Source organism: Cannabis sativa, chromosome 6, assembly GCF_029168945.1.
Source record: "Cannabis sativa cultivar Pink pepper isolate KNU-18-1 chromosome 6, ASM2916894v1, whole genome shotgun sequence".
Lineage (NCBI taxonomy): Eukaryota > Viridiplantae > Streptophyta > Magnoliopsida > Rosales > Cannabaceae > Cannabis > Cannabis sativa.
The window spans coordinates 61,772,753-61,844,841 of NC_083606.1; the positions used below are offsets into that span (position 1 = coordinate 61,772,753).

Genomic DNA, 72,089 nt, shown 5'->3' on the forward strand with positions numbered 1-72,089 from the left:
AATAACAGTTGTTCATTTTAAGGTTAAATTCCTCTCTTTTGGGCCTTGTGTGAGAGTTGAGGGCCAATAGAAGTGGGTACGACATACTGAACCCAGCTCCCTCTCACATGAACTACCCCAACTGTGAAGGCCCATTTGCCTGATTTGGATAACTGTACTAGGTTAATTAAATTAGTTTAACCTAATAAAATTGATTAGCAACATAATTAACTTTTAAGATATATGAAATTTATTTTTCATTTTAATATTTTAAAGTTAATTTTAAGAAAAACACTCTTAGTTTAATGAAATTATTTCTAAATAAACTATCTATATTTTTCTTGTATTTAATTAAATATAGAATTATAACTAACTAGATTCTTTCTGAAGCTTATTTTAATTATTTCATTAAATATTCCTATTTAAGTTGTAAATTAGTTATTTCTAACTAATTTTTTTGTCAACTTAAATTTAAATATCTTTTGAATTTCAAAATTAAGTTGAGAAATTCTAGGAATTAGTTATTAAGATTCTTAAGATATTTTTTAAGTTGATTTTTTTTTTTAAAAATATACATCAACATAAAATGGAATATTTTTTTTTTTTCAAATTAGGTGGTTACAACTTAGTTTTGATATTTAATTAAATTTTATTTAAAAAATAATTAAGTTGGATATTTTAGATTTTTTCTATAACAAGTTAAATTAGATATATTTTTTTTTTCAAATTTTAGAAAAACACTTAGTTAATTGAAATATATTCTAGATAGTTATTTCTAGTACAAGTTATTTTTTCTAATATTAAATTAGGAAAATATTTTAGATTGAAAAAGTAATTGTTTAATAATTAATTTTGGTACAATCTAAGTTAAGTATATTTTCCTAGTATTAAACTAGCATTAATAATTAAGTCTCCTCTATACTTAATTATTTATTTCTTGAGTTTAATACATTTAATTACATTGAAAATTAAATATCTAAGTTGATTTTCATCATGATACTTAAATATTTGAAATTTTTCTTAAATATTTTATTAAATAGGAAAATTATAATTTTTGTTGTGAATTAATTTTGGACCAACTTAATTATAGAATATTTTTCCTAGTATTAAATTAGAATTAATAATTAAGTTTCTTTTATACTTGATTATTTAGTTCTTGTATTTAATACAATTTTTTAATTAAATTAAAAATTAAATATTTAAGTTGATTTCATTCTTGATACTTAAATATTATTATTTTCTAGTGTATTTAATTAAATAAAAAATTATTTTAAGTTTGATTTTTTTTTTCAGAATAACTTAAATTTGAATAATTTTCAAAATATATTTTATTTTATTTTATTAATACTTTTTTCCCACAATTTCGAAATTGCATTATTTAAATGTAGAAATTTCAAATTTTATTTGAAAAATAGATTAAAGTTGAAAATTATTTATTTTAATTTTGGACCAACTTAAATCAATGATTTTTTCATTTAATGGTATTTAATGAACTAAAATATATTATAATTAGAAAATAAATTAATTAGTCAATGAAAGTCTAGATAGATATTATCTGTTTTGCTTGAAGTATTTTTCTAGTGATATTTAATTAAGTAGAAAATTAATATTTAAGTTGATTCTTAATCATGATACTTAAATGTTTGAAATTTTTCTTAAATATTTAATTAAATAGAAAAATTATATTTTTGTTGAAAATTAATTTTTATTAATTAATTTTGGGCCAACATAAAAATAGGATAACTTTTCCCAGGATTTATTTTTATTTTATTTTAAAGCATTTTTCGAAAATTGTAATCTTCAATACTTTAATTTTTCGAAATGCAATATATATTTATAGAAAATTAAATTTTGAGTTGTAAATTAATTTAAATTAATTTTGAAACAACTTAAATTGTATAATTTTCTAAATAATTATTAGAAATTATTACTAAGATGGAAATAATTTGTAACGCCCTTACTTACGTAAAATAAGATGCCATAAATAAACTGGCGTTAAGATACTAATGTTGCCTTTATTAAAAAAAAAAACACTTTTCAAAACATGGGTACCCAGTTGAAAATAAAGTATTACCACTTAGGGAAAAGTAATAGAAAATTTAAACGACAACATCCTCGATAAGTTTAATAAATTAAAAAAAAACTTTCAGCAGAAGATGGCCAAGAGCACACGCAGTTACATGATCACACGAGATACACCCCATGCTGCCCAGACTCAACTTGTCACCGAAAGCTTACAGGCTTACTTATCTGCACATAGGGGGTAAATAAGGGGTGAGCTGCAAAGCCCAGTAAGGAAAAACAAAATACTATGTACCAGCATTCACACATCATAGCACAAACATATACATCAAACATACAACAACCTAATCATAAGTATAAATAGAGGCAGCCACACAAATACTGAAATACCACACACTCACACTCACAATCACACTCCAACTTCCATACAAATCTGGAGTGTCTTACGTTCTTAACCAAAACGCAGTACCAATAACCAGTGCACCCTTACGTACACTGCCTCACTTACCACATCACCATACATGTGGGGTTTCCAACTACTTCCAAGTACCTGGAACATGATTAAACAACCATATACAATTCATCGATAAAACACTATTTCACCGAAACTATCACATTCCACAGTTTCAATACAATTTATTCAAGCAGTCATACTAGATACTCAAACCATATAAAAAGCAAGTATAAAGTATAATTATTTTTCCTTACCTCAACTCCACTGTTATTAACTCCTACGATACCTTCTAGGCCCTATAACAATTAGTGAAACCCTTAGTCCACCGATAAACTCAATATGTTTATTACTCTTACTGTACAGCAAGTTTAGCCTAGAATTTGACTCATAAAACGTTTGAATTAGAAGTCCTACTGTTCACAAAGTTTTTAGTTAATTGAAAGACCTTTCTAACGGTATAAAGATCATCAAAATCGGAGCTATAACCTAGGAGTTATGCATGTTTTCTCAAAACAGTTTCTTTAAAATTCTGGATCACGCCGATTTCTGAATACAGCCCAAAAATAAATGTTTATAAAATAGTTACACCCCGATCTAGACAATACTTTTTTCATAAAAAATGTAGCTATTTTTCTAAGCTTTAAAACCAGATAAAGATCTTTTAAAATGGATCAAAAGTGAGAGAGATTTTGAATTTTTACTGAAGATACTTTTTCTGAAACAAAACTTAAAACGAAATATCATAACCGAGTAAAGATACTAACTTTTGACTGGTAAGAACTCCGAATTAGGGAAAGGTTTATTCAAAGAAAATATGGATTATTGAATTATCTTTCTAACAGTACAAGAATCGCTTGAAAATAATTGATATCAAGAGAGATATCACACTTTTACTAAGGCAATATCGAAAAGAAATTTAAAAAAACTGTAATTCGAAAGTCAGTGTAAAACATGAATTTTTTGACATCGAAATAATCAGAATTAGGAAATAGTTTCTTCATGAAAAATGTAGAACATTAAATTATCTTTAAAACAGTACCTATATCACTAAAAACAGACATACGAGGAGAGAGATATGGCAGTTTTATGAAAACTTATTTCTCTGGAAACGAAAATAAAACATACTTACGAAAAACCTACTTCCAACCCTAACATTAAGAGACAGTAAAAGTTTTTACCTTAGAAATCGAATACTGTGATAGAGGCTTCAATTTATGCTATGCTGTAATTTAGTGTGATAGAGGCTATGAGAGATTTAAGAATTATCTAAGTGGAGAGAAAGAAGTAGAGACTGAAATTTGTGTTCATCGCTTCATTGAATGGTAAAACCATATCGTATATATTCAACTGATTAGATAAAATCTAGGAATTTAAAATTTAAACTCAGCTATACCTTTTATTTTTTTAAGGAATAAAATATTAATTAATTACTAATATAAAATTCCTCATAATTTAAATTTAAATTCAACTAAGTCAAATATCCTAAACTAACTTCCCCATTCTTCTCTCACTCTCACGTGTCCCTCTCTCTATTCATCTATTACTATAGCCTTTATAAATATATATATATATATTTTATTATCAAGCTTATACAAAATATATATATATATTCCTATTATAAATACCACTAGTCTTATTTATTTAATAAACCTATACGTATAAAATAGTATACTAATTTTTATCTATATTCCTATTACATGTATAACAAATCTTATCACTTAATCATACAGCTATTTACTAATAACTTATTCTCTAATATAATTAATATAAATTAATACTTAATCTAATTAACTATATAATTGTACTTAGCAAATACTAATAATATTCATATTTTATTTAATGCAACAATAACATATCAAAACACACAGTAATATACCAAAAATAATATACTTGTACTGGATATTACATAATTCATTTTATTTTCATATCCATCTAAGTATAATTTTATAAATATTAAATTAAAATTTATATTTAGAATTTTTCATTCTAAATTAATAATTAAATAAATATCTATTTAAAATAAATTGATTAAAATAAATATTAGAAGAAAATACAACTCTTTAAAATAATGAGCTTTTAGTTATAAGGATATTCGATCTCCATTGTTGGTCTTACAATAGTTAAATATTTTCAATATAACCTCGAGACGCTAGACTTCGTCCCCCTTATGGATGGTTATTCGTTGAACGCATTTAATACTGTAAGATCTCATTTGATAAGTGTTATGTAAGTTTTCGTCTCTATTAGACTCTCCCTTACGGTGACTACTTAGAGATAAACTTATAAAATATGAAACAATGATGGAAGCTCATAAAATGAGATAACCTTGACTCTCCCCTACCGGGACAACGTTGGATTCTTATTTTGATCGAACAAAAGGTTGCTAGAATGGTTTGCATTTTAGATGAGCTGACAACTCTATTCAATGAATGATACTTTGACTCTCGCCTACCGGGACACTGTATCAGTTTGTTGGAAACCTTAGAAATTATTTAAGATGTGCATGTTTTGTATTTTCACATGTCTTTGTTATTTGCTAAATGCTTGATAATTTTTCAATTGTGTATGAATTTATATTGAACCATGTTATTTTCTGTTATTATTTGTAGTTTAATTTCGAATCTTCATTGTTGGTCTAACTAGCCTTGTTGTTTTAATGGGACAAATCCCTGATAGATTGTTAACCATTAAACAAACATAATAGTGTTAGATCTCGATAGAGAAATATTGTAAATGCAACATCTAGCTGTTCATCAATAGATGACACCTTAGACTAGTATTTACAATATGAAACAAGAAGATTATATAAATAAGAATAACTTTGACTCTCGCTAATCGGAGCATCGTTAGATTCTTATTTAAATACGAAATTATCCTTGTTCCTCTTAGCTTATTCTTTTTCGAATTAGCTTAGATGTATATCTTTGGATGAATGGTTTATAAATCTTATAATGTCATTCTATATTTTCTCTTAAGAAATCGAATGACGCATTTGATTATATTCCCGAAATTCTATCCCGAATTGATATAAATCCTCAATCTTAGAAATCTCCTACTTGTTTAGGCAATCAGACTTAGAGTTATATTAGTAGTGGTGGTCCAAGAAAGAATTACTCATTATATTTGGTATAAATTTAAGTCTTTGACTTTAAATTTTAGATTCCAAATAAATATTTTATATTTCTATTTCCAGAATACAAAACAGTTACACTTTCACAAGTGATTAATATCCATTATCTATCAATGGATTCAAACTGTATGTTAGTATGAAATATGAGTTTAATATTCTGTGACCAGGATCCACTTGCACTATTCTAAGAACTCTTTGATGTAACTAAACCTAAGTAATCAAAAGACTACAACCACAATCTTATAAATCTATGGCATTTGTATCTTGTTCATAGTGGTTTTGACTAGATCAATCTCTGCAAAGAGTCAATATGCCTATATCCACTGAAAGTATAATCATCCCATTCGCAGATGGATGTACATTCAGGGGTGGATATAAGTTTTTCGTTATATTCTTAAAAACGATCACTCTAGATTTTACCTTATGCAAAAGAAATTTGAAATATTTGAAAAATTTCATGAATTTCTAGCAATGGTGAAAAAACCATTAAGATAAGTGGTTTAAGATCTTGCGAACTGATAGGGGTGGAGAAATAGTTAGTAGATTTGCAGTTCAAAGATCATTAAGTTGATTTTTGAATTATATCCAAACTTACCTCCCTAGAAATTCAATTTTCATATTGATGATTAGTTACTAGTTGTTGCCTAAGTCCTTCTATGGTAATTCATTTTCAGAATGATGCAATGGTTGGGTACTTAGTGTAAACCATTACTAGATTCATGGATGACCTAATTGAAATCTTAAGAAAAGCTAGAACTGTTAACCATGGTTTGCATGTTTGTTAGCTATTCTAAGTGATTAGGGGTGGACCATCCCATAGTCATTAGATAAGAAAGTGTTTGTTTAAACAAATACTATTTTTTTTTAAGAAAATGACTAAGTCTGAAAAACAAAGTAGCAAATAAAGGAGATAATTTTTTCTTGATTCCAAAAGTGTTCTATCATCTTATTCTACATATGATGATCCCACTGCCTCTGTTGTCTTGACACAACCGAAGAGGTCAATACCATTCAGTTTTCTTAGACATAATTCACGGTACCTTGTCGTAGTGGGAGAGTTTCTAGGAACTCACCTTCTTATGACTTGGAAGACACTAGTGATTAAAATCCATTGTGAGTTTAAACAAGTAATGGATTGTCAAAATAAGAAACTAAGAAGAAAAGCCCATAGAACTATGGTTTAATCCATTCACATGGAGTAACCTAAAGTTTTCTATTACAAGGGCAAGAAAGAAAATTTTCGTTTGTAGGTCTATGTTGGGTTTTGTGCCCTAAATAAAATCCTTTACAATCTGATTAGTTATCAATATAAGAAATTTAAAGTGATTTATGTTTGCATGAATTTTACATGCTAATGGTTTAATATGTTTATTATATTTACGAACAAAATCAGTTAAGTCCAGATCATAAGTTTATTCACAATTACAGTATCGTCAATGATAACTCTAGGAATTAGAGTTATTTTCACATTTTTTTTAAACTAAAATTAGTTTAGTTCTTAAGTTTTTAATTAATTTAGTAAGTTTTTAATTATTTTTGAATTTATTAGCTTTATTGTAATTTTATATGTTTTTGTGTGTTTTTATAATTATTTTATTATAATATGTTATGTGGTATTTCATATTAATTTTATTTTAGTTTTCTCATTAATTTTATGTATTTTTAGGTGTATTTGGAAAAAAAAAAGATTGGGATTAAATTGAAGAAATATTGGAGAAATGGAGCCAAAAGTGTAATTCTCAAAAGAAAATCAGATGAGGCCCTTTGCAAATCCCACTCTCGGTCAGCCCTTTGACCCCAGCCGCACCGTTTGTTGACTGATCGAAGGGCTCCCATGCGTGCGTGAGCCACACTTCAGACAGGCGCAAGTGGTGCGCCAGACCCGCCTGCCAGCCTTCCTCCTGTGTGGTCCCCAGTCCGTCAGCGCCCAGCCTACCAGCTCGTGCCAAGTGTCCCTGCAGAAGGAAAAGAAGAAAAAAAATGGCTGATTAAATATGTTCAGACGAAAATTACAAATAAAATAAAAAAAAAATCCATAATTTTCTCCTACACTTTACACCTAAATATCTATTTTATCTTCCCAATTTATTTCACCTAAATAAACATTCCTATTTTATTTTACCCTATCTTTTTCACTATTTTTCCATCCAAACAAACATTTATTTTTTTCAATACTCTTACACATACTCTATTTATCCCTTCTCTTCCCAACACTAATTAAATTAATCATTTTATTTATTTTATTTTGATTATTTTAATCCTCAAATTTTGCCTATAAATATGGTGTAGGAAGACCATTTCAAAACACATCTCTTCACCCCCCTAAACACCTCTTCAACCCAAAACACTTTTCACTCTTCATTTTTACCATTTTCTTTCTACCATTTTTACATTTTGAAGAGCATGTCAAGTATGTTTATCTTTTGTAATTTTTATCTAGTTATGAGCTTCTAATCTTTTTTCAAGATTATTAAGATGATGATGAAGCAAAATGTAACTAGATAGTGTTTATGTTTGTATGTTGATTTCCCATTTGTGCTATAAAGTTCATGGATTTTTCTATCAAAAATATGTCTTTTTCATCTTCAATATCATGTATTTTTGATTGTTAAAGCATATTTCCACTTAGTTCTTCATTATTCAAAAATATAATACTCTTTGATTAAATGTCTTTCATTAAATTTTTTACATCTAATTCTTAGAATATAAGTGTTATATTTTGCCTAAACATAGTTTCTTTGATTTTGTGTAGTTTCATTAAATTGTAACACATTTAATGCTTAGAAATTATACCTTTTATAAGTGAAGAAAAATCCTACATTTTTGAAAATAACTTTTACTTAAAAGAAAAATATATTTTAGAAAATATAGTGTGATTTATTTCAACTATATATATATGAACTTGGAAATCAATATACTTATAAATACTATTGAACTTGCATTTTGTGGATTCTAATATCTTAATAATCTTATTTTACACATCTTATTGGAAAATTATTTTCATACTCACTCATCTTTAATCTTAAGTATTTTAGTTACTTGTCTTTTATTTTATTTTGCAAAACCAAAATCCTATCAAATATTTGGAGGTAGGTTAGAATATTCTTGTTTTGTTTGAAATAGTTTCTTTTGATGTTAGTCAACTCCCATGGGTTCGACCTTGCACTTACATGAACATTATATTCCGAAATGATTCGTGCACTTGCGAGTATAAAAATTAAAACACTCACTTTTGAGGACAACAAATTTTTGGCGCCGAGAAAGAAACGATCTTTCTACAAGGTAAGTAATATTCTTCTACTAGTTATTTTTTTTTTCTTTTCTCATTTTCATCAAAAAAAAAAAAGTTGAAAAAAAGAGAAAGTTATACATATATATTGTTATATATTACATATTATATAGTATACTATATATATATACATATTTATTGGTAGTTGATGGCATTTTGTGCCTCCTACATATATACTTGTTAGTTGAGTGCATTTTTGTCTCCTAACCTTTTTTTAGTAGTTGAGTGCATTTTGTGCCTCCTACATACTTGATAGTTGAGAGCATTTTTGCCTCCTATTATATCTCCTCTAGTGATGGCATTAGTGCCTCCTAGCTTTTATTTTTGTTTATTTTAGTTGATGGCATCTTGTGCTTCCTAAAATCTTATTATTGCTACTAATATTATTACTACTACTACTGCTACTACTATTATTATAGTTAGTTGATGGCATTTTGTGCCTCCTAACTTTTATAACTATCTATTATTATTATTGTCATTTTTTTTATTGCATTTAGTTAGTGTAATTTACTTACTTTGCTAAAAAAAAATACTTGAAAAAAAAAACTAAAAACAAAGCTTGTTCTTTCAACATAAGCAATTTTTGCTTAAAGGAAATTTGGCAAAGTTCCCATCCACACTTAATAATTAACCCCGGGGAGTTTTTATTAAGTTGTGAGTAAGTAGAATCAAATAGGCCTGGGAACAAGTCAAACCAAAAAAAAATTGAAAAATTAAAAAAATCATAATCTCTTCGAGTTATAAGTATGGTCTGTGGTTGCGGTTTATAACTGATCTTCCACATCATAAATTTGTCTTCTTGAGATTATTTTGTGTTACTTGGTGTTTCTTTGTGAAATTTGTGACATTGCATGCATCATTGGCAACGTGATTCTAAAAATCGTTTGGTAAAAAGAGTAGTAACTTTAGGTGAAATTGAAAGTGTTTTGAAAATCTAAGCATAATGGAACAAGAACCTAATATTGCGCAAGAAAAAACGCTCCTTGAATATTTTTCACCTATTTCATCTAATGCTCCATCATGCATTGTTTTGCCTACTACTAATGCCACTCATTTTGAACTTAAACCTTCAATCATTCAATTGTTGCCTTCTTTTTATGGTTTAGAAAGAGAAGACCCTTACATGCATGTAAAAGATTTCTTGGATATTTGCTCAACTTTTCGTTTTCAAAATTTTTCGGATGAATCGGTTAAGCTTAGGTTGTTTCCTTTTTCTTTAAAAGATAAAGCCAAAGCTTGGTTAAACTCACTTCCAACCGAAACCATAACAACTTGGGATCAACTTTTTAATAAATTTCTTGCCAAATTTTTCCCCATGTCCAAAACTGATAATTTAAGAAGAGAAATCTCCGAATTTTATCAAAAAGATAATGAAGAATTTTATGAATGTTGGGAAAGATTTAAAGATTTATTATTAAAATGTCCCTACCATGGTTTTGAAAATGGAGACTTGTAAAATATTTTCATGATGGTTTAACCCCTTCAAAGCGACAAATGATTCAATCTATGCATACTGGAAAATTTTTGAAATTACAAGGGCAAGAGGCTTGGGAAGCTCTTGAAGAATTATCTGTTAATTCACAACAATGGAATTATTCTGAGCCTACGTCTAGAGCAAATAATTCACCCAAAAGAGGAGGAAAATATGAAATTAAAGAAGAAACTGATTTGAGAACATCTTTTGAAAAATTAGCAAGAAAAGTAGAAGTCTTAGTCATAAGTCAAACTATGAATTCTCATGTTCAACCTAAAAAAGAGGTTTGTGCTAGTACTTGTCATAATGATCAATCGTTTCCTTCTTTTCTTGAAACATTTTCCGAAGAGGCTAATGCATTACATTCATATGGTAAACCAAATGATAGCCCATTTCCTAACACATACAATCCTAATTGGAGAAACCATCCCAATTTTTCATGGAGACAAAACCAACCACAAATGAACCAAGGAAACCAATTCAACATGCCAAATCAGAATCATGCCCAACCAAGTCAACCTTACCCTCTACAAAGAAAGCCTTCCTTAGAAGACACTTTACAACAATTCATGCAATCCACCCAACAAATCATGCAAAATCAATCTCAATCCATTGCCAAACTTGAGACACAATTGGGTCAACTTGCCAATGCCGTAACTGAGAGAGAAAAAGGGAGATTTCCTAGCCAACCCATCCCAAATCCTAAAGGCCAATATGAAGTAGGAGTTCCTAGTCATAAAGAAGAAGCCAAGTCTATTTCAACACTTAGGTCCAGAAAACAAATTGCCAAACCCGATTACATACCTCAAGTTGAAAAAGACCAAAGTCAACCTCAAAATTCCAACACAAATGACTTGTCAAAAGATAATGATCAAATTCTTCCTTCCATTCCAAAAGCTCCTTTTCCACAAAGATTACTTCCACTCAAAAAAGGCAACCAATATAGTGACATCTTAGAAGTGTTTAAACATGTAATTATCAACATCCCATTCTTAGATGCCATTAAACAAATTCCTGCCTACTCTAAATTCTTAAAAGACCTTTGCACTGTTAAAAGAAACACTGATGTTCCAAAAAAGGCATTTTTCACTGAACAAGTTAGCTCCATAATTCAATATAAAAGACTTGTGAAATATAAAGATCCTGGTTGTCCAACAATTTCATGCATCATTGGTGATCATTTTATTAACAAAGCTTTACTTGATTTAGGAGCTAGTGTGAATTTATTGCCTTACTCTGTTTATAAGCAACTTGGTCTAGGAGAATTAAAACCAACTTCTATAACACTTCAATTAGCTGATCGTTCTGTGAAAATTCCTAGAGGTATTATAGAAGATGTTTTAATTAAAGTGGATAAGTTCTATTTTCCTGTTGATTTCATTGTTCTTGATACTCAACCTGTTGAAAATGCTCATGCTCAAATACCCATCATTTTAGGTAGACCATTTTTAGCTACATCTAATGCAATTATCAACTGTCGTAATGGTGTATTGAAATTATCTTTTGGAAACATGACTGTTGAATTGAATGTTTTTAATGTTGCTAAATCTGTTGAGTGTGAGGAAATACATGAAGGGAACATGATTAACACGGAAAATATGTTTGAAATGGACATGAATGAATCTTTTGAAACTTATGCAAAAATGTTTGGAATGTGCTTAAATGTTGATGATTTTATTCATGATGTTAATTCTTTGCTTGAGTCTACCCCACTAATGGATACTGAAAAGTGGAAAGCCAAAATTGAACCATGTATTTCATTAGAGCATGTTGAGTCAACTCTTGAACCACCAAAGTTAGATCTCAAACCTTTGCCTAACACTTTGAAATATGCATTTCTAGGAGAGTCTAACACCTATCCTGTTATCATTGCATCTGATTTAGATGAAAAACAAGAAGCAAAGTTGTTAGATATCCTTAGAAAACAAAAAAAGGCCATAGGTTGGACCATGGGAGACATTAAGGGAATTAGCCCAGCTGTGTGCATGCATAGAATTCATTTAGAAGAAAATACTAAGCCCTCCCGAGAAAGTCAAAGAAGATTAAATCCAAACATGAAAGAGGTAGTAAGAGATGATGTAATTAAAATGTTAGATGTAGGGATCATTTACCCTATTTCTGACAGTCCATGGGTTAGTCCTGTTCAAGTTGTTCCAAAAAAGTCTGGGATCACTGTTGTTAAAAATGAACAAAATGAGTTAATCCCTACTAGAGTCCAAACTGGGTGAAGAGTGTGTATAGACTATAGAAAGTTGAATAGTGTCACTAGGAAAGACCACTTCCCATTACCCTTCATTGACCAAATGCTTGAAAGGTTAGCTGGCCATGCTTACTATTGCTTTCTTGATGGGTATTCGGGATATAACCAAATCCCTATTGCCCCCGAAGATCAAGAAAAGATTACCTTTACTTACCCTTTTGGAACCTTTGCATATCGTCGCATGCCTTTTGGTCTTTGTAATGCTCCTGCAACATTTCAAAGATGTATGATTGCAATATTTTCTGATATGGTTGAAAGAAATCTTGAAGTGTTAATGGATGATTTTTCTGTGTTTGGAAATTCTTTTGATGATTGTTTGCACCATCTTTCTCTTGTTTTAATTCGTTGCAAAGAAATGAATTTAGTTCTTAATTGGGAAAAATGTCATTTTATGGTTAAAAAGGGAATTGTCTTAGGTCATGTGATTTCATCTCAAGGAATAGAAGTTGATAAAGCAAAAGTAGATCTTATTTCAAAACTTCCTCCACCTAAGACAGTAAAAGAAATTAGATCATTCTTAGGCCATGCCGGTTTTAATAGAAGATTCATAAAAGACTTTAGCAAAATTTCACGCCCTTTATGTCATTTACTTGGAAAAGAAAATGCTTTTGTCTTTGATAATGAATGCCATGTTGCCTTTGAAAAATTGAAATCCCTTTTGACTAGTGCACCCATTATTCACCCTCCTGATTGGAATGTTCCTTTTGAAATAATGTGTGATGCTTCTGATTATGCAATTGGTGCTGTTTTAGGACAAAGAATTAAGAAGCTACCTCATGTAATATACTATGCTAGCAAAACTTTAAATGAAGCTCAATTGAAGTACACTATAACTGAAAAAGAATTGCTTGCTGTTGTGTTTGCATTAGAGAAGTTTAGGTCTTATTTGTTAGGATCTAAAATAATTGTCTATTCTGATCATGCTGCATTGAAATATCTCTTGTCGAAAAAAGATGCTAAATCTCGCTTAATCCGTTGGATCTTGCTTTTACAAGAATTTGATTTAGAGATACGTGATAAAAAAGGTTCTGAAAATGTTGTAGCTGATCATTTGTCTAGAATTGTTGTTGAAACTAATCATGATTCCACCACTATCATTGAAACTTTTCCTGATGAACAACTCATGCATGTATCTTCTTTTCCTTGGTATGCTGATATCGTCAATTATTTGGTCACTGGTAAAATTCCTTCTCATTGGTCTAAACAAGATAAATCTAAATTTTATGCTGAAGTGAAAAATTTCATGTGGGATGATCCTTATTTGTTTAAATATTGCCCTGATCAATAATAAGAAGATGCATTCCAAACTGTGATCAACCTAAAATCATATCTTTTTGTCATGATCATGCATGTGGTGGACATTTTAGTGGTAAGAAAACTGCTTTGAAAATTTTACAATGTGGATTTTATTGGCCTACTATTTTTCATGACACTTATATGTATTGCAAATCTTGTGAACGTTGTCAAAAATTAGGAAGTGTAACTAGAAGAAACATGATGCCTTTAAATCCTATTCTTATTGTTGAAATATTTGATGTTTGGGGCATTGATTTTATGGGTCCATTTCCTAATTCTTTTGGTAATTTATACATTCTTGTTGGTGTTGATTATGTGTCTAAATGGGTAGAAGCTATTGCATGTCACACTAATGACCACAAAGTTGTGCTTAAGTTTTTAAAAGAAAATATTTTCTCACGATTTGGTTCACCACGTGCCATCATTAGTGATAATGGTACACACTTTTGTAATAGGCCTTTTGAACATTTAATGAAACAATATGGCATTACACATAAAGTCACTACACCTTATCACCCACAAACTAGTGGTCAAGTTGAAATATCAAATAGGGAGATTAAGCACATATTAGAGAAAACTATCAACCTCACTAGGAAAGATTGGTCCCTAAGACTCATTGATGCATTATGGGCATATCGTACTGCATACAAAACGCCTATTGGAATGTCTCCCTATAGACTTGTTTATGGGAAGGCATGCCACTTACCCGTTGAGTTAGAACATAGAGCCTATTGGGCTATTAAGCAACTAAACTTTTCCTTAGACAAAGCGGGTGAGAAAAGAAAGCTTCAATTGAATGAGTTAGAAGAGCTTAGGCATGATGCATATGACTATTCGAAAAAGTATAAGGACCGAATGAAATTTTACCATGACAAAAATATTTTGAGAAAAGATTTTTCTCCCGGTCAAAAAGTCCTTTTATACAATTCTCGTTTGCATCTCTTTCCGAGAAAGTTAAGCTCTAGGTGGGTAGGTCCATACATTATTCGCACTGTTTTTCCACATGGAGCCATTGAAATTGAAAATCCTAATAATGGTAATGTATTCAAAGTTAATGGACAAAAATTGAAACCATTTTTAGAATTGAAAAATGTGGAAGTGGATGAAATCCTCCTTGAGGATCCAATTTACCATGATCCTTGATTGCTTTTATCAATTCTTGGTAATGTGTGTTTTTCTTTATGTTTTAGATTAACCTTTTGTTTTGATTTTTGTTATCTTTTTGTTGCTCTTGACATGCTCCAAGATGAGGTATGACCATTCTAAACTCTCAACTCTTTCACTTTTAATTTATATTTGTATTTTGAAACATTGAGGACAATGCATAAATTAAGTTTGGGGTGGTGAGTTCCTATGGTTATTTCTTTCATATGCTTAAAAATGGTAGAGTATTATTTTTCACTTTTAAAATTATTATTTGGATGCCAAAGTAGTTATATTATATAATTTTTTAAAAAAAATAAAAAAATGTTTATTATTATTTTTCTAGTAAAAAAAAAAACCAAAAAAATATTTATTTTATATATATATATTTATGCCTTAAAAAAAAAAAAAAAAACTCTTTGGTGATATCCCCTTTTCCTATGATAATACCCTTGATTGAGGTTGATTTTAATTTATACAAATATGAATATCTTTTAAGCTTTATTTTTAATTCTTGGGTCAATTTAGCTAAAAAATCAAATTTTGAAAAAAAAAAATTTATTCATCTTGTTATGTGAAATAAATATTTTGTCACAATAATTTTTCCAAAATTCACATAATAATTTGATGAATAGATTTCAAATTTAGAATTTAAAATATATTTTCAAAGCAAGATTGACTATTGAATTAATTACACAACCTTAATTTTTATTCATATTTTATATAAGCTATTTTCAATATGCAATTTTTGAGGACATTTTTGATATCACCAAATTTTTTTATTTTTTAAAAAAATGTGTGTTTTAATTTTTCTTTTGCTTGAGGACTAGCAAAATTTTAAGTTTGGGGTTGTGATAACTCTAGGAATTAGAGTTATTTTTACTTTTTTTCTTAAACTAAAATTGGTTTAGTTCTTAAGTTTTTAATTAATTTAGTAATTTTTTTAATTATTTTTGAATTTATTAGCTTTATTGTAATTTTATATGTTTTTGTGCGTTTTTATAATTATTTTATTATAATATGTTATGTGGTATTTAATATTAATTTTATTTTAGTTTTCTCATTAATTTTATGTATTTTTAGGTGTATTTGGAAGAAAAAGATTCGGATTAAATTGAAGAAATATTGGAGAAATGGAGCCAAAAGTGTAATTCTCAAAAGAAAATCAGATGAGGCCCTTTGCAAATCCCACTCTCGGTCAGCCATTTGACCCCATTCGCACCGTTCGTTGACTGATCGAAGGGCTCCCACGCGTGCGTGAGCCACACTCTAGACAGGCGCAAGTGGTGCGCCAGACCCACCTGCCAGCCTTCCTCCTGCGTGGTCCCCAGTGCGTCAGCACCCAGCCTACCAGCTCGCGCCAAGTGTCCCTGCAGAAGGAAAAGAAGAAAAAAATGGCTGATTAAATATGTTCAGCCGAAAATTACAAATAAAATCCAAAAAAAAAATCCATAATTTTCTCCTACACTTTACACCTAAATATCCATTTTATCTTCCCAATTTATTTCACCTAAATAAACATTCCTATTTTATTTTACCCTATCTTTTTCACTATTTTTCCATCCAAACAAACATTTATTTTTTTCAATACTCTTACACATACTCTATTTATCCCTTCTCTTCCCAACACTAATTAAATTAATCATTTTATTTATTTTATTATGATTAATTTAATCCTCAAATTTTGCCTATAAATATGGTGTAGGAAGACCATTTCAAAACACATCTCTTCACCCCCCTAAACACCTCTTCAACCCAAAACACTTTTCACTCTTCATTTTTACCATTTTCTTTCTACCATTTTTACATTTTGAAGAGCATGTCAAGTATGTTTATCTTTTGTAATTTTTATCTAGTTATGAGCTTCTAATCTTTTTTCAAGATTATTAAGATGATGATGAAGCAAAATGTAACTAGATAGTGTTTATGTTTGTATGTTGATTTCCCATTTGTGCTATAAAGTTCATGGATTTTTCTATCAAAAATATGTCTTTTTCATCTTCAATATCATGTATTTTTGATTGTTAAAGCATATTTCCACTTAGTTCTTCATTATTCAAAAATATAATACTCTTTGATTAAATGTCTTTAATTAAATTGTTTACATCTAATTCTTAGAATATAAGTGTTATATTTTTCCTAAACATAGTTTCTTTGATTTTGTGTAGTTTCATTAAATTGTAACACATTTAATGCTTAGAAATTATACCTTTTATAAGTGAAGAAAAATCCTACATTTTTGAAAATAACTTGTACTTAAAAGAAAAATATATTTTGGAAAATATAGTGTGATTTATTTCAACTATATATATATATATGAACTTGGAAATTAATATACTTATAAATACTATTGAACTTACATTTTGTGGATTCTAACATCTTAATAATCTTATTTTACACATCTTATTGGAAAATTATTTTCATACTCACTCATCTTTAATCTTAAGTATTTTAGTTGCTTGTCTTTTATTTTATTTTGCAAAACCAAAATCCTATCAAATATTTGGAGCTAGGTTAGAATATTCTTGTTTTGTTTGAAATAGTTTCTTTTGATGTTAGTCAACTCCCATGGGTTCGACCTTGCACTTACATGAACACTATATTTCGAAACGATTCGTGCACTTGCGAGTATAAATTTTAAAACACTCACTTTTGAGGACAACAGTCAACACAGTGGAATGTGATTGTGATCATATGAATCAAAAGACTAAGTCCCTGTTTCATCAGTGTTTTGGATTTACACTAATGTGATAATCAGCGATGATGTGTACTTACACTTGGAGTAAGTGTTATGTTCTTTCCAGGACATTAGTAAAGTATACTAGTTTCGAATGTATGGAGTATACATTGGACTGGACCGATATTGCAACTTAGTTAAGATATTGTAAACTTACCATCATATCTTTCCAAGTCAATATCAGTAGTTGATCTTAAGATTAAAAGAATCTAAATTCTGATATGCTTAGCCTCAACTCAGGAGTACTATTCATATTCTTTGATTTATTAGTTAAGCCTACTTTTGGGTCAGGGTGATACGTATATTTTGGGAACATGATAGTATGATTGAGTGGGAGTGATGAACATAAAGATAGAATCTATAGCTTCTACTTGTGTATAGAAGTCAAGTGATGATTCCCTTCGAGCTTAGCTAAATAGAAGTAAATGGATGAGCTCTTGTTTAAGTGACTAATTCTAAGATCACTAAACATCATTTACAGGTAGCTAAGTGTTTTAAGGGGCAAAATACGTTGAGGGGTGAGAACGGTAAAATTATCCCATCTCGATGTAAATCATCTATATAGAGGATCTTTGATCACAATAAGATTATAACAATGGTTAAATGAGATAGCATATCTATATCGTGGAACATATAATATGCTCTATATAAGTCTGAGAGTGCAATTCTAAGTTCTAAGAGTGGATTCACTTATTGGAAGCTCAGCATATAGATCCATGGTCCCCATTCTAGTTGAGACTATACTGCTTGTAAGACTCAATAATTGATTTGTGATTAATGAATTATAATTCTAAAGTTAGACTATGTTTAATTTGTGAATTTTCACTAAGCAGGGGCGAAATTGTAAAGAAAAGAGATTTTAGGTTTATTTATTTATTAATAGACTTTATATGTCTTATTAATAATTAAATTAAATGACAATATTATTTAATAATCTATTTTAGTTATTAAATAATTAGTTTTGTCATTTAAAAGGTTAGAATTGGAAAATTGGCATTTTTGAGAAAATAGAAATAAAAATTGTGAAAACTGCAAAAACCAAGTGGGGCCCATTAACACCTATGGCCGGCCACTTGGATAGCTTTTTCCAATTAATATTTTCATTATTTTAATGCCAAATAATTAATAACCTAAACCTAGTAGTTGCCTATAAATAGAAAGTGATGGCTCAGTCAAATCATAAGTTTTCATAACCTTTTCTGTTAGAAAATTCTTTCTTCAGAAAACTGAGCCTTCCCTCTCTCTTCTATAGCCGAACCTACCCTCTCTCTTTTCCTCTTCATAATTTCGAAACCCTCAGTGATAGAGTAGTGCCCACACACTGCAAGTGGTACCTCAATCATAGATTGGAAGAGTGTGAAGGATCACACACAAAGAGAAGGACATTCGGGCTCAGATCTTGATTATACTCTGCGACAGAAAGGATACAAGGGTTAGAGATCTGAGTGGAAGGAGACATTATTCTGATGCATCAATGTAAGGTTTTCTTAACTTTATATGTGTTTATTTATCGTTTTAGAAAGTTCATATTTAGGGTGTTAAACAACATACTTGTGAGTAGATCTTAGATCCTGGTAAAATAAGTTCCAACAGTCTATTCAATGGACTTAACAAAACTTCTTGTTCCTAGTATTATAGGTTTGAGTTTATCTAAACCTATGGCTTGTGGTATACCTGGTAATTACTTACTCTAATGCAAGCAACTTACTTTAGTAAGATGCTGAAGCATTTTCTCTCTAATGGCAATCTATAGAAGCTTCTCGACTTCAAGACATAAATTTTATTTATCTAAGGAAAAGTCTCAACTATTCCAGAAAAGATAAAGCCATGAAAGAATTCCTTAAATCAACAGTGAGAGGTCTCAGATATACTTTAGTATGCCTTAGACCAGACACCTGCTGTTGAGTGGGAGTAATGAGTAGGTATTAGATTAATCCAGGAAAGGAACATTGGAAGACAATCAAGTAAATCTTAAGATCAAGAAGAGGAACTATATGTTAGTCGATAAGGGTGTATTTAATACTCTTAGACTACAGCACATCAGATTTCTAGACTTGCCTTTGTGCTAGAAAGTCTGCTGATAAGATGGTGATTACTCTGGGGGTGGAGTAGTGATTTTGGAGAAGTGTAAAAACCTATCTTAAGTCTCTTAGTCTACCAGAGAGAGACTGAATGTTAAAGATGCAAGAAAGGTACTTATTCAGTCTAAGGAAAGTTCTAATTTAAGTTGATCTGAAATTGAAAAATTTCCAGCTTAAATATTATTTTTTATTTAATTAAATTCATTAAAATAGAAATAATTAAGTATCTAGAATAAAATCAACTTAATTATTAATTATAATGCAATATCTAAGAAAAAATTTTCTAATTTAAGTTGGTTTAAAATTAATTAATAAATTAATTTTCAACTTAAATATACTTTCTAATTTAATTAAATTTCACGAAATAGAAACAAATAATTAAGTATTTTGAATAAAATCAACGTAGTTATTAATTCTAATTTAAGTTCTAAGAAAATATCTTAATTTAAGTTGGTTTAAAATTAATTAATAAATTAATTTTCAACTTAAATATATTTTTCTACTTAATTAAATATTAGAAAATATAAATTAGTTACTAGAAATTTCTATCTAGAATATTTCATTAAACTAAGTGTATTTATTCTAAATTAATTTTAAAATAATCCAATAAAAAAATAATTTAATTTATTACAAAATTAATTATGTTGTTAATTCAATTTTAATTAGGTTAAACTAGTAAAATTAGCTTAGTACAATTATTTAAATAAGGCTAATGGGCATTCACAATTAGGGTTATTCATGTGAGAGAGGGTTGGGTTCAGTATGTCGTACCCACTACTAATGGCCCATAACTCTTACACAAGGCACAAATGAGAGAAATTTAACTATTTTTTAAATAACTGTTATTCATTAAATAAGTCTAAGTGATATTTTATTCTAGCAACCTAGTCCATTTAAATATTTAAAAATAAATGGGCTTCTTATAGGCATCTAAGTCCAAAAGCAAACATATAGGTTGACACAGGTAAAATTAATTTGGATGGGCCCTATCATGTTTCTACGTTTACACAGATGTAAGAAATATAAAATTTACCTATTACAAATTATTTATAAGATCAATTGATAATTGGACAATGATTAAAATCAGATCATTGGATCTGTCAACAAGTTAATCATAGCAATTTAGATCAAATAAATAATATGTTTGTTAAAAAAAAATTGAATAAACAATATAAATATAACAAACAATGTCCATGTAACAAATGTGAAATAAGATATTAATATAATTAAATTATTATTTTAACTAACCAACTATTTTTGAAAATTTAGGGTTGTTAATAACAACCTTAAATATCTTTTCAAAATTTAAAATTAAAAATGTTGCCCCTGATTTTGCCCAAAATACGTAGACCAACCGGACGATGACACGTGGATGGAAATGGTAGCATTTGAATAAAACAGCTAAGTCTTCTTAAAGTAAAAGATTATATTAGACATGCCTCCTGGAGAAGGCATGTAAGTCTCGTGTGCTCCTGGAGAGCCAGATGGCAACATATCATCTCCGGGAGGTGTCAGGTTTCATCTGAACAGTCATCTCGCATTTAATGCCACATGGGAGGAGGCGTATTGAAACTGCCATACGCAGTAAAGTCTGACGGCACAACCACCAATCGGTACCCACTAGGCTATGACCAATAAAGTCTAGTGACGACTATTCTGTGAAGAATCACATCAGTCAAAAGAGATTAAGGACTACCCTCATAAAATCCCTACAGAGCCTAGGGATTAGACCATGCATTACCTATGATAAATTCATTGGGAATGTGTGGCTTTACTGATAGTTACAGAAATGCATGTACCTTATTTCTAGGGATCACCCCACAAAAACACTATAAATACGCCCCAAAGCTCATTAAAGAGGGGTCGAGAATTCTGGGTTTCAAAAGAACTAGAAGAGTAAAAACTCACCAAGAACATTCTCTGTATTAAATACTATCATAAATACACAGACTTGTGGACTAAGGCTCATTAACGCCTCAACCACATAAAAAACCTCCCTCTTTATTTCTTACAGCTCTCTAAATCATTATTATTTTATTGGTTGCCGAAAACCTCGGTCAACATTTGGTGCTTTCATTGAGAGCTGAAGAAAGCGTCTGTAAGTAGACACAGCATTACAACAAAACAACAATGGTGGAGACTCGAAGCACTCGCCAACCTCGCCCTCTTCAAGATGCTCAAGATTTAAATGACGAAGAGGTGGCCTCAAGAGCAACCGTGGGTTCCGAGGAAGAAGAATGAATTCCTGATGATGACTACGAAGGAAACCTCGATGAGTACGCCTACGACGAAGGCAGCTACTCAGAATTGGTGCTCTTAAGGCAAAAGGCTGTCGATCACGAAGCTGAAATAGCAGCCCAAAAAGAGCAAAACCAAAGGATGCAAGAGGTGATGCTGGCCATGCAAAAAGCCATGGAGGCAGCAGGAATCCACATGCATCCTAAAGCCATCCCTGATGGGCTTGGAAAGGGGCTAGAGGAATCCTCACCAAGTACCCAAAAGCAGGAATCTAGGGAACCAAGCCCTATAAGGTATCCCGCTGAAGGGAATTCAAAAGAAAAACCCTACTTCCACTCCTGGGAAAAAGAAAAAGGTGCAGGATCCGCGAAAGGTCTGCTCGGATTTCCCGAAAGGGAAAGGTCCACAGAGGGGCAAACTTCAAAAAGGGAGTCTTGGCCCTCTGTGGACCAAGAGCCCGGAGGGAGAGGAAGGATGGGACAGAAATGTCCTCCCATTGATCTGAGGAACCAGATTAACGGGAACCAATGTGACCTTCAGAATCACCCCATCGGACCCATGGTCCGACCATCGGACCTGGAGCATTTTTTTTTTCTGCGATTTCAGAGAGAGAGGAAGAGAGAGTAGGTTTTCGGGGAGCGACTTTTGGGCGCTCCGAGAGAGTGGGGCTGGGTCGGGGTGTTGGTGCGGGTGGTTAGAGGTGGCGGTGAGGGTCGGAGGTGGCGGTGAGGGTGGGCAGTTGGGATGTGAGATAGAGAGAGAGAGAGAGAGAGAGAGAGAGAGAGAGAGAGAGAGAGAGAGAGAGAGAGAGAGAGAGAGAGAGAGAGAGAGAGAGAGAGAGAGAGAGAGAGAGAGAGAGAGAGAGAGAGAGAGAGAGAGAGAGAGAGAGAGAGAGAGAGAGAGAGAGAGAGAGAGAGAGAGAGAGAGAGAGAGAGAGAGAGAGAGAGAGAGAGAGAGAGAGAGAGAGAGAGAGAGAGAGAGAGAGAGAGAGAGAGAGAGAGAGAGAGAGAGAGAGAGAGAGAGAGAGAGAGAGAGAGAGAGAGAGAGAGAGAGAGAGAGAGAGAGAGAGAGAGATGATGCAGAGAGAGAGAGAATTGTGAGGGGGGTATTTTTGGGGTTTTGAAAAAAAAAAGGTATAGGTTTTTTATGGTTTAAGTTTTTGGTTTAATAATAAATTTTTTTAATTTTTTAAGTATATAAAATCAAAATTCCCTTATCAATATCTGAACCTGGATCTCTTTCTCTGATTCTTTAGTGCTGAAACTCCTTCTTACTGAAAGTCTTTCTTCACGATCTTCCTCACTATGGTTGAGGTATCACTTGCTGTGTGTGGGCACTACTCATACACTAAGAATTTAGAAATTGAAGAGAGAAGGAAGAGAGCAAAGTGGCGGCTAAAGATAGGGAGAGAGAGAGGCTCAGTTTTTTCTGAATCAGAAGTGTAATTTTCCTGAAGCCTTCACTATCTATTTATAGCATTCCACTAGGGTTAGGTTTGAATTATTTTGCATTAAAATAATAAAAATATCAGTTTAAATTGCCTACAAAAGTGGTCGGCCATGCATAGTGGATTTGGGCCTCACTTTTTGCAATTTTGCAGTTTTATCTTTTCTGCATCTGATTTTCTAAAAAACGCCAATTTTCTAATTCAACCATTTAAATCCGAATTCTAACTATTTAATAACTATAAATAATTATTAAATAATATTGTCATTTATCATATTTATTAATTGAACCATACAAAGTATCATAATTAAAAAATATGCCCCTAAAACTCTTTCTTTACAATTTCGCCCTTACTTAGTGAAAAATTCACAAATAGACATAGTCTAATTTGAGAATTATAATTGATTAATCAAAACCAATTACATGAGTCTTACAAGCAATATTATCTCAACTAGTGCGGGGACCATGGGTCTATATAACCGAGCTTCCAATAAGTAGATCAAGAATTTATTACTAAAATTCACTAACTTATTAATTCTTCGTTGAATCCACGCATAGAACTTAGAATTGCACTCTCAGTATATAGAATGCTCTATATGTTCCACCATATAGACACATCATTAGTTATCCATTGTTATAATCCTAATTTGATCAATGATCCTCTATATGAATGATCTACACTGTAAAGGGATTAGATTACCGTTACACCCTACAATGTATTTATTCCTTAAAACACTTAACCCCGTATAAATGATATTTCAGCTTATGTGAAATGAGTACTCCACCATTTATGTTCGTTTGGTCAAGCTCGAAGGAGATCATCCTTTGCTTACTATTCGCCAGATAGAAGCTATAGATTCCATGTTTATGGTAGCGCTCCCACTCAATTGCACTACCGTGTTCCCAAAATGTACGTATCACCCTGACCTAAAAGTAGGCTTAACTAACAAATCAAAGAACACGAATAGCCTCTCGAGATTGAGCCTAATCATAACAGGATTAAGATCATTTGATCTAGGATCAACTAGGAGATATTGACTTGAATAGATATTACGGTAAGTTTAATAATCCTAAGTCAAAGTTCAATATCGGTCCCTTCCGATGCATACTCCATGCATCCAACCTGAGCTTTACTTTAACCAATGCTCTGGAAAGAACATAGCACTTCTCCAAATGCAAGTAAACTCTGTTGTAGATTATCATATCAGTAAAACCCTATGTCTGATAAATCTAGGAAACTTTATTCACATAGTCATGTTTACTTTCCAATGTGTTGACAGCACAATAAACAGGATCAAGTATGTGAAAAGGGTTTCAGATGAATTCATACATTATATACATAGAATCATGAAATAAATCATGTGAACCATGCAACATTAAGTGTTATTTCTAATCTATATTATTAAGTAAATATGGTTATATTGAAATGAATTTTATTTAGGGCATAAAACCCAACAAACTCCCACTTGCACTAATATAAAACAAAAAGTGCGTTTCAAATAATCTCAACACCTCGATATACAAATCAAGTGTAGTAGTAGTAAACTCCTCGTAATAGGATCTGAAAGGTTGAATTAACCACAACCTTTTCTCCACCATTACTCTTCCCTAATCACAAAATTATTGATAATGTGAAATTCCTCTCTATATGTCTACTCTCTTGGGATACTGGATTCTATACATACCTTTGGCAACTACTTTTGGTTAATCAGGAAATTAACACTAGTAGTTTAGGCAATTTGGAATGGTGCCAAAAATGTATAGAACTTTTCTTAGACTGAATAAGTACCTTTCCTGCAACTTTAACATTCAGTCTCTCTCTGGTGGACCTAGAGACTTCAGATAGGTTTTTACACTTCTCCAAAATCACTATTCCACCCCCAGAGTAATCACCATCTTATCAGAAAGATTTTCTAGCACAAAGGCAAATTTCGAAATCTGATATGGTGTAGTCTAAGAGTTTTAAACACACCCTTATAGACTAACATATAGTTCCTCTTCTTAATCTTAAAATTTACTTGATTGTCTTCCAATGTTCTTCTCCTGGATTAATCTGATACCTACTCATTACTCCGACTCAACAACAGGTGTCTGGTCTAAGTCATACAAAAGCATATCTGAGACCTCTCACTGTTGATATAAGAAATTCTTTCATGGCTTTATCTTTTCTGGAATAGTTGAGACTTTTCCTTAGATAAATAAAATCTATGCCTAGAAGTCGAGAAGCTTCTGTAGATTGCCATTAGAAAGAAAATGCTTCAGCATCTTACTAAAGTAAGTTGCTTGCATTAGAGTAAGTAATTACCAGGTATACCATAAGCCATAGGTTTAGATAAACTCAAACCTATAATACTAGGAACAGGAAGTTTGTTAAGTCCATAGAATAGACTTATTAACTAAAATTTCCTTTTATGTCCTTGTAATAGAAAACTTTAGGTTACTCCATGTGAATGGATCAAACTATAGTTTTCTTTGGCTTTCTTCTTAGTTTCTTATCTTGACAATCCATTACTTGTTTGAACTCACAATGGATTTTAATCACTAGTGTCTCCCAAGTCATGAGAAGGTGAGTTCCTAGAAACTCTCCCACTACGACAAGGTACCGTGAATTATGTCTAAGAAAACTAAATGGTATTGATCTCTTCAGTTGTGATAAGACAACAGAGGCAGTGGGATCATCATATGTCAAATAAGATGATAGAACACTTTTGGAATCAAGAATCAAATATCTCCTTTATTTTCAGACTTAGTCATTATCTTAGAAAAGTAGTATTTGTTTAAATAAACACTTTCTTATCTATTGACTATGGGATGGTCCACCCCTAATCACTTAGAATAGCTAACAAACCATGGTTAACAGTTCTAGCTTTTCTTAAGATTTTGATTAGGTCATCCACGAATCTAGTAATGATTTACATTAAGTATACAACCATTACATCATTCTGAAATTTTATTACCATAGAAGGATTTAGGCAACGACTAGTAACTAATCATCAATATGCAACTTTAAATTTCTAGGGAGGTAAGTTTGGATATAATTCAAAAATCAATTTAATGATCTTTGAATTGCATATCTACTAACTATTTCTCCACCCCTATCAGTTCGCAAGATCTTTAACCACTTACCTTAATGGTTTTAACCATTGCTAAAAATTAATGAAATTTTTCAAACATTTCAAATTTCTTTGCATAAGGTATAATCTAGAGTGATCGTTTTAAGAATACAACGAAAAACTCATATCCACCCCTGAATGTACATCCATCTGCGAATGAGATGAATTACTTTCAGTGGATATAGGCATATTAACTCTTTGCAGAGATTGATCTTGTCAAATCCACTATGAACAAGATACAAATGCCATAGATAAAAAAAATGTGGTAGTGTCTTTTGATGACTTAGGTTTTGTTACATCAAAGAATTCTTAGAATAGTGCAAGTGGATCCTGGTCACAGAATACCTAACTCATATTCCATACAGTTTGAATCCATTAATAGAAGATGGATATTAAACACTTGGAAAGTGTAACTGTATTACTTCCTGGAAATAGAAATATAAGAAAATTTCTGTTTGGATTCTAAAATTAAAGTCAAAGACTTAAATTCAACCAAATATAATGAGTAATTCTATCTTGGACCACCACTACTAATTTAACTCTAAGTCTGATTTGCCCTTACAAGTAGGAGATTTCTAAGATTGAGGATTTATATCAATTGGGAATAGAATTTCGGGATTATAATCATATGCGTCATTTAATTTCTTAAGAGAAAATATAATGACATGAAATGATTTTTAGACCATTCATCCAATGATATATTATTGAGCTAATTCGAAATGAATAAGCTAAGAGGAATTAGGATAATTTCGTTTATAAATAAGAATCCAAGGATGATTCGATTAGCGAGTGTCAAAGTAATCTTATTTATGTAATCTTCTTGTTTCATATTGTAAAAATACTAGTCTAAGGTGTCATCAATTGATGAACAGCTAGATGTTGCATATACAATATTTATCTTTCGAGATCTTACACTATTATGTATGTCTAATGGTGAAAATCCATTAGGGATTTATCTCATTAGAAAAACAAACATGTTAGACCAACAATGAAGATTCGAAATTAAACTACAATTTAATAATAGAAAATAACATGGTTCAATATAAATTCATACACAATTCAGAAATTATTAAACATATAGCAAGTACGAATGACAAGTGAAAATACTAAAACATACAATCTTAAATAATTTCCAAGGTTTCCAACAAACTGATACAGTGTCCCGGTAGGCGAGAGTCAAAGTATCATTTATTGAATAGAGTTGTCAGCTCATCTAAAATAGAAACCATTCTAGCAACCTTTTATTCGATCAAAATAAGAATCCAACGTTGTCCCGGTAGGCGAGAGTCAAGGTTATTCTCATTTTATGAGCTTCCACCATTGTTTCATGTTTTATAAGTTTATCTCTAAGTAATCACCGTAGGGGAGAGTCTAATAGAGACGAAAACTTACAAAACACTTATCAAATGAGATCTTACGGTGTTAAATGCGTTCAACGAATAACCATCCATAGGGGGACGAAGTCTAGCGTCTCGAGGTTATATTGAAAAAATTTAACTATTGTAAGACCAACAATGGAGATCGAATATCTTAATAATAATAAAGCTCATTATTTAAAGTGAGTTGTATTTTCTTTGATTCTCTTTATTTAATCTATTTATTTTAAATATATATCTATTTAATTAAAATTTTTCAATTTAGAATAAAAAATTCTAAATGTAAATTTTAATTTAATATTTATAAAATTTACTTAGATGGATATGAAAATAATATGAATTATTTCCATCTTAGTAATAATTTCCAATAAATATTTAGAAAAATATTCAATTTAAGTTGTTACAAAATTAATTTAAATTAATTTACAACTCAAATTTAATTTTCTATAAATATATATTGCATTTCGAAAAATTAAAGTATTTAAGAATACAATTTTCGAAATTGCATATTAAAATAAAAAATAAATCCTGGAAAAATTATTCTAATTTAATGTTGGCCCAAAATTAATTTACAACAAAAAATATAATTTTCCTATTTAATTAAATATGTATAAGAAAAATTTCAAATATTTAAGTATGATGATGAAAATCAACTTAAATATTAATTTTCTATTTAATTAAATACACTAGAAAAATACTTCAAGCAAAAATATCACCTATCTAGATTTTCCTTTGACTAATTAATTAAATTTCTAATAAAATATATTTTACTTCATTTATTTTAATTTAATCAATAAATAAAAAAAATCATTGATTTAAGTTGGTCCAAAATTAAAATAAATAATTTACAACTTTAATCTATTTTTCAAATAAAATTCGAAATTTCAGCATTTAAGAAATACAATTTCGAAATTTGATTAATAAAATAAAGAAAAAATATATTTTGAAAATTATTTAAATTTAGTTGAAAAAACAAATTTCAACTAAAAATAATTTTCTATTTAATTAAGTGTCATGAAAAAGAAATATTTAAGTATGATGATGAAAATCAACTTAGATATTTAATTTTCAAATTAATTAAATGTATTAAATTCAATAAATAAATAATTAAGTGTAGAGAAGGCTTAATTATTAATCTCTAGTTTAATACTAGGAAAAATATACTTAAAATAAATTGTACCAAAATTAATTATATAAATAATTAATTTCACAATGTATAATATTTTCCTATTTAATATTAGAAATAATAAGTAGTCTAGAAATAACTATCTAGAAAATATTTTATTGGACTAAGTATCTTTTCCACAAAATTTGAAAAAATATCTAATTTAAGTTGTATTAGAAAAAATCTAGAACTTAAATATTTTCAAATTTAAATTTAATTAAATATCAAAAATTAAGTTGTAAGCACTTAATTTGAAAATATTCCATTTTAAGTTAATATTCGAAAAGATATTAACTTAAAAAATATCTAAAATATTCCATTTTAAGTTAATATTCGAAAAGATATTAACTTAAAAAATATCTAAAGAATCTTAATAACCAATGCCTAAAATTCCTCAACTGAATTTTCAAATTTTAAATCCAAAATATATTCAGATTTAAGTTGATTAGTTAGAGATAACTAAATATCAACTTAAATAGGAATATTTAATGAAAAATTTAAATTAAGCTTCAGAAAGAATCTAGATGGTTATAATTCTATATTTAATTAAATACAAGAAAATACATATAGTTTAGCTTAGAATAAAAAATTCTTTAAACTATAATTTTCTTAAATTAATTTCAAAATAAATGAAATTAATTATGTTGCTAATCAATTATATTAGGTTAAACTAGTTTAATTAACCTAGTACAGTTATTCAAATCAGGCAAATGGGTATTCACAATTGGGGTAGTTCATGTGAGGGGGTGCTGGGTTCAGTATGTCGTACCCACTTCTATGGCTCCCAACTCTCACACAAGGCCCAAAAGAGAGGAATTTAACCTTAAAATGAAACAAGTGTTATTAATTGAATAGGCCCAAAAACGAAATGGGCCTAAATAAAATCTATCAAGAACTATGATAATTTATTTAGCAACAACAACCTATATGCATCTATAATGAAATTAAACACATAGGCTCACACAGACACACTTTGGATGGGTCCTATCATGTTGCTAGGTCATACACAGATGAAAGAAGATTGTAAATATACCTGTTACAAATTATTTACTTAACCAAGGGAGCCATCAGATCATTAGATCTGGCAAAAAGTAACCATGGCTATTTGGAATCAAGTAATAATAGGTTTTGAAAACTTACACACAAGCTAAAACACATACTCCTGCAACAAGGTTAGCTGGAGAGTTGGATGTAGGATTTATTTAATTTTAAATTAAATAATTTTGAAATAATTAATTAAATAAATAAAATATTTATTTTCGAAAAATTAAAATAAAAAAAACAAAAAAATTAAAAAAAAAAATTAAAATTAAACCTACAATTTTGAAAAGTTAGGTTTCAACCAACCTAAATATCATTTCAAAATTTGCTAACTACTTTTAAAAATTAAATGTTATTTTATAAATAAAAATTAAAAAAGATAAATGAATATCTTTTTCAGATTTTAAATGTAATTTAAATAAATAAAATAACAAAATTTAAAAGTTAGCAAAATATCTTACATCTATTTAAAATTACATGATTATAGTTATCTTATTTTAAATTTAAATAAGGTCAAATCATTTAAAAAAAAAATTAATTAAAAAATTTAAAATCCGACCTTAAATTTAAAAATAAGATAAGATATAATCAAATTTAAAAAATAAGATAGATTATTAAGCAAAAAAGATAGATACTAACTATTTTTAAATTCAAATTACACTAATATCATGAATTAAATTTAAAAAATATTAAATTAATTCATTATGATAATTAGAGTTGAATTAGGAATAGTAATAGTATAAATACAGAACTACACAAAAAATCGGAAGTTAATTCCATGAAAAAGCATGCAAAAACGAAGAAAAACGAAAAAATTGCAAGTTGTACGGACGGGATGCAGTGCATACCCGTCCGCGCGCGTATGCTAGGTGCTGGGCCGAGTTTGCTCGGCGGAATCATGTCGTGCATGATTTCTGCGCGCGCAGGTGGGTTTCAGCACAACCTCGATTTTTTTCGAATCTTCAAAAAATCATAACTAATTCAAATTAAATCAAAATTGAGTTCTGTAAAAAAATAACTTGCTTAATTTTTTCCATACTATCCAATAAAAATAATTCCAGAAACAGATATTTAATTATTTTTCACGAAAATTCACAAACACCAATCAATTACCATGGCTCTGAGGCCAGTTGTTGGAAATTATTTTACCAGGATCTTAGATCTACTCACAAGTATGTTAATTAACACCCTAAATATGAACTTTCTAAGACGATGAAATAAACACGTATAAAGTTTAAGAAACCTTACATTGGGTGCAACAGAATTAAATGACTCCTTCCGTTCAGATATCTAGCCCTTGATTCCTTTCTATAGCAGAGCATTATCAATATCTGAACCTGGATCTCTTTCTCTGATTCTTTCGTGTTGAAACTCCTTCTTGCTAATAGTCTTTCTTCACGATCTTCCTCACTATGGTTGAGGTATCACTTGCTGTGTGTGGGCATTATTCTCACACTAAGAATTTCGAAATTGAAGAGAGAAGGAAGAGAGCAAAGTGGCGGCTAAAGATAGGGAGAGAGAGAGGCTCAGTTTTTTCTGAATCAGAAGTGTAATTTTCCTGAAAAATGCTAATTTTCTAATTCAACCATTTAAATGCCAATTCTAACAATTTAATAACTATAAATAATTATTAAATAATATTGTCATTTATCATATTTATTAATTGAACCATACAAAGTATCATAATTAACAAATATGCCCCTAAAACTCTTTCTTTACAATTTCGCCCTTACTTAGTGAAAAATTCACAAATTGATATAGTCTAATTTGAGAATTATAATTGATTAATCAAAACCAATTACATGAGTCTTACAAGCAATATTATCTCAACTAGTGCGGGGACCATGGGTCTATATAACCGAGCTTCCAATAAGTAGATCAAGAATTTATTACTAAAATTCACTAACTTATTAATTCTTCGTTGAATCCACGCATAGAACTTAGAATTGCACTCTCAGTATATAGAATGCTCTATATGTTCCACCATATAGACACATCATTTGTTATCCATTGTTATAATCCTAATTTGATCAATGATCCTCTATATGAATGATCTACACTGTAAAGGGATTAGATTACCGTTACACCCTACAATGTATTTATTCCTTAAAACACTTAACCCCGTATAAATGATATTTCAGCTTATGTGAAATGAGTACTCCACCATTTATGTTCGTTTGGTCAAGCTCGAAGGAGATCATCCTTTGCTTACTATTCGCCAAATAGAAGCTATAGATTCCATGTTTATGGTAGCGCTCCCTGTAACGTCCCCGCTTCAAGCCTCCATTGGGTCCTTACACCCACGGAATGAATGGCTCTTATACACGAGTGCGTCACTCTGGCTGCTTCATGGACTGGTGACTGACCCTACAGACCAACACGAGTGTTTTCAGCATGCTTTGTCCTCACTCGCACGCTTCCTGGGAAGACTTCCCAGGAGGTCACCCATCCTTAAATTACCCCAAGCCAAGCACGCTTAACTGTGGAGTTCTTTCGAGATGGGCTACCGAAAAACAAGATGCACCTTGTTGATATAGGTAGTACCAATCAATCCATTTAAACTCTCTTCAACTGTGTAGTCCCATACCTACACAGTGTCAGAATCATCCCACTTGACCTTCCCCAGGCGGTGTGGGATTGCACAGCTTACCCGGTGTTTCCCCTTACGGATCACGGGACTACTGACTGTCACACTCCCACTCAATTGCACTACCGTGTTCCCAAAATGTACGTATCACCCTGACCTAAAAGTAGGCTTAACTAACAAATCAAAGAGCACGAATAGCCTCTCGAGATTGAGCCTAATCATAACAGGATTAAGATCATTTTATCTAGGATCAACTAGGCGATGTTGACTTGAATAGATATTACGGTAAGTTTAATAAATCTAAGTCAAAGTTCAATATCGGTCCCTTCCGATGCATACTCCATGCATCCAACCTGAGCTTTACTTTAACCAATGCTCTGGAAAGAACATAGCACTTCTCCAAATGCAAGTAAACTCTATTGTAGATTATCATATCAGTAAAACCCTATGTCTGATAAATCTAGGAAACTTTATTCACATAGTCATGTTTACTTTCCAATGTGTTGATAGCACAATAAACAGGATCAAGTATGTGAAAAGAGTTTCAGATGAATTCATACATTATATACATATAATCATGAAATAAATCATGTGAACCATGCAACATTAAATGTTATTTCTGATCTATATTAATAAGTAAATATGATTATATTGAAATGAGTTTTATTTAGGGCATAAAACCCAATATTTGCCCGGAGCCTAGCTCTTAGGCACTATGCCAGCAGCAGCTCCACCGATGAGCGGCATACAGTTCTCCGCTACTCCCGGATTTAGCCAAGGCCAGGCCCTGGCCCCCGCATCGTCCCATTTTGGAAATCCCTCAGGGAGAAATGGACAGGCCCCCTCGCACTCCGCTTCGACAGCCAGTTTAGCCGGTCCTTCCCAGGGCTCGAGGAGTAAAAGGTCCTCCAAAGGCAGCACCCGGACAGAGGATAAGCGACAAAAAAGGGAGTATACTCCCTAATATACCCAGTACACGGAGTTAACAGACTCCCAAGAACGTGTGTATTTTGCTACTGGGAAAAATACGTAGTGCGTATTTTGCCTAGTAGCAAAATGCGCACTACCGGAGACCGCCTCGTTTGTACAAAGACAGCTCCCGGAGGGACCCCAACAAGAGATGCGAGTAACATAACGACATTGGGCACAGCACCAACGAATGCAAAAATCTCAAGGATGAGATAGAAAATTTAATCCGATTGGGACACCTCTACGAGTGGATCAAGAATCGGCTTCCTCATCTCAACCCAGGTCAGGCGGTTGGAGCTTTGCCGCAATGAGCACCAGGGGGTGCAGCAGGAGTATTGGCTCCAGTTGTTTCCCCCCGGAGATGCCCAGCATATTCCCGGCCTCCCACGTAGGCCCAACAGGAGAGTGGCTATGATCTCAGGAGGACCCCACATCGAAGGAACTCTCGGCTCAAAGGCCTCGGCTAATGGATCAACCCATTACATTCATGGAAGAAGACGCTAAAACAGTGCATTTTCCCCACCATGACCCGTTGGTCATAGAGACCCCCATTGCCAATAAGGTGGTGGCCAGAGTCCTAATCGACAACGGGAGTTTCGTGAATTTGTTGTTCAAAGAGGCCTTCACTGCGATAAGCCTAACAAATCGAGACCTTTCACCTAGTGGTTCCCAACTCACAGGGTTCAATGGAACAACACTCATCTCAATGGGGAAAGTGAGGCTCCCAGTCACCTTGTGCCCGGACACACCCCAGAGCACCTTCATGTACTGCACGTTTGTGGTAGTGGACTGCCCAACAGCCTATAACGCAATCCTCGGCCGACCGGCCTTGGTGGAATTTGGTGCAGTCACGTCAATACGGCACTTGTGCCTAAAATTCCCAACCCAGGAAGCTGGGATAGGGTCTGTGAGGGGAAATCAAGAGGAGGTCAGGCAGTGCTATAACGTTGCTGCCCACCTACCCGTGCTGATGGTCCGAGAAATTATTGAGCCAGAAATGGCTGAAGAAGATGAGTTGGATCCCCATGTGGGATCCGAAAAAATTGTAGAACTAATGGAGGACGTCGAGGAAGTGTCGGTGTGCGACCTCGACTCCACGAAAGTACTCCGGCTAGGAAAGAGCCTAGAACCGGAGGAAAAAGAAAAAATAATAAAGACATTGAGGGGTGCCATTGACGTTTTCACATGGTGCCAAGAAGACATGACTGGCATAAGTCCCCACGTCATCACTCATGTCCTCAATGTCAACCCGGACATGCCGCCGGTCCAGCAGAAACGACGTCCCCTCGACTCAGTGAAGGCCGAAGCCTTAGAGAAAGAGGTGGACAAATTATTAACGAGTGGCATGATTCGAGATGTCTACTACCCAGAATGGCTAGCCAATCCAGTCCTGGTGCCGAAGCCTAATGGGACCTGGCGAGTTTGTATAGACTTCACTGATCTAAACAAAGCTTGCCCAAAAGATTGTTTCCCTCTGCCTAGGATTGACCAGATGGTAGACGCCACCTCCGGATTCAAACTACTGTCCTTCATGGACGCGTACGCCGGTTACAACCAAATAAAAATGCACGTAGCAGATCAAGAGTGCACTAGCTTCAGGACCGATAAGGGGGTATACTGCTACCTAGTCATGCCTTTCGGACTGAAAAACGCTGGCGCCACTTATCAAAGAATGGTGAACCGAATGTTCAAAGGCCTCCTGGGGCGGAATATGGAAGTATACGTGGAAGACATGCTAGTCAAGTCAAAAGCATGCACTAGCCACGCGAACGACTTAGAAGAATGTTTTGAATTTGTCCGGAGATATGGAATGGAGCTCAACCCGAAGAAGTGCAGTTTCGGGGTTAAGTCAGGGAAGTTTCTAGGCTTCATCGTCAGTCAGATGGGGATTTAGGCAAATTCAAAAAAAATTCAAGCTCTCCTGAGCATGCCATCCCCAAAGAAACACAAAGATGTGCAGAGCCTAACCGGGAAGGTTGCTACCCTGAGCCGTTTTATCTCCAAGTCCAAGGACAAGTGCATTCCCTTCTTCAACATCTTGAAGAAGTGTCAGAAATTTGAATGGTCTGATGAGTGCGAGGAGGCATTCAAAAAACTAAAAGAGCACATGGCCAAGCCTCCAATCCTGTCAAAGCCCATTCTCGGAGAGGACTTGTTTCTGTACTTGGCCGTCTCCGAGCACGCAGTCAGTGCAGCGTTAGTCCGGGAAGAGCAGAAAACTCAGAATCCCGTGTACTATGTCACCAAGCGCATGATAGGAGCGGAGATGCGATACCCGATCATTGAAAAACTAGTTTTTTGCCTCCTAATGGCCTCGAGAAAGTTGAGACCATACTTCCAAGCTCACCCAATCAAGGTGTTGACCAACCACCCACTCCGGCAAGTCCTGCAAAAGCCAGAGACGTCCAGAAGGCTACTCAAATGGGCAATGGAGTTAAGTCAATTTGACTTGCACTACATTCCCAGCATTTCCATAAAGGGACAAGCGCTGATAGACTTCATCACCGAGTGTAATGAAGCCGAAGCAACCGCGAACATACCGACACCGTCGGTCCCGACATGGAAAGTATTTGTAGACGGAGCCTCCAACGAGAATGGATCCAGAGCGGGGGTTACAATGATATCTCCAAGTGGACTTTGGCTCCAAGCAACCCTATGGTTGGACTTCTCGGCTTCAAACAATGAGGCCGAGTACGAAGCCTTGATAGCAGGGCTGAGATTAGCAAAGGCCGTGGGGGCTAAAAGAGTAGAAGTCTACAGCGACTCCCAACTGGTAGTGAACCAGGTGTCGGGAGAGTATCAGACGCGCGGAGAAAGAATGGTCACGTATATAGCGATAGTCTGGGAACTGCTCCACGAGTTCACAGATTATAAAATAGAAAGAATTCCCAGAGAAAAGAACGCTCACGCGGACTGTCTGGCTAAGTTAGCTTAAGACAGTGAGATTGAGGAACTGGGGTAGTGCCCGTAGAACGCTTGGTAGAGCCAAGCATCAAAGTAAAAGAGGCCATAACAAAGGTTGGGAAAGAACCCAGCTGTATGGTCCCCATCATTGAATACATAACAAAAGGTGAGTTGCCCCAAGAAAGGGCACTGTCCAGAAAGATTCAGTATCAGGCTCACCGTTATGTAATGATGGACAAAATTCTCTACCGAAGAGGACTCAGCATGCCTTATTTAAGGTGTGTATCGGACCCTGAAGCTAGGCAAATCATGCTAGAGGTCCATGAAGGGTTCTGTGGAGATCATACAGGAGGACCGAGTCTCTCAAAGAAAATATTGAGATAAGGGTACTTCTGGCCAACAATGAAAAAAGATTGCATAGACTACGTCCAAAAATGTGATTCGTGCCAAAGGTTCGCGAACATACCGAGAGCTCCTCCCAATGAGATTACCTTGATGACTAGCCCCTGGCCCTTCGCGGTCTGGGGGATAGATCTTATTGGGTCCCTGCTAACAGGAAAGGGAGGAGTAAAGTATGCAATAGTAGCAGTAGACTACTTCACCAAATGGACGGAGGCTGAGCCAATGAAGACTATAACTTCTAAAAAAGCACTAGACTTTGTTATTAAAAACATAGTGTGTCGATATGGCTTGCCTCACAAAATAGTCTCTGATAATGGAAAGCAATTTGATTGCGAAGAATTCACTGACTTCTGCAACCAACACGGAGTCGTAAAAAGCTTCTCCGCGGTGGCAAGACCGCAAACAAACGGACAAGCAGAAGCAGTCAACAAAATCCTAAAGGTCACCTTAAAGAAAAAACTGCTGGCCTGCAAAAACAACTGGCCTGAAGAATTTCCAAGAGTGTTATGGGCCTACTGGACGACCCCAAGAACCACGACCGGCCACTCGCCTTTCTCAATGGCGTACGGTTGTGAAGCAATGGTCCCGGTGGAAACGTTATTCCCGTCCCACAAGAGAACGACTTATGATCCAGCTACAAACCAAGCTTTATTACAGGAAGCGCTGATCAGGTTGAAGAGCTCCGAGACGAGTCTCAAATACGAATGGCAGCTTATCAAAAGAAGGTGACTAAATATTTTAACTCCAAAGTTAAAAACAGAAAATTCACTATTGGGGATATGGTCTTAAAAAGAGTCTTACCAGCCACTCAAGAACCCGGAGTGGGGGTACTTGGGCCGAATTGGGAAGGGCCATATGAAATCGAGGACGAGATCGGCTCCGGAACCTGTAAGCTAAAAAGGATGGATGGATCCATTGTGCCAAGGGCCTGGAACGCTGATCATCTCCGGAAGTATTACCAATAGTCCAAATAAATTGACTTAAGCTTCGTTTAAAGAATCTGTACCCTCCAAATGTATGCAGCCTCTAAATTTTATAATAAAACTGAGTGCCTTAAAACAAAGTTTTCATGTCACTCAGGGGGATACTAAGGCATACCGCACGGGCAGATGTAAAACAGGCCCAAAATAAAAACAAAGTCAAAAAGAATATGCATCAATTTGATCATATGTACATAAAACATCCTGACCCAAAGGGCAGGTCCAAAAGAAAGAATATGGACCAAAAAGGATCATATATATAAAAAATCCTGGCCCTAAGGGCAGGTAAAAAAAAAAACATATATATAATACAAAGGGCCCGGGGACAGACCATAAGTAATTGTCTCCCTTTAGAAAATAAAATAGCTATGTAATTACGATTGTCTCAAAGAAAAGAAAAGTAGCTATAAATAAAAAAAAAAAAAAAAAAAAAAAGAGATTTAATCTTGGTCAAATGGGCTGGACTCAATCGGCCTAGTCAGCGCGAGGAGGAAGGCAAGGCCCCAGACGCACCTCAAGCATGGCATCCAGTTTCTTCTTTTTCTCCCAAAATTTAGCAATAGCCTCTTCAGGCTTGCGATAGAAGTCGAGCTTAATGTTTTGGCCATTTGTCTGCTAGGCCATATAGACGCCGTCGTCGAAGCGCTTGACGCAGCGTTTGTAGGAGACAGGGGACAGGAGCTCATCTTTTTTAGCCTTCATCAAGGCCTGGTCTCTAAAGTCCTTGAGCTCCTTCAACTCCACGGCCAAGTTGGCCCTAGACTGCAAGTCCGCCTGGTGAACCTCCTCTAGGGACTTCACCTTGGCAGCCATTTCATCCATGGCCTCCTTAGCCTCCCGAAGCTCGCGCCTGGCCCTGGCGACGGCCTCACCCTCCGCCTTTAGCGCCTCCCGATGCCTCGCCTCCAGCTCAGCCTCCCTTCGTTGGACCTCCTCTCGGAGCCTCGCCTCCGCCTGGGCCTCCCTCTGTGTGGCCTCCTCCTCGAGTTTCGCCTTAGCAAGGGCCTCCCTTCCCTCAGCCTCCCCCTAGATCGCCCGCCTTTCAGCGGAAAAGTCCCGCAGGATCCTCACGGCCTCGTCGATGCCCCCAAATTCGAACATGACGAAGCCATGATTGACTATGGTCTTGGAAGGGCGACTGGTCCCCACAGTAATCTGAAAAAGGAGATAAGAGTGAGAATAAGTGCCTTAGACAAAATATCGAGGAGAGAAATAAATCACAAGTACTTACCGCAGCCATGGCGTGGCTAATGTCTTGAAACTGGTATACGGAGTTCAAGGATGCACAAGCAGCGTACTGTTTGGGCCGGAATTGAGTTAGATGGGAGACATACTCACTGGTCATCTCCGAGGCAAATAGGGCCAAGGTTGGCCCAAGGAAACGGTTGAACCAGTCCGTCAGCGGGTCCATATTCAGGTCCCACAAATTCTGGAAGTCCTCCACGTTGAGAGTGTTTTGCTGCTCCTCTCGTAAGACCCTCTTCAAGACCTCCACCTCAGCATGCCCCCGGGTGTACTCGTCAAGGGCGTAGTTGTATTTGGCTACCCGGAGGTTCTGCCTCTCCTCGTCTCCGGGGATCGGAGTCAACACTATGCCATGAGGCACTATGTGTTCCTCCGCCTCGGAGGGAATCCCGGAGTCATGGCTCGGGGCCGGAGTGTCCACCCTCCTGGGACGCTTAGAAGGCTCCTCCTCCACCATCTTGCCCTTGCGCTTGCGCACGAGGGCGGCCTCTTGCTCTTCTTCACCTTCTTCAGCTTCCTCAAGAAGTACCTCCTCCTCGTCCACCAAGACAATAGTGCCCGAAGGGGCGCTGGAGGAAGCCCTCCCGGGAGTGGCCAACTGAGAAGAAGTAGGAGGAGGGGAAGCATCAGGACTATGGGCTCCAGCAAGAGTGGCCAAAATTTCATCCATGGGTCTGGCTGCTGCAACAAGAAAATACGTTAAGTGTTAGAACATATGTGAAAACATCATACACTTAACAAAAAGGCAATCAAGCTAGTCCTACCCGAACTCTCTAATTCGGCCCTAGCAAAGTCCCGGATCATAGCACTGGCTTCATCATCCCCGAGATAGCTGTCCGAGGGATGGAACCAAGTACAAGACATATAGGATGAAGGCTCCAAAGGAATGGGCATCGGAGGTCCAGAAACCATCTGGGACCGGCCTAAATAATTGCCTAAGTGGGAGAAATAATACTCCTTGGCGTGATTCCCTCACCGAGTGGAAGGCATCCTAAACAAGTCTAGACAGCGGGCCGTCCCCTTTCTGACTGGACCATTCACCATACGCTCTTCGTATTACTAGCCTATGGAGATGTTCATCGAACCCTATAGGCCTAAGGATAGCATACTCACAGACGGAAGGAACATAATGTATCGTTAAAGGGGACTTACCAGAACCCAAAGTGCTGGCATCAAGAGCCCCCGTATTCAGTACTGGGACCATAGGCTTTGGTCTGGGGGTCCTTTGCTCCACCGGAGCCCCAATACGAAGGGCCCTTCCGGCGGTCGCCTGGGACTTAATATAAGCCACCTCCTATTCCCTCTTGAAGAGGTACTTCTGGTACTTATCTTCCGCCGTGGCGATGATGTCGTCTCAGAATATCTTCTCTGTGCCCGGAGCCCTCACATTCGCGCAGACGACTTTGGAAAGGTTGGAGTCATCCACCGACTGATGCCCCAGGATCAGCTTGGCCTTCTGACAGTGCTCCATTGTGACCAACTCCACGACATCAAGGGCCTTCTTGTCATACGTGGCGAAGATCTTGGCCCGTTGGAGAAAAAGTTGAGTAGGTTCGGTCCGCATATAAGGGGGGATCCTAACTCACTCCGTGAGAAGCTCCGGATGATCCACGACCTGGAACCCGGAGGAGAAGAAGAAGCGGTGACGGTATTCCTTCACATGCTTCTAATAATTAAAAGGAACCGGGCCCTCATTCAAAGGGTGGGCCCGGAGACCGTAAAAGCCGTCCTTGAGTTTATTTCCATTTTTAGGGATAGAAACGAGTTCATAAAAATATAAAATTTCTGCTGGACTGGGAGAGCCCCAGCTCCGGGCAGAATACAAAATAAACAAGCCTGAAAGAAGGCGATAAGCTTGGGGGATAAGTTGGTATGGCGCAAGGCCGACAAATACAAGGAAATTAATAAAGTAATCTTGAAGGGAAAGCATGGCCCCGGCCATCAAGTGCATCTGGCTCCAAGCTCTGAAGCCCCCGTAGTTGTGTTTGGGCGTCTCCTCGTCCCGGGGTGGCCGATGGAAGGTCCGGGAGGTTGTAGGCTTGATGCCCGCCACCACCACAATGTGTTCCAACTGGTGAGGGCAGGTCAGGGTGGAGCGAAGCTCAGCCGCTTCCCATCCATTGGCACGGGACTTGTGCCCTTCTTGGGCCACCAGACCCTTCATAACTTCCTCCAGGGTGGCCAAGCATTTCGATTCCTTCTTCGAAGATTTAGAACCGGATGCAGACATTTTGGTTCTGAAAAAGATTGAAAAAATCCAGCAGTCAGGCCCCAAACCAAACCCTAATTAAAAAAGGAATGGGGGTCCCCTAACCGCTGGAAAAAGGCCCCATTCGGACACTTGCCAAAAAAGAAAGCCTCGAAAGGTTTTCCTTGACAAGAGTCGGGTGCAAGAATCCCACAGATGGTGACATTACGAATAAGCAAAAAGAAAAGGAAAAAGGGGTAGAAGTCGAGAAGACAAAGTCTACTCTAAACCCCTAAGTGTCATTACGCGGGACAAAGATGGGTCCTCGAAAAAAACACGATGAAAAGAAGCAATTCAAAAGCAAAAAAGGAGGAACCTAACGCATTGTACAGAAACTCAAAACAAAAAATTCCCAGAAACTGAACATCCAACCCAGAAAAAGCAGATGAACAGTAAAGCATGCAATGTAAACAAACAATGAACTAAAGTACAAGATGCGAAGAACTTACATAAAGCTTGGGAACTGGGCGTTGGTGTTGATCGACGGTAAAAAGTTGATTGGCAACGACGAAGGAAAAGAAGTAAGAAATCTATGGTGTTTGAGGTTTCTTTTCTCTCTGGAAGTGAAGTAAGAAGGTTGGCTTTTATAGGCCAAGGCATGCGTGAGACAGCTGTGATCAGCCACCATCGAACGGCTGGGAAAGCAATCGATTCGCATTCTATAGATCCAACGGTCAGATTGGATCGTCATCAAGGCGGCAGAAACGCTTGAGTACCCATCTAACACCCGTTAATGCGCTGTATCAATAAATGGACAAGAAACGAATCGACGCCTGCAAAAAGTGAATAAACCGCAGTAATGATGGTCATTAAATACGCCATCACACGCCCAAAGCACGTGCCAAGAAACCGAGGAGGCAACTGGAGGCATCTAAAGCAAGCCTTGTTCACTCCATAATTAAACAAGGCTTGGGGGGTAAATGTGTTGGAATTTATTTTACCAGGATCTTAGATCTACTCACAAGTATGTTGTTTAACACCCTAAATATGAACTTTCTAAAACGATAAATAAACACATATAAAGTTAAGAAAACCTTACATTGATGGCAGCGGAATTAATGTCTCCTTCCACTCAGATCTCTAACCCTTGTATCCTTTTTGTCGCAGAGTATTATCAAGATATGAGCTCGAATGTCCTTCTCTTTGTGTGTGATCCTTCACAATCTTCCAATCTATGATTGAGGTACCACTTGCTGTGTGTAAGCACTTACTCTATCACTAAGGTTCGAAATTTATGAAGAAGAAAATAGAGAGAGATGATTTCGGCTATAGAGAGAAAAGGGAAGGCTCAGTTTTCTGAAGAAAGAATTTTCTGACAGAAAGCTTGTTAAAACTTATGATTTGACTGAGCCATCACTTTCTATTTATAGGCAACTACTAGGTTTAGGTTAGGAATTATTTGGCATTAAAATAATGAAAATATCAATTTGAAAAACCTATCCAAGTGGCCGGCCACGGTGTGTAATGGGCCTTACTTGGATTTTGCAGTTTTCACAAATTTTATTTCTATTTTCTCAAAAACGCCAATTTTCCAATTCTAACCATTTAAATGCCAAAAATAATTATTTAATAACTAAAATAGATTAATAAATAATATTGTCATTTAATTTAATTATTAATTAGACATGTAAAGTCTATTAATAAATAAATAAATCTAGAATCTCTTTTCTTTACAATTTTGCCCCTGCTTAGTGAAAATTTACAAATTAGACATAGTCTAACTTTAGAATTATAATTGATTAATCACAAATCAATTATTGAGTCTTACAAGCAGTATAGTCTCAACTAGAATGGGGACCATGGATCTACATGCTGAGCTTCCAATAAGTGAACCGAATTTACTAAGTAAATTCCTACTTATTAATTCTTCGTTGAATCCACTCTTAGAACTTAGAATTGCACTCTCAGACTTATATAGAGCATATTATATGTTCCAGGATATAGATATGCTATCTCATTTAACCATTGTTATAATCTTATTGTGATCAAAGATCCTCTATATAGATGATTTACATCGAGATGGGATAATTTTACCGTTCTCACCCCTCAACGTATTTTGCCCTTTAAAACACTTAGCTACTTGTAAATGATGTTTAGTGATCTAAGAATTAGTCACTTAAACAAGAGCTCATCCATTTACTTCTATTTAGCTAAGCTCGAAGAGAATCATCACTTAACTTCTATACACCAGTAGAAGCTATAGATTCCATATTTATGTTCAGCACTCCCACTCAATCATACTATCATGTTCCCAAAATATACGTATCACCCTGACCCAAAAGTAGGCTTAACTAATAAATCAAAGAACATGAATAGTACTCCTGAGTTGAGCCTAAGCATATCAGGATTTAGATTCTTTTAATCTTAAGATCAACTACTGATATTGACTTGGAAAGATATGACGGTAAGTTTATAATATCTTAACTAAGTTGCAATATCGGTCCATTCCAATGTATACTCCATACATTCGAAACTAGTATACTTTACTAATGTCCTGGAAAGAACATAACACTTACTCCAAGTGTAAGTACACATCATCGCTGATTATCACATTAGTGTAAATCCAAAACACTGATGAAACAGGGACTTAGTCTTTTGATTCATATGATCACAATCACATTCCACTGTGTTGATGATACTGTAATTGTGAATAAACATATGATCTGGACTTAACTGATTTTGTGTGTAAATGTAATAAACATATTAACCCATTAGCATGTAAAATTCATTCAAACATAAATCACTTCAAATTTCTTATATTGATAACTAATCAGATTGTAAAGGGTTTTATTTAGGGCACAAAACCCAACAAAATGTTGCCCCTGATTTTGCCCAAAATACGTGGACCAACCGGATGATGACATGTGGATGGAAAGGGTAGCATTTGAATAAAACAGCTAAGTCTTCTTAAAGTAAAGGATTATATTAGACATGCCTCCCGGAGAAGGCATGTAAGTCTCGTGTGCTCCCGGAGAGCCAGATGGCAACATATCATCTCCGGGAGGTGTTAGGTTTCATCTGAACAGTCATCTCGCATTTAATGCCGCATGGGAGAAGGCGTATTGAAACTGCCATACGCAGTAAAGTCTTACGGCACAACCCCCAATCGGAACCCACTAGGCTATGACCAATAAAAGCTAGTGACGACTATTCTATGAAGAATCACATCAGTCAAAAGGGATTAAGGACTACCCTCATAAAATCCCTACTGTAAAGACCGCTGAGTTTAATTTGGAAATTAGCAGTTAATCACGTTTAATTATGAAATTATTTATAGCTATTTAAATAATTTATTATACTGTTATTATTGAATTAAGAGATGCATTTTTATGTCATGTAGTAGTTTTCATAATTTTGCATTCCGGTGCCCGGTATTTTGGAACTCGGTGTTTGGCTTAGTAGAAATCACAACTTAGTATGTTAGTAGTTTGGGGCGGTTTATTAGACGTTGGGAATGTCAGGAATGGCCGGGAATTTAGAATTTCCCAAAAATACCCCTTTAGTGTTATTTATGTGGATTTAGGGCGGAGGGGCAAAATGGTCTTTTTTCCCCATTAGTATTTTGTCTTCTAGTGAGTTTTGTAATGGATTATATGTGTTTATTTCCTTTATTTGTTGGCTGAATTGGTTAAGTAAAACCTTTATTTTATTTTACAAAATTACAAAGTTTCAAAAGTTAGAAAAAAATTTAGAAAGAAAAGCAAACTTTTTCTCTCAAGCTCTCTCTCTTTTCGGCCACTTGAAGCAGCAAGGAAAGTGGTATTTTCTCTTCATTTTCAAGTGATTTTTCAGCAAGATTAAGTGATTCTAGTAGAGGTATTTCTTTGTTCAATTTCTTACTTTGTTTTCTTGAAAATTTTGATGAAAAAGATGAGTAATGCATGATGATTTTGGTGATGTTGCTGCTGATTATTGTTGTTGTTGTTTCCTTGATTAAAATGTTGAGTTAAGTAGGTTTAATTAGGTTGTATTGCATGCTTGTATTTCTTGTTCTAGTTGGGTAGATTTTCTTTGTGAAAAGCTTGGGTTTTCAAAGAAAAATTGAGGTTTTGGTGGCTGTAGTGTTTGCATGAGTTAGATTCTAGTTTCTGAAGTTGCTATAAGCTTGATTATGAGTTTGAAGCATAGATTGAATGCATGTTAGTTGATTTTAACCAAGTTTGAGTTTAGAACTCAAAGCTTGGGCTTTAATGGCACTTTTCGTTTCTGTGCTTTCTGGGTGAGTTTAATGCCTTAGAAATGTTATTTGGGTTATATGGAGTAGGTCTGGAAGGTTTGAAATGATTTGGAGTTGATTTGAGCAAGATATGAATTTTTGATGTTGCTGCCTGCGAGAACCCGAATTCCGGTTATGCATCCGGAATTCCGGATGGGGTTCTGAAATTTCCAAGAACCGGAATTCCGATTGGGCAACCGGTCTACCGGTTGGCGAAAATTCAGGAACCCTAGTTTTCCTCGATTTTATGTTTTAGGGGGTATTGTCATGCTTTTTATCGATAGGGAAACTTTTAGTTCCTAGTTTAAGTCTCCGGGATGTGATTTAGCGTGTCACTTATAGTGTTGTGATTTTTATGGTTTAGGAGCCTGTAATCCGCCGCGCAGTTAAGTTCCAGTCAGGTTGACCGGCACACCTGAATTCGGAATCTAGGTAAGATTAGTATAACAGTATGCATATGTAGATTACATGTTTAGCGTGCATGTAGGAAGCCTGTTAGATTACATTAGTTATGTATGTTGGCTTCGAACCATCCAACCCTGTCACGTCGGTACAGGCTGGAGTATGACCAGCAGACGGAGTATGACCGGTTTGACCGATCAGGCTGACACTTAGGTTGGTGGTTCCGTACTATTGACGTATCCCGTCGGTACAGGCTGGAGTATGACCAGCAGCCGGAGTATGACCGGTTCGACCGATCAGGTGGATACTGTAACACGTCGGTACAAGCTGGAGTATGACCAGTAGCTGGAGTATGACCGGTTCGACCGATCAGGCTGTTACTTGTCAATAGTACCGTCCCTATGAACGTTCAGAACTCAGTACCGTGTTGGACACGGCAGTTAGGGGGACTCAGTATCGTGTTGGACACGGCAGTTAGGGTTATGATCAGGGGTATGGGCGTCTGATCATGACCGGGTTTATGTATGAATATTATTATGCTTTTCTTACTGAGTGTGTCGACTCACAGTTCTACGTTTATGTGTAGGTAAAGGCAAGGCTAAATCTGATGGACCGTGAACGAGCTTATGAAGATTGTACATGTCGAGGCGGTTAGGCCTGGAGCGTACGATCCTCGGGACAGCAAGGCTAATTTTTGTAACTAGTCGCTAGGCGACAATTATTCTGTATGAACTGTAAACTTTTGTAAATGATTTTATAATCGGGATCCCGAGTCTTTTGTAATATTACTTTATAAGTTTAATTAAAAAGCAAAAATTTTAATTAATCACGTTTTCCATAAACCTCGTTGATTAGCAACGGGCTGCACAGCAAGTTTAAAAATCACGTAATACGCCTATGTTAGTTAGGGTGTTACAATTTGGTATCAGAGCCGCCAGGTTGTCTTCCGAAGATCTTCACGACATGTACAATCATCATCAGCAGTTAGCTCGTTTCACAGTTCAGTAAGCCTTTATTGCTTTAGTAGTGTATATATTTATTTATGAAAAAGAAAAGCCTGTTAGGAAGCATGTTAGTAGCCTGATAGTAGAATAGGCGCATGTTTTGTTTTTAATTTCCAAATTAAGCGGCATTAGTAAGCCCTCCTTGAATACGACCTGATATGCCAACTCTTGGTTTCGCAGGCGGTTCTAATTAGATGGACGCCAGGCGGACTACCAGGAGTCATGGCAACTCAGTGGGGTCGAATCAAGGTCAGGGAGCTCAGTTTCCCCCGCCTGTTAGGGGCCGAGGTAGAGGTCCCTGAGGCAGGGCTCGTGGTCGGGGTGATGAGAACCCACCACAGGCTGCCCAGGCTCCCCCAGCCGATCAGGGAGCCCAGAACTGGGAGGTTCGGTTTGCGGAAATGCAAGCCCGGATAGAAGAGCAAGACCTCGAGATTCAGAGGTTGAGACAGCAGGGTGCTCCTGCAGTTCCAGTGCCCGTAGTTCCAGTGGCACCTGCCCCTGCTGCTCAGGCCGAATTAGTGGTCGCGGCCAATAGATTGGAACCTTTGTATGAACGGTTCCGGAAGCAAGCACCTCCGGTCTTTCTGGGAGGTCCAGACGTAATGAAGGCCGAACAGTGGCTGACGGTGATCACCAAGATTCTGAACTTCATGGGTGTCATCGGTAATGATAGAGTGGTGTGTGCCACTTTCCAGTTCGAGGACGGTCTGGTCTGGTGGGACATGGTGTCTCAGATTCATGACGTCACCACCATGACCTGGGAAAGGTTTCAGGAACTCTTCAACGCCAAGTATTACAATGAGGCGGTCAGAAGCGCCAAGAGGAAAGAGTTCGCTCACATGACCCAGCGTGAGAATATGAGCGTAACCGAGTATACTACTCAGTTCGATCGGTTGGCGAGGTTAGCCTCGGGAATTGTGCCAACCAACTTCAGCAAGAAAGAGAAGTATCTGGATGGGTTGAATGCAAGGATCAAACATGATTTGATGATCACCATGGACGACAAGACCACCTATGCTGAGATGGTGGAGAAGGCACTGCGAGCTGAGGGCGCAGTTGGGTGTATGTCGGAGTCAGCTAGTACTCCGGCGAGTGGCGGGGCTCCTACCCCTCCTGTATTAGGCTTTAGCAGGGGGAGTAGTGGTTCGGCCATTGATCGCAGGAAGAGAGCACCCACTGCATCCGGTGGCTCGAGTCAGAACAAGAGGTTCCGGGGGAACCAGAGTAGAGGTAGTCGTTCCAGTGGTACTGAGACCCGATTTTTCTATCCCGAGTGCCCTAGCTGCAAAAGGCACCATCGGGGTGAGTGCAAAGGTCAGGGATGCTTTCACTGTGGCATGCCCGGACACTTCAAGAGGGACTGTCCCCAGCTCTGTTTAGAGGCACTGAGAGCTCCGACGATACCCACTCCAGCCAGGGTATTCGCCATCACTCAGGCTGATGCAGATGCCAGCCCATCAGTTGTGACAGGTCAGCTTTCTGTTAATAACTCGCTTTACTCAGTACTGTTTGATTCTGGGGCTACACATTCTTATGTGGCAGCCAGAGTCTTTAGTAAATTGGATAGACCGTACCATAGTTATGAATCAGGGTTTGGAACCCTATTACCTGGCGGAGAATTGGTTATCTCCAACAGATGGATTAGGTCTATGCCGATCAGGATAGATGGTAGAGAGTTAAGTGCTGACTTGATGGAGATGAGTTTAGTAGAGTTTGATATTATTTTAGGAATGGATTTCCTATCTAAATATTCGGCGAGCATTGATTGCAAAAGGAAGATGGTGATCTTCCAACCGGAAAGTGAAGAACCATTTGTGTTTGTTGGTTCAGTTCAGGGATCTCGGATCCCGGTGATTTCAGCCATGTCAGCTAGAGAATTATTACATGGCGGATGCTTAGGGTTTCTGGCCGTGGTGGTGGACACCACTCGGCCAGATACCATTCGGCCAGAGGACATCAAGGTGGTTCGGGAATTTTTGGATGTTTTTCCCGAAGAACTTCCAGGGTTACCACCTCAGCGGGAGATTGACTTCGTGATAGATTTGGCACCAGGGGTGGAACCGGTTTCCAAAGCCCCATATAGAATGGCTCCAGCTAAACTTAAGGAATTAAAGATTCAGCTCCAAGGGTTGCTTGACATAGGGTTTAATCGGCCCAGTGTGTCACCCTGGGGAGCCCCGGTTTTATTCGTCAAGAAGAAAGATGGATCTATGAGGATGTGCATCGACTACAAAGAATTGAACAAGCTGACGGTGAAGAATAAATATCCATTACCTAGGATCGATGATTTGTTCGATCAGCTTCAGGGGAAGACGGTCTTTTCTAAGATTGATCTCCGTTCGGGTTATCATCAGTTGAGAATCCGAGAGGAGGACATTTCGAAGACGGCTTTCCGCACTAGGTATGGACATTACGAATTCCTGGTTATGTCATTCGGACTAACCAATGCTCCTGCAGCATTCATGGACTTGATGAATAGAGTATTCAAGGATTTCCTCGATATCTGCGTGATTGTGTTTATCGACGACATCCTCGTGTACTCTCAATCAGAAGAGGAGCATGAATTACATCTTCAAATGGTACTGCAACGGCTTTGGGAACACAAGCTTTATGCCAAGTTCAAGAAATGTGAGTTCTGGCTATCTCAGGTGTCCTTCCTAGGGCACATTGTGAGCAAAGATGGGATCAAGGTAGATCCTGGGAAGATCGATTCCGTCAGGGATTGGCCGAGACCGAAGACAGTGACAGAGATCAGAAGCTTCTTGGGTTTAGCTGGGTACTACCGTAGGTTAGTGGAAGGGTTTTCTAAAATTTCAATGCCCCTAACCGAACTTACAAAGAAGAATCAACGGTTTGTCTGGTCAGACAAGTGCGAAGCTAGTTTTCAGGAGCTGAAACAGAGGTTGATTACCGCTCCAGTGCTAGCTTTGCCTTTGGACAATGAGAAGTTTGTAGTTTATTGTGACGCATCCAAACAGGGTTTGGGGTGTGTGTTGATGCAAGCCGATCGGGTTATCGCTTATGCCTCCCGTCAGTTAAAGGATTATGAACAACGATACCCGACTCATGATCTAGAGTTGGCCGCAGTGGTTTTTGCTTTAAAGATTTGGCGGCATTACCTTTACGGAGAAAGGTGTGAAATCTATACCGACCATAAAAGTCTCAAGTATTTCCTTACTCAGAAGGATTTGAATATGAGACAAAGGCGTTGGTTGGAATTAGTGAAAGATTACGACTGTGAGATCCTCTATCATCCTGGGAAGGCCAATGTAGTGGTCGATGCCCTGAGCAGAAAGGGTCCCGGGCAAGTGGCTAGTATGGTTCAGATCTCACCTCAGCTAGCGGAGGATATGGTTAGATCCAGCATTGAGTTTGTGGTAGGTAAGCTTCACAACTTAACGCTCCAATCTGATCTGTTGGAAAGAATAAAAGCTGCTCAGATGACGGATCCAGAGTTACTGAAGATCAGAGATGAGGTGTTGGCTGGTCAAGCCAAGGACTTTTCAGGGTCAGACAGCGAGATGCTTCTGTATAAAGCTAGGGTTTGTGGTCCGAATAGTATGGAACTCAGTAATGAGATCTTTGAGGAGGCTCATTCTACAACGTATTCTCTGCATCCCGGCACCACTAAGATGTACCAAGATCTGAAACCGTACTTCTAGTGGAGCGGTATGAAGAAGAATTTGGTAGAATTCATATCGAGATGCCTCACTTGTCAGCAGATTAAGGCTGAACATCAGAGACCAGCAGGGTTGTTGCAGCCTCTAACCCTACCAGAATGGAAGTGGGAAGATATCACGATGGATTTTGTGGTCGGGTTACCTAGGACCACGGGTTTATTTGATTCCATCTGGGTAGTGGTGGATCGATTTACGAAATCTGCTCATTTTCTGCCGGTTAGAACAACATTTACAGTGGATCAGTTGGCAGAGTTGTATGTCAGAGATATGGTAAGACTTCATGGGGTACCGAAGTCTATAGTTTCGGACAGGGATCCGAAGTTCACCTCCAAATTTTGGCAGAGTTTGCAGCGAGCAATGGGCAAAAGCTGAAATTTAGTACAGCATTCCATCCTCAGACAGACGGTCAGTCCGAAAGGACAATTCAGATATTGGAGGACATGTTGCAAGCCTGTGTTATGGATTTTAAAGGCTCATGGAATAAGTATCTACCATTGATAGAATTTTCTTACAACAACAGTTATCAGAGTACGATAGGGATGGCTCCCTATGAACTGTTATACGGTAGGAAGTGTATGTTGGGTTTTATGCCCTAAATAAAACTCATTTCATATAATCAGATTTACTTATTAATTAAGATGAGAAATAACATTTTATGTTGCATGGTTCACATGATTTATTTCATGATTATATGTGTATATAATGTATGAACTCTTTTTAAGTCCAGAACATATGACTTGGTTAAAGATTATAGTGTTGTCAGCACAGTGGAATATAATCTTTATTATATGTTCAAAAGTAGATTCCCTGATTTGTCAGAACACTGGATTTAGACTGACATGGTATAATCAGCGATAGGTATTCTTACACCTTGGAAAAGTGTTATGTCCTTTCCAGGACATTGGCAAAGTTTACCAGTATCGGATGCATGGAGTATGCCTTGGAATGGACCGATATTGAACTTTGAATTAGATTTTGAAACTTACCGTAAATATCTATTCAATTCAATATCATAAGTTGATCCTAGATCACATGATCGAAATCCTGATATGGTTAGGCTCAATTTCAAGAGTGTTATTCGTGTTCTTTGATTTGTTTGTTAAGCCTAGTTTTGTATCAGGGTGATACGTACATTTTGGGAACACGGTAGTACAATTGAGTGGGGGAGCGCTAACATAAATATGGAATCTATAGCTTCTATTTGGCAAATAGAAGTAAAGGATGATTTCCTTCGAGCTTAACCAAACGAAGATAAATGGTGGAGATCTCATTTCACTTAGGTGAAATATCATTTATACAGGGTTAAGTGTTTTAAGGATAAAATACATTGTAGGGTGTTACGGTAATTTAATCCTGTACAGTGTAAATCATCTATATAGAGGATCATTGATCACATTAGGGTTATAACAATGGATAACTAATGACGTGTCTATATCGTGGAACATATAGAGCGTTTCTATATGACTGAGAGTGCAATTCCGAGTTCTAAGTGTGGATTCAATGAGGAATTAATAAGTTAGGGAATTTACTTGGTAAATTCGGTTCGACTTATTGGAAGCTCGGTTATATAGACCCATGGTCCCCATACTAGTTGAGGCCATACTGCTTGTAAGACTCAGTTAATTGATTTTAATTAATCAATTAAAATTCTAAAAGTTAGACTATGTCTACTTTATGAATTTTCACTAAGCAAGGGCGAAATTGTGAAGAAAAGAGATTTTAGGTTTATTTATTAATTAAGATATTTTATATGTCTAAATTAATAAATATATTAAATGGCAATATTATTTGATAATTATTTCCAAGTTATTAAATAATTAGAATTGGCATTTAAAAGGTGAAATTGGAAAATTGTCATTTTTGAGAAAATGGGAATGGAAAATAACAAAATGGGAAAGTTGCAAAGTGAGGCCCAATACCCTTTGTATGGTCGGCCCTTGCATAGGAAATTCCATTTGTAGTTTCCATTATTTTAATGCCATGCAATTCTAACCTAAACCTAGAGGGTTTTCTATAAATAGAAAGTGTTAGCTTGAGGAAACTATGACACACATCTTTGATCACTTTGTTTCTCTCAGAAAAAGCCTCTCACGCCACCTTCTCTCTCTCTTTTCTTCTTTGTAATTTCGAAACTTTGAGTGATAAGTAGTGCCCACACACATCAAGTGGTATCTCAATCATAGTATGGAAGACTATGGAATTTCTACATCAAAGAAGGAGAAAAGAAGATCCAGGTTCAGATCTTGGTGATGCTCTGCTACAGAAAGGAATCAAGGGCTAGAGATCTGAACGGAAGGAGTCATATTATTCCGCTGCACCCACTGTAAGGTTTTCTAACTTTATATGTGTTTATTTTCATTGTTTTAGAATTCATATTAGGTTGTTAATCCAACATACTTGTTAGTAAATCTAGATCCTGGTAAAATAATTTCCAACAACTGGTATCAGAGCCATGGTAATGATTTACTTTCATGTAATATGAATTAAAACGATGATTGCATGTTTCTGTGTTGATTTGGATGGCTTCATGTTGGTTTATGTGTTGTTTGATGAATGTTGATGTTGTACAGTTTCGTTTTCCATGAAAAATATTTTTTCAATTTTTGAAAATATTTTATTTGGATTCCTTGTGAAAAATTAAGCAATTTTGTTTTTTACGGAACTCGATTTCGATGAAAAACGAGAAAGTTATGAATTTTGGAAAAATAGGGATTTCGGGTATGCAGGGTGCTCAATCGCACGCGTGTGACACGTCCGAGTGCACCCTGCCAGCGCCCGTAAGCCTCACCCATGCACCCTGCTGACGCCGAGAAACCTCGGCTGGGTGCCTTGTGTCCGCGCGCGTAGGAGGCTGCGTGCAGCCTTCCTGGGCTGCACGTGCAGCCTCCTGGGCAGTTTCCCAAAAATTGCGTTTTTTTGAGGTTTTTCCCCAAAAATCCAATTTTTTCATGGGATTGTTTCCCAAAATTCAATTTTCCTTTCTTAAATATTTCTAAATTGAAATTTTTCCAATTTTAAATATTTTTAATTTGGAATTTTTCCAATTTTTAAATATTTTCTATTTTGGAATGTTTCCAATTTTAAATATTTCATATTATGGTCAGATTTGAAAATTTGTTAACTTCTTTAATATTTATTTATTATTTAATTATAAGATTAGATATTTTGATATTTAAGATATTTTAAATTAAAAAATAACTTTGTCTTTTTATTTAAAATATTATATTAAAATTATCTTATATGGTAAATTAAATAATTAATAAATTTGAAATTAACATAGATATTTTTATAGATATACTTACCATAATGTTTTCAAATTCAAAAATTTGTTATTTTGTTAAATATTTAATTATTTATAAATTATAAGTATAAAAATGAAATTTTTTCTATATATATCATTTTTTCCTTATTAGAAATTTATAAATCATATCTTAAATATTTAAATAACATAGATATTTTTGTAGAGATTTGAATATTGCTTAATTTGAGATATTTTGACATATAATTATGGTAATTATTATTTAACTAAATCTATTTTAAAATTGGTTTATTTTATTAAATTATAAGATCTGAAAGTGATATTGAAGATTCTTTCCTTTTAAATCATTAATCTTATTAGATATTTAATTCAAATAAACCTAGATATTTTAAAATTAGTTTCCTTTATTTGGTTAGTTTAAGAATAATAATTTAATTATATTAATATCTTGATTCACATCTGTTACATGGACAATGTTTGTTTATTTATATTGTTTATTCAAACTTTTTAACAAACCTATTATTTATCTGATCTAAATTGCTATGATTAACTTGTTGACAGATCATGATCCAATGATCTGATTTTAATCATAGTCCAATCGACGATAGATCTTATAAATAATTTGTAACAGGTAAATTTTGTACTTCTTTCATCTGTGTAAACCTAGTAACATGATAGGGTCCATCCAAATCATTTGACCTGTGTGAGCCTATATGTTTGCTTTTGGGCTTAGATACATATAGGGAGCCCATTTAAGTATTTACTAAGTAAATGGACTAGGTTGCTAAAATAAATTTTGACATAAGGAAATTTATTTAGGCCCAATTAGATTTGGGCTTATTCAATGAATAACAATTGTTTATTTTAAGGTTAAATTCCTCTCTTTTGGGCCTTGTGTGAGAGTTGTGGGCCATAGAAGTGGGTACGACATACTGAACCCAGCTCCCCCTCACATGAACTACCCCAATTGTGAAGGCCCATTTGCCTTATTTAAATAATTGTATTAGGTTAATTATATTAGTCTAACCTAATTAAAATTGAATTAGCAACATAATTAACTTTTAAAATATATAAAATTTATTTTTCATGTAATATTTTAAAGTTAATTTTAGAAAAACACTTAGTCAATGATATATTCTAGATGGTTATTTCTAGTACTAGTTATTATTTCTAATATTAAATAGGAAAATATCATTGATTGTGAAATTAATTGTCTCATAATTAATTTTGGTACAATCTAAGTTTAGAATATTTTCCTAGTATTAAACTAGAATTAATAATTAAGTTTCCTCTTTACTTAATTATTTATTTCTTGAATTTAATACATTTAATTAAATTGAAAATTTCAATATCTAAGTTGATTTTCATCATGATACTTTAATATTGTTATTTTCATGTTATTTAATTAAAGTTGAAAATTATTTTAAGTTTGAAATCTTATTTCAGAATAACTTAAGTTTGAATAATTTTCAGAATATATTTTATTTTATTTTATTAATCCTTCCCAAAATTTCGAAATTGCATCACCTTGATGCAGAAATTTTGAATTTTATTTGAAAAATAGATTAAAGTTAAAAATTATTTATTTAATTTTGGACCAACTTAAATCAATGACTTTTTCATTTAATGGTTAATTAAAATAAATGAACTAAAATATATTATAATTAGAAATTGGATTAATTAGTCTATGAAAGTCTAGATAGATATTATCTGTCTTGCTTGAAGTATTTTTCTAGTGATATTTAATTAAATAGAAAATTAATATTTAAGTTAATTTTTTAATCATGATACTTAAATATTTGAAAATTTTCTTAGATATTTAATTAAATAGGAAAATTATATTTTTTGTTGAAAATTAAATTTTATTAATTTTGGGCCAACATAAAATTAGAGTAATTTTCCAGGATTTATTTTTATTTTATTTTAAAGCATTTTCGAAATGCAATATATATTTATAGAAAATTAAATTTGAGTTGTAAATTAATTTAAATTAATTTTGAAACAACTTAAATTGAATAATTTTCTAAATATTTATGGAAATTATTACTAAGATGGAAATAATTCACGTTATTTATCTATCTAAGTATAATTTATAAATATTAAATTAAAATTTATATTTGGAATTTTTTATTCTAAATTGGAAATTTTAATTAAATAAATATATATTTAAAATAAATTGATTAAAATAAATATTAGGAGAAAATACACCCTTCATTAAATAATGAGCTTTATTATAAGGATATTCGATCTCCATTGTTGGTTTTACATAGCTATTGTTTTAGTGAGTAATCCTCCCTAATGGAGGAACGTTCATTAGCAAGTTAGCACCGTTTAATCTCGAAAGATAAGTAATCTTGTAAGTTTTTTATATAGTTTATGACCACCCTAATGGTGGCGACTGTATAAGACTTGCAAGAATATGAAACAATGGTGGAAGCTCATAAGATAGAATAGCCTTGACTCTCGCCTAAACGGGACAACGCGAATTCACATCTTGATCGAATAAAAGGTTGCTAGAATGTTGATCATTTTAGATGAGCTGACAACTCTATTCAATGGATGATAGCTTTGACTCTCGCCTAAACGGGACACTGATATCAGTTTGTTGAAAACCTTGGAAGTTATTTAGGATTGTATGTTTTAGTATTTTCACTTGTCATTCCTACTTGCTATGTGCTTCATAATTTCTGAATTGTGTATGAATTTGTATTGAACCATGTTATTTTCTGTTATTAAATTGTAGTTTAATTTCGAACCTTCATTGTTGGTCTAACTTGATTTGTTTTTCTAATGAGATAAATCCCTAATGGATTTTCACCATTAGACTAACATAATAGTGTTAGATCTCGAAAGATAAATATTGTATATGCAACATCTAGCTGTTCATCAATTGATGACACCTCAGACTAGTGTTTTACAATATGAAACAAGAAGATTGTATAAATAAGATTACTTTGACTCTCGCTAATCGGAGCATCGTTGGATTCTTATTTAAAACGAAATTATCCTAATTCCTCTTAGCTTATTCATTTCGAATTAGCTTAATGACATATCATTGGATGAATGGTCTATAAATCATATAAAGTCATATTTTCTCTTAAGAAATTAGATGACGCATATGATTATATTCCTGGAATTCTATCCCTAAATGATATAAATCCTCAATCTTAGATATCTCCTACTTGTATAGGCAAATCATAGAGTTAGATTAGTAGTGGTGGTCCAAGAAAGAATTACTAATTATACAGTTACACTTTCACAAGTGTTTCGTAACCATTTTCTATCAATGGATTTAAACTGTATGAGTTTAGTATTCTGTGACCAGAATCCACTTGCACTATTCTAAGAACTCTTTGATGTAACTAAAGTAAGTCATCAAAAGATACAACCACATATTTTATAAATCTATGGCATTTGTATCTTGTTCATAGTGGTTTTGACAAGATCATTCTCTGCAAAGAGTTAATATGCCTATATCCACTGAAAGTAATTTCATCTCATTCGCAGATGGATGTACATTCAGGGGTGGATATGAGTTTTCGTTGTATTCTTAAAACGATCACTCTAGATTTTACCTTATGCAAAAGAAATTTGAAATATTTTAAAAATTTCATGAATTTCTAGCAATGGTGAAGGTAAGTGGTTAGAGATCTTGCGAACTGATAGGGGTGGAGAAAAAGGTAGTAGATATGCAGTTCAAAGATCATTAATTTGATTTTGAATTATATCCAAACTTACCTCCCCAGAAATTCGAGTTGCATATTGATGATTAGTTACTAGTCGTTGCCTAAATCCTTCTAAGGAAATAAATTTCAGAATGATGCAATGCTTGTATACTTTATATAAATCATTACTAGATTCATGGATGACCTAATTGAAATCTTAAGAAAAGCTAGAACTGCTAACCTTGGTTTGCATGTTTGTTAGCTATTGTAAGTGATTAGAGGTGGAGCATCCCATAGTCATTAGACAAGAAAGTGTTTGTTTAAACAAATACTACTTTTCTAAGAAAATGACTAAGTCTGAAAATAAAGGAGATATTTTTTTGATTCCATAAGTGTTCTATCATCTTATTCTTTATAAGATGATCCCACTGCCTCTGTTGTCTTAACACAACTGAGAGGTCTATACCATTTAGTTTTCTTTGACATAGTTCACGGTACCTTGTCGTAGTGGAAGAGTTTCTAGGAACTCACTCTTCTTATGACTTGGAAGACACTAGTGATTAAAATCCATTGTAAGTTTAAACAAGTAATGGATTGTCAAGATAAGAAACTAAGAAGAAAGCCAAGAGAACTATATTTTGATCCATTCACATGGAGTAACCTAAAGTTTTCTATTACAAGGACATGAAAGGAAATTTTCGTTAATAAGTCTATTCTATGGACTTAACAAAACTTCCTGTTCCTAGTATTATAGGTATGAGTTTATCTAAACCTATGGCTTGTGGTAAACCTGGTAATTACTTACTCTAATGCAACCATGAGATGCTGATGCATTTTCTTTCCAATGGAAATCTATAGAAGCTTCACAACTTCTTAGACATATATTTTATTTATCTAAGGAAAAGTCTCAACTATTCCAGAGAAGATAAAGCCATGAAAGAATTTCTTAAATCAACAGTGAGAGGTCTCAGATATGCTTTAGTATGCCTTAGACCAGACACCTGCTGTTGAGTGGGAGTAATGAGTAGGTATCAGATTAATCCAGGAGAGGAACATTGGAAGACAATCAAGTAAATCTTAAGATTAAGAAGAGGAACTATATGTTAGTCAATAAGGGTGGTTTTGAAACTCTTAGACTACACCACATCAGATTTCAAGACTTGTCTTTGTGCTAGAAAGTCTGCTGATGAGATGGTGATTACTTTGGGGGTGGAGTAGTGATTTTGGAGAAGTGTAAAAACCTATATGAAATCTCTTGGTCTACCAGAAATAGACTGAATGTTAAAAGTTGCAGGAAAGATACTTATTCAGTCTAAGGAAAGTTCTATACATTTGTGGCAGTGTTCCAACTTGCCTTAACTACTAGGGTTACTTCCTGAATAACAAAAGAGTAGTTGCCCAAAAGTATAGAATCCAGTATCCCAAAAGAGTAGACATATAGAGAGGAATTTCACATTATCAAGGATTTTGTGATTAAGGAAGAGTAATGGTGGAGAAGAGGTTGTGTTTAATTCAACCAGTCAGATCCCATTACGAGGAGTATACTACTATTACACTTGATTGGTATATCAAGGTGTTAATGATTATTTGAAATGCACTTTTTGTTTTATATTAGTGCAAGTGGGAGTTTGTTGGGTTTTATGCCCTAAATAAAACTCATTTCATATAATCAGATTTACTTATCAATAAAGATCAGAAATAACATTTTATGTTGCATGGTTCACATGATTTATTTCATGATTATATGTGTATATAATGTATGAATTCTTTTTAAGTCCAGAACATATGAGTTGGTTAAAGATTATAGTGTTGTCAGCACAGTGGAATATAATCTTTATTATATGTTCAAAAGTAGATTCCCTGATTTGTCAGAACACTGGATTTAGACTGACATGGTATAATCAGCGATAGGTATTCTTACACCTTGGAAAAGTGTTATGTCCTTTCCAGGACATTGGCAAAGTTTACCAGTATCGGATGCATGGAGTATGCATTGGAATGGACCGATATTGAACTTTGAATTAGATTTTGAAACTTACCGTAAATATCTATTCAATTCAATATCATAAGTTGATCCTAGATCACATGATCGAAATCCTGATATGGTTAGGCTCAATTTCAAGAGTGTTATTCGTGTTCTTTGATTTGTTAGTTAAGCCTAGTTTTGTATCAGGGTGATACGTACATTTTGGGAACACGGTAGTACAATTGAGTGGGGGAGCGCTAACATAAATATGGAATCTATAGCTTCTATTTGGCAAATAGAAGTAAAGGATGATTTCCTTCGAGCTTAACCAAACGAAGATAAATGGTGGAGATCTCATTTCACTTAGGTGAAATATCATTTATACAGGGTTAAGTGTTTTAAGGATAAAGTACATTGTAGGGTGTTACGGTAATTTAATCATGTACAGTGTAAATCATCTATATAGAGGATCATTGATCACATTAGGGTTATAACAATGGATAACTAATGACGTGTCTATATCGTGGAACATATAGAGCGTTTCTATATGACTGAGAGTGCAATTCCAAGTTCTAAGTGTGGATTCAATGAGGAATTAATAAGTTAGGGAATTTACTTGGTAAATTCGGTTCGACTTATTGGAAGCTCGGTTATATAGACCCATGGTCCCCATACTAGTTGAGGCCATACTGCTTGTAAGACTCAGTTAATTGATTTTAATTAATCAATTAAAATTCTAAAAGTTAGACTATGTCTACTTTATGAATTTTCACTAAGCAAGGGCGAAATTGTAAAGAAAAGAGATTTTAGGTTTATTTATTAATTAAGATATTTTATATGTCTAAATTAATAAATATATTAAATGGCAATATTATTTGATAATTATTTCCAAGTTATTAAATAATTAGAATTGGCATTTAAAAGGTGAAATTGGAAAATTGGCATTTTTGAGAAAATGGGAATGGAAAATAACAAAATGGGAAAGTTGCAAAGTGAGGCCCAATACCCTTTGTATGGCCGGCCCTTGCATAGGAAATTCCATTTGTAGTTTCCATTATTTTAATGCCATGCAATTCTAACCTAAACCTAGAGGGTTTTCTATAAATAGAAAGTGTTGGCTTGAGGAAACTATGACACACATCTTTGATCACTTTGTTTCTCTCAGAAAAAGCCTCTCACGCCACCTTCTCTCTCTCTTTTCTTCTTTGTAATTTCGAAACTTTGAGTGATGAGTAGTGCCCACACACATCAAGTGGTATCTCAATCATAGTATGGAAGACTATGGAATTTCTACATCAAAGAAGGAGAAAAGAAGATCCAGGTTCAGATCTTGGTGATGCTCTGCTACAGAAAGGAATCAAGGGCTAGAGATCTGAACGGAAGGAGTCATATTATTCCGCTGCACCCACTGTAAGGTTTTCTAACTTTATATGTGTTTATTTTCATTGTTTTAGAATTCATATTAGGTTGTTAATCCAACATACTTGTTAGTAAATCTAGATCCTGGTAAAATAATTTCCAACAGTGTAGATCTCCCATTCACTGGGATGAGACAGGGGAGAGGAAATACCTAGGTCCAGAGTCAGTGCAGCGGACCAATGAGGCAATAGAGACGATAAAAGCTAGAATGCTTGCCTCACAGAGCAGACAGAAGAGTTACGCAGATCCGAAACGCAGAGATGTTGAGTTCCAAGTAGGGGACCATGTGTTTTTACGGGTATCTCCGATGAAGGGGATCAAACGTTTCGGGAAAAGAGGCAAGTTATGCCCTAGATTTACAGGACCTTTTGAGATTCTCGAAAAGATAGGTCAAGTGGCATACCGGTTAGCGTTGCCTCCAGCTTTATCAGTAGTTCACAACGTATTCCATGTCTCGATGTTGAGAAAATACGTTTCAGATCCCTCTCATATACTCAGTTATGAGAGCCTAGAACTGCAGCCAGACATGACTTATGAAGAACAACCAGTGCAGATCCTGGATAAAAAGGATAAAGTCCTTCGGAGTAAGACCATAGCATCGGTGAAAGTTCTCTGGAGAAACAGTGTAACACCCTAACTATCTTAGGCGTATTACGTGATTTTTAAACGTACTGTGCAGCTCGTTGCTAATCAACGAGGTTTATGGAAAAACGTGATTAATTAAAATTTTGCTTTTTCATTAAACTTATAAATCATTTTACCAAAAAGTCTCGGGATCCCGACTTATAAAAATATTTACAAACGTTTTTACTATTCAACTTTTACATCAAAATGAGGTCATCTAACGACCGTTACAAAAATCTCAGCCCTGCTGTCCCGAGGATCGTACGCTCCAGGCCTAACCGCCCCGACATGTACAACCCCATAAGCTCGCTCACGGTCCATCAGCAACTGCCTTGCCTTTACCTACACATGCAACGTAAACTGTGAGTCGACAGACTCGCAAGAAAAGCATAATAATATCATACATAAAACTGACTGCCGTGTCCAACACGATACTGAGTCCCGCTACTGCCATGTCCAACATGGTACTGAGCACTACTGCCATGTCCAACATGGTACTGAGTTTTGAACGTTCAGGGGACGGCACTATTGACAAGTATCCTCCTGATCGGTCGAACCGGTCATACTCCGCCGTCGGTCATACTCCACCGTACCGACGGATAGGTCAATAGCACCGAACCACCAACCAGTGTCAGCCTGATCGGTCGAACCGGTCATACTCCGGCTGCTGGTCATACTCCAGCCTGTACCGACGTGACAGGGTTGGGTGGTTCGAAGCCTAAATACATATCTAATGTAAGCTAACAGGCTTCCTACATGCACGCTAAACATGTAAACTACATATGCATACTGTTATACTAATCTTACCTGGATTCCGATTTCAGGTGTAGGTCAACCCGACCGGAACCGAAGCCGAACGGCGGATTGCGGCTCCTAAACCATAAAAACCACAACGCTATAAGTGACACGCTAAATCACTTCCCGGGGACTAAAACTCGAAACTAAAAGTTTCCCTATCGATAAAAAGCATGGCAATACCCCTAAAAACCCAAAAACGAGGAAAACTAGGGTTCGAAAAATCCCCCATCCGAAGTCCGTTGCCCAACCGAATTCCGGTTAGAAAATTCTGAACCCCATCCGGAATTCCGGATGCTCAACCGGAATTCCGGTTCCTCGCAGGCAGCAACCAAAAAATTCCCATATCTTGACCAATTCGAACCCAAATGGTCCCAAACTTTCCAGACCTTCTACATAGGTCCCAAATGACCATTCCAAGGCCTCAAACCTACCCAGAAACCTCACAAACAAATTTCACCATTGAAGACCAAGCTTTGAGTTCAAGAACTCAAACTTGGTTAAACCCACTAGCATGCACCCTAGCCTAGTTAATTCTACTTAACTAAGCAAGAAAAACCCTCTGCAAACTAACAAAAACACCCAGCAATTATACAGAAACAAAACATGCATTTTCTCACAAAAATCATCAATTTTCACATATAACCCTCTAGCATGCTCAACCTAGCAATCAAGCATCAAAACAACCCTAAACTAACATGCTTAAACTCAGAAAATAAGAACTAATTACAGCAGCAACAACATTCCACAATCACATGCAATTTCATCCATTTTCATCATTTTTTCTTCAAGAATTTAAAGAGAAAGTGCCTAGGAAACACATACCACACAAGAGATCAAATAAGTTGCAAGTTAGGGCTTGAATCACCAAAGAAAATCCAGCTTTTAGAACCTCCAAGTCTCAGCCGAAAGAGAGGAAAAGAGAGAGAGAGAATTTTCTATTTGATTTTCTAATTTCTTTAAAAATTTGCCTAAGTGATGGAATTTGAGAAAAAAAAAGGATTTTATAACATATTATTCATTTAATTTCAGCCAAGAAAAGAATAATTAAAATCAACATATAATTCCATTTACAAGTCACAAAAGACAAAAAGTCATTGGGGCAAAAAGACCATTTTGCCCCTCCTTTCTAAAATCACATAAAAATCACTAAAGGGGTATTTTTGGGACATTCTAAATTCCCGGCCATTCCCGACATTCCCAATGTCTAAAACCCGTCCCCAAAATACTAACATACTAAGTTGTGATTTCTACTGAGCCAAACGCCGCGTTCCAAAATACCGGACACCGGAAATGCGAAATATAAAAACTGCTGATGACATAATTATGCATATCTGAATTCCATAAATATCCATGATAAATTATTTAAATAGCTATAAATAATTTCCTGATTAATATAAATAACTGCTAATTTCCAAATTAACTAAGCGGGCTTTACAACTATCCCCCCCTTAAAAGGATTTCGTCCCCGAAATCTAACCTGAATAACTCTGGATATTGAGCTCGCATATCTGATTCTAGCTCCCAGGTGGCTTCTTCCACCTTACTGTTTCTCCAGAGAACCTTGACCAACGCTATGGTCTTATTCCGAAGGACTTTATCCTTTCTATCCAGATCCGCACCGGCCGTTCCTCATAGGACATATCCGTGAAGTGAAGGCTCTCATAACTGATTATATGAGAGGGGTCTGAAACGTATTTTCTCAACATTGAGACATGAAATACGTTGTGCACTGCTGATAAAGCTGGAGGCAATGCTAACCGATATGCCACTTGACCTATCTTCTCGAGAATCTCGAAAGGTCCTGTAAATCTAGGGCATAACTTGCCTCTTTTCCCGAAACGTTTAATCCCCTTCATCGGAGATACTCGCAAAAACACATGGTCCCCTACTCGGAACTCAACATCTCGACGTTTCGGATCTGCGTAACTCTTCTGTCTGCTCTGGGAGGCAAGCATTCTAGCTTTAATCTTCTCTATTGCCTCATTGGTCCGCTGAACTGACTCCGGACCTAGGTATTTCCTCTCCCCTGTCTCATCCCAGTGGATAGGGGATCTGCACTTCCTACCGTACAACAGTTCATAGGGTGCCATCCCTATCGTACTCTGATAACTGTTGTTGTACGAAAACTCTATTAACGGTAGGTATTTATTCCATGAACCCTCAAAGTCCATAACACAGGCTCTCAGCATATCCTCCAATATCTGAATTGTCCTTTCGGACTGACCATCTGTCTGAGGATGAAATGCTGTACTGAATTTTAGCTTCGTACCCATTGCCCGTTGCAAACTCTGCCAAAATTTGGAGGTGAATTTCGGATCCCTGTCCGAAACTATAGACTTCGGTACCCCGTGAAGTCTCACTATTTCCCTGACGTACAGTTCTGCCAACTGATCCACTGAAAATGTTGTTCTGACCGGCAGAAAATGAGCAGATTTCGTAAATCGGTCCACCACTACCCAGATGGAATCAAACATACCCGTGGTCCTAGGTAACCCGACCACAAAATCCATAGTAATATCCTCCCATTTCCATTCTGGTAGGGTTAGAGGCTGTAACAACCCTGCTGGTCTCTGATGTTCAGCCTTGATCTGCTGACACGTGAGGCATCTCGATACGAATTCTACCAAATTCTTCTTCATACCGTTCCACCAGAAGTACGGTTTCAAGTCTTGGTACATCTTGGTGGTGCCGGGATGCAGAGAATATGGAGTAGAATGAGCCTCCTCAAATATCTCGTTCCTCAAGTCCACACTGTTCGGGACACAAACCCTGGCTTTATACAAAAGCATCCCACTGTCTGTCACTGAAAAGTCTTTGGCTTGACCAGCCAATACCTCATCTCGGATCTTCACTAACTCCGGATCTGTCGTCTGAGCAACTTTTATTCTTTCTAACAGATCAGATTGCAGCGTTAAGTTGTGTAGCTGACCTACCACAAACTCAATGCTGGACCTGACCATATCCTCTGCTAGCTGAGGTGAGATCTGAACCATGCTAGCTACCTGCCCGGGCCCCTTTCTACTCAGGGCATCGGCCACTACATTGGCTTTTCCGGGATGATAGAGGATCTCGCAATCATAATCCTTCACTAATTCCAACCAACGCCTTTGTCTCATGTTCAAATCTTTCTGAGTAAAGAAATACTTGAGACTCTTATGGTCGGTGTAGATCTCGCACTTCTCACCATACAAGTAATGCCGCCAAATCTTCAGTGCAAAAACCACTGCGGCCAATTCTAAATCATGAGTCGGGTATCGCTGCTCATAATCCTTTAACTGACGGGAGGCGTAAGCGATAACCCGATCGGCTTGCATCAATACGCACCCCAAACCCTGTTTGGATGCGTCACAATAGACCACGAACTTCTCCTCGTCCGAAGGCAAAGCTAGTACCGGAGCAGTAATCAACCTCTCGTTTCGGCTCCCGAAAACTAGCTTCGCATTTATCTCGACCGGATAAATCGCCGATTCTTCTTTGTAAGCTCGGTTAGGGGCATTGAAATTTTGGAGAACCCCTCCACGAACCTACGGTAGTACCCGGCTAATCCCAAAAAGCTTCGATCTCATCCTTGTCTTCGGTCTCGGCCAATCCCTGACGGATTCAATCTTCCCGGGATCCACCTTGATCCCATCTTTACTCACAATGTGCCCTAGGAAGGACACCTGAGTCAACCAGAACTCACATTTCTTGAACTTGGCGTAGAGTCTATGTTCTCGAAGTCGTTGCAGTACCATCTGAAGATGTAACTCATGCTCCTCTTCTGACTGAGAGTACACGAGGATGTCGTCGATAAACACAATTACACAGATATCGAGGAAATCCTTGAATACTCTATTCATCAGGTCCATAAATGCTGCAGGAGCATTGGTTAGTCCGAATGACATAACCAGGAACTCATAGTGTCCATACCTAGTGCGGAAAGCCGTCTCTGGAATGTCCTCCTCTCGGATTCTCAACTGATGATAACCCGAACGGAGATCAATCTTAGAGAAGACCGTCTTCCCCTGAAGCTGATCGAACAAGTCATCGATCCTAGGTAATGGATATTTATTCTTCACCGTCAGCTTGTTCAACTCTCTGTAGTCGATGCACATCCTCATCGATCCATCCTTCTTCTTCACGAACAAAACCGGGGCTCCCCAAGGTGATACACTGGGCCGAATGAACCCTATGTCAAGCAACCCCTGGAGCTGAATCTTCAATTCCTTAAGTTCAGCTGGAGCCATCCTATACGGGGCTTTGGAAACCGGATCCACCCCTGGTGCCAAGTCAATCACAAAGTCGATCTCCCGATGAGGTGGTAACCCTGGAAGTTCTTCGGGAAAAACGTCCAAAAATTCCCGAACCACGCTGATGTCCTCTGGTCGAATGGTGTCTGGCCGAGTGGTGTCCACCACCACGGCCAGAAACCCTAAGCACCCACCGTGCAATAATTCTCTCGCTGACATAGCCGAGATCACCGGGATCCGAGATCCCTGAACCGAACCCACAAATACGAACGGTTCTTCACTTTCTGGTTGGAAGACCACCATCTTCCTCTTGCAATCAATGCTCGCCGAATATTTAGATAGGAAATCCATTCCTAAAATAATATCAAATTCGACTAAGCTCATCTCTATCAGATCAGCGCTCAACTCTCTACCATCTATCCTGATCGGCATAGACCTAATCCACCTATTGGAGATAACCAATTCTCCGCTGTGTAACAGGTTCCAAACCCCGACTCATATCTATCAAAGGGTCTACCCAACTTACTAAAGACTCGGCCGCCACATAAGAACGTGTAGCCCCGAATCAAACAAAGACCGAATAAAACGAGTCGTTAATAAGAATCGACTGTAACAACCGATGGGCCGGCATCCGCATCGGCTGCGTGATCGCGAATACCCCGGCCGGAGTGGGCATCGCCGGAGCTCTCGGTGCCTCCGGCGGGCCGGGGACACTCCCTCTTGAAGTGCCGGGCATGCCACAAAGAAAGCATCCCTGCCCCTTGCACTCTCCCCGATGGTGCCTCTTGCAGCTAGGGCACTCGGGGTAGGAGAAGCGAGTCTCATTACCACCGGGACGACTCCTGCTCGTTCGGTTCCCCGAACCTCTTGTTCGACTCGAGCCGCCGAAGCAAAGGGGTGCCCTCTTCCTCTGATCAATGGCCGAACCACTACTCCCCCTGCTGAAGCCTGATGCAGGAGGGGTAGGAGCTCCGCCACCAACCGGAGTACTAGCTGACTCTGACATGCACCCCACTGCGCCCTCAGCTCGCAGTGCCTTCTCCACCATCTGAGCGTAGGTGGTGCTGTCGTCTGTGGTAATCATCAGGTCATGCCTGATCTTGGGATGCAACCCGTCCAGATACTTCTCCTTTCTGCTGAAGTCGGTTGGCACAATTCCCGAGGCTAACCTCGCCAACCGGTCAAACTGAGTAGTATACTCAGTGACACTCATGTTCTCCCGCTGGGTCAGGTGAACAAATTCCTTTCTCTTGGCGCTTCTAACCGCCTCGTTGTAGTACTTCGCGTTGAAGAGTTCCTGGAACCTCTCCCAAGTCATGGTGGTGACATCGTGAATCTGAGACACCATGTCCCACCATACCAGGGCATCCTCCTGGAACTGAAATGTGGCGCACACCACTCTGTCGTTGCCGGTGACACCCATAAAGTTCAGAATTCTGGTGATCACCGTAAGCCACTGCTCGGCTTTCGACACATCTGGACCTCCCAGGAATACCGGAGGTGCTTGCTTCCGGAACCTCTCATACAAAGGCTCCAATCTATGGGCCGCCACTACCATCTCGGCACAGGCGGCGGGGGCGGTGCCGCCGGAACTACCGGCACCGGAACCGCAGGAGCACCCCGCGTCTCAACCTCTCGAATCTCGAGGTCTTGCTCTTCGATCCCGGCTTGCATTTCCGCAAACCGTAACTCCCGAGTTCGGGGCTCCCCGATCGGCCGGGGGAGCACAGGCGGCTGTGGCGGGTTCTCATCACCCCGACCACGAACCACCGCCTCGGGGACCTCTACCTCGGCCCCAAGCGGTGGGGGAAACCGAGCTCCCTCTCCCTGATTCGACCCCACTGAGTTGCCTCGACTCCTGGTAGTCCGCCTGGCGTCCATCTAGTTAGAACCGCCTGCGAAACCAAGAGTTGGCATATCAGGTCGTATTCAAGGCGAGCTTACTAATGCCGCTTAATTTGGAAATTAGAAATGAAACATGCGCCTATTCTACTATCAGGCTACTAACATGCTTCCTAACAGGCTTTTCTTTTTCATAACTGAATAAAATAAACTACTAAAGCAATAAAGGCTTACTGAACCGTGAACCGAGCTAGCTGGTCGATGATGATTGTACATGTCGTGACGATCTTCGGAAGACAACACAGCGGCTACGATACCAAATTGTAACACCCTAACTATCTTAGGCGTATTACGTGATTTTTAAACGTACTGTGCAGCTCGTTGCTAATCAACGAGGTTTATGGAAAAACGTGATTAATTAAAATTTTGCTTTTTCATTAAACTTATAAATCATTTTACCAAAAAGTCTCGGGATCCCGACTTATAAAAATATTTACAAACGTTTTTACTATTCAACTTTTACATCAAAATGAGATCATCTAACGACCGTTACAAAAATCTCAGCCCTGCTGTCCCGAGGATCGTACGCTCCAGGCCTAACCGCCCCGACATGTACAACCCCATAAGCTCGCTCACGGTCCATCGGCAAGCGCCTTGCCTTTACCTACACATGCAACGTAAACCGTGAGTCGACGGACTCGCAAGAAAAGCATAATAATATCATACATAAAACCGATCGCCGTGTCCAACACGATGCGAGTCCCGCCATGCGCCATGTCCAACATGGTGCGAGCACTACCGCCATGTCCAACATGGTGCGAGTTTTGAACGTTCGGGGGACGGCACTATTGACAAGTATCCTCCCGATCGGTCGAGCCGGTCATACTCCGTGCTGGTCATACTCCGGCTGTACCGACGGGATAGGTCAATAGCACGAACCACCAACCGGTGTCGGCTGATCGGTCGAACCGGTCATACTCATTCTTGGTCATACTCCGGCTGTACCGACGTGACGGGGTTGGGTGGTTCGAAGCCTAAATACATATCTAATGTAAGCTAACGGGCTTCCTACATGCACGCTAAACATGTAAACTACATATGCATCTTGTTATACTAATCTTACACGGATTCCGATTTCGGTGTGCTTGGTCAACCCGACCGGAACCGAAGGCCGAACGGCGGATTACTGGCTCCTAAACCATAAAAACCACAACGCTATAAGTGACACGCTAAATCACTTCCCGGGGACTAAAACTCGAAACTAAAAGTTTCCCTATCGATAAAAAGCATGGCAATACCCCTAAAAACCCAAAAACGAGGAAAACTAGGGTTCTGAAAAATCCCCCATCCGGAAGTCCGGTTGCCCAACCGGAATTCCGGTTCTGGGAAAATTCTGAACCCCATCCGGAATTCCGGATGCTCAACCGGAATTCCGGTTCCTCGCAGGCAGCAACCAAAAAATTCCCATATCTTGACCAATTCGAACCCAAATGGTCCCAAACTTTCCAGACCTTCTACATAGGTCCCAAATGACCATTCCAAGGCCTCAAACCTACCCAGAAACCTCACAAACAAATTTCACCATTGAAGACCAAGCTTTGAGTTCAAGAACTCAAACTTGGTTAAACCCACTAGCATGCACCCTAGCCTAGTTAATTCTACTTAACTAAGCAAGAAAAACCCTCTGCAAACTAACAAAAACACCCAGCAATTATACAGAAACAAAACATGCATTTTCTCACAAAAATCATCAATTTTCACATATAACCCTCTAGCATGCTCAACCTAGCAATCAAGCATCAAAACAACCCTAAACTAACATGCTTAAACTCAGAAAATAAGAACTAATTACAGCAGCAACAACATTCCACAATCACATGCAATTTCATCCATTTTCATCATTTTTTCTTCAAGAATTTAAAGAGAAAGTGCCTAGGAAACACATACCACACAAGAGATCAAATAAGTTGCAAGTTAGGGCTTGAATCACCAAAGAAAATCCAGCTTTTAGAACCTCCAAGTCTCAGCCGAAAGAGAGGAAAAGAGAGAGAGAGAATTTTCTATTTGATTTTCTAATTTCTTTAAAAATTTGCCTAAGTGATGGAATTTGAGAAAAAAAAAAGGATTTTATAACATATTATTCATTTAATTTCAGCCAAGAAAAGAATAATTAAAATCAACATATAATTCCATTTACAAGTCACAAAAGACAAAAAGTCATTGGGGCAAAAAGACCATTTTGCCCCTCCTTTCTAAAATCACATAAAAATCACTAAAGGGGTATTTTTGGGACATTCTAAATTCCCGGCCATTCCCGACATTCCCAATGTCTAAAACCCGTCCCCAAAATACTAACATACTAAGTTGTGATTTCTACTGAGCCAAACGCCGCGTTCCAAAATACCGGACACCGGAAATGCGAAATATAAAAACTGCTGATGACATAATTATGCATATCTGAATTCCATAAATATCCATGATAAATTATTTAAATAGCTATAAATAATTTCCTGATTAATATAAATAACTGCTAATTTCCAAATTAACTAAGCGGGCTTTACAAACAGCAAGGTGGAGGAAGCCACCTGGGAGCTAGAGTCAGATATGAGAGCTCAATATCCAGAGTTATTCGGGTTAGATTTCGGGGACGAAATCCTTTTAAGGGGGGGATAGTTGTAAAGACCGCTGAGTTTAATTTGGAAATTAGCAGTTAATCACGTTTAATTATGAAATTATTTATAGCTATTTAAATAATTTATTATACTGTTATTATTGAATTCAGAGATGCATTTTTATGTCATGTAGTAGTTTTCATAATTTTGCATTCCGGTGCCCGGTATTTTGGAACTCGGTGTTTGGCTCAGTAGAAATCACAACTTAGTATGTTAGTAGTTTGGGGCGGTTTATTAGACGTTGGGAATGTCGGGAATGGCCGAGAATTTAGAATTTCCCAAAAATACCCCTTTAGTGTTATTTATGTGGTTTTAGGGTGGAGGGGCAAAATGGTCTTTTTTCCCCATTAGTATTTTGTCTTCTAGTGAGTTTAGTAATGGATTATACGTGTTTATTTCCTTTATTTGTTGGCTGAATTGGTTAAGTAAAACCTTTATTTTATTTTACAAAATTACAAAGTTTCAAAAGTTAGAAAAAAATTTAGAAAGAAAAGCAAACTTTTTCTCTCAAGCTCTCTCTCTTTTCGGCCACTTGAAGCAGCAAGGAAAGTGGTGTTTTCTCTTCATTTTCAAGTGATTTTTCAGCAAGATTAAGTGATTCTAGTAGAGGTATTTCTTTGTTCAATTTCTTACTTTGTTTTCTTGAAAATTTTGATGAAAAAGATGAGTAATGCATGATGATTTTGGTGATGTTGCTGCTGATTATTGTTGTTGTTGTTTCCTTGATTAAA

At 36.2% G+C, this 72,089-nt stretch overlaps 1 non-coding gene and 1 pseudogene across 1 annotated transcript; one reads left to right on the forward strand and one right to left on the reverse strand.

Moving 5' to 3' along the window:
• Positions 1 to 10,204: 10,204 nt before the first annotated feature.
• LOC115696086 (small nucleolar RNA R71) lies at positions 10,205 to 10,311 on the reverse strand. Its single transcript, XR_004007684.1, has one exon. It is a non-coding gene; the product is annotated as a small nucleolar RNA R71 (small nucleolar RNA).
• Positions 10,312 to 10,368: 57 nt separating this feature from the next.
• On the forward strand, positions 10,369 to 15,176 carry LOC133039327 (uncharacterized; annotated as a pseudogene).
• The last annotated feature ends 56,913 nt before the right edge of the window (positions 15,177 to 72,089 follow it).